Source organism: Melanerpes formicivorus, unplaced genomic scaffold (genome assembly GCF_026170545.1).
Source record: "Melanerpes formicivorus ecotype bairdi unplaced genomic scaffold, bMelFor1.0.p_v2 SCAF_4, whole genome shotgun sequence".
In the NCBI taxonomy this organism is placed as follows: Eukaryota; Metazoa; Chordata; class Aves; order Piciformes; family Picidae; genus Melanerpes; species Melanerpes formicivorus.
In genome coordinates this window covers 27,058,043-27,125,537 of record NW_027142356.1, presented here as the reverse complement: position 1 = coordinate 27,125,537, position 67,495 = coordinate 27,058,043, and the positions used below count along the sequence as shown (strand labels likewise).

The window sequence follows — 67,495 nt, the reverse complement described above, 5'->3', positions numbered from 1 at the left end:
GAGGCCTGGCTCCTCCACGTGTGACCAGCACAACTGTCCGCCTGCTCTGGAGACTCTGCTGTGGGTACCATCAGTGGCAGACATGTCTCTGCAGCTCTGCATCTGCTTTTTACACCTTCTGTGGGAGCCTGTGCAGACTGCCAGGGTGCAGGACTGGGCTGGCCTCAAGGGGTGTGGGAAGCTGGGGCAGTTGTGTGCTGCTGAGCCACGAGGCCTTGGCTGAAGTGGCAGAAACTGCAGATGGTGACTCTGCCACAGGCAGGCCCCTGGGGAAAGCAGGCTGGAAGGAAAAGGCTTTGCCTGAACAGGGGGTTCTTGGTCACGTTTCCCTGCAGAACAGGCATGCCGTCTCCCAGGGGTTTGTCCTGAGCAGCATGGAGGAGCTCAGGCTTCTGCTGCCCCTCCTGGTTCTGTCTGAACACGTTTGGATTTGTTTGTCTGTGTGTCTTTTGCCAGGGTTGTCCTCTCAGCTCTAGACCTGGTGCTGGACAAGTACATGGAGCAGAAATGGATGTGGCTGCGCATGAACTGAGCAGCCTGGGCTGGCCTGGAAAACCCCCTGGCTCCTCCTGAGGGGATGCATCTCCTCTGCTGGTAAGAGCCCCAAGGGACACTTCCAGCCAGCTCCTGTGGGACTGTGCGCAGGGCAATGGCTGCCAGAACCTTTCTGGCTGCCTGGGAGGCCTGGTGAGCTGCAGAAGAGGGTCTGCATCAGCACGGGTGAAGATTGGAGAGCAGGCTTCCTGGGTAACTGTGTCTCCCCTTCTTGTCTCTGCTACGCAGTGTCCTGCTCCAGGCTGGGCTCCTCTCCTGTCTCCTGATGCCAGCCCAAATCAGCCTTGCCAGGGCAGTTGAGAGTCTGGAGGCCAAAAGCAGGCCAAGCAGGCAGGCATGTGCTGCGCAGCTCCCCATGCCAGCCAGCTGCACCCATCACAGAGCCTCTGCATCGTGCAGCTCATCCTGATTGTAACCTGCAGACAGTAAGACATGATCCAAGGTCAGCATCGTGGTAGGAAGAGCCTTGTTACACAGCGTGGGATTCAAAGCCAGGCTTTGACACATCAGCCTCATTGACCTGGGTGCCAAAAGCTCTCGAGAGGCCATTAGCAAAGCTCACCTCCTTCTGCCAGCAAATCCAATGGGCTAGAGAACATCAACGAAACCAGCTTTTTAGAAGACTTCAGTGGTAGACCTTCTGGCTCTATTCCAGCTGAGTATGGAGCTACAGAGCCCAGGCAAGGGCTGAGAAGCCCCACCAGCCAAATCCCTCCAGTGCCTGCACTCAGCAGGACATTCTGTGGTGGAGAGTGTCCCTGTGGCTAGATGGGCTCAGTTCTCCTGGCTGCGCTCCCTCCCAGCTTCCTGTGCTCCTGCACACCAGCAAACTGTGGGCAGCTAAAAAGTCCTGGATTCCTTTCAGCATCTAAACCCATCAGCATCTTCTCAGCACTCATCTCAGCCTGAACCCTAACGGCACCATTCCAGCCCTGTGAGCCACCGAGGGGTCAGGAAAATGAGCTGTGTCCCTGCCCATACCAGGGCAAGGGGCACAAGCAGGTGGAGACAGCATGCTGCTCACAAGGACTTTGTTCTGCAGGGCTGCTCTTTCTCACACTACTGGTAGATTTTGATAGCCCAGTTTAAAGCTGTTCCTTGGATTGGAAAGGGTTTCCTGATCCCTCACCTTGGTCTGTACCACCAGGAGTGCTCCTAGAGCAGCTGGCCCATGCCAGTGAACCTGAGGCAGACAGGAGCTAGGACTGCAGGGGGAACTGGTCTGTCTAAGGCAAGAGAAAGAGAGTGCCCTGGGCAGCAGTGAGAGGGAAGGACCTTTACTGCTCCCCTAGGCTGGAGCCACCGTCACTGAGAGCGGCGTGACGTGGATGGAGCTGCACACGGGCCTGGAATCGCGGGCAGAGAATGAAACCTCTTGCTTGGCAGTGTGAACCTGCTGAGCTCCTGACATGGAGAACAGTGAGAGTGTGGGGGGAAAAATGGTCAGAGGGGCAAAACTGGGAGGGCTTCATCTGGGCTGGAGCTGAGCGAGCGAGGGCTGGCAGGAGGCACCAGAAGGGGTCCTGCAGAAGTGTATGCTCATGCCACAAGGAATTCCTTGGCCTTCCTGGGTCCACTGGTGGCTGGGGAGGGAGCTTCATGATGGACACTATGGACAAAGGTGAAGAACCTGAGGACAGTTTTGCCCTGCTGAGACAGGGAAAAGAATTAGAAGTGGAGTGAATTGTAGTGAAGTTTGTGGTGTGGGGCCTGCCTGGTCCTGCCCAGCCATCCAGCTGTGCCAGCACCCCTGGGCATCTGCCAGCCTGGGTTTTGGGATGCCCCGCCCCGGGAAGGCAGCTATGCAGAGCTGGCACCCAGCGCCCAGATGGGGTGAGGCTTCAGTCTTCTTTTGCCTCAGTCTTCACTGCTAAGCACTCGAGCCACACCCTGCGAGACACAGAGGGCAATGGCTGAGAAACTTGACACTGTCCCACACAACATCCTTGTCTCTAAGCTGGAGAGACATAGACTTGATGGATGGAGCACTTAGTGGATAAGGAACTGGCTAGATGGCTGCAGTCAAAAGAGTTCCCCAGGGATCTGCTCTGGGTCCAGAGGAGGGCTGCAAGCATGATCCACGGAATGGAGAACCTCTACTATGAGCACAGGCTGAGGGAGCAGGGGCTGTTCATCATGGAGAAGAGAAGGCTCTGGGGAGACCTAATAGCTGCCTTTCAGTGCTCCAGGGGATCCTACTGGAAAGCTGGAGATGGGCTTTTCATTGGGGTGTCTAGCAGCAGGACAAGGGGGAATGGTTTGAAGCTGAGGGAGAGCAGGTTTGGACTGGATCTTTATAGACTGGATCTCAGTACGAGGGTGGTGAGGCTCTGGAGCAGGTTGCCCAGAGAGGTTGTGGATGCCTCCACTCTGGAGATGTTCAAGGCCAGGTTGGATGAGGCCCTGAGCAACCTGGTAGAGTTGAGAGGCATCCCTGCCCATGGCAAGGAGGTTGGGGGAGATGACCTTTTGAGGTCCCTTCAAATCTAAGCCATTCTGTGATTCAGACAGGGGTCTCCTCCAGGGCCCCCCCCCATCATGTTCCAGATGACACCATGGGTGGCATGAGTTTGCTTCCTGGGAGTTGCACAGAGCTGCTGTCCTCGGGGGGCTTGAGCACTCCCAGAACACTTGGGTTCTGCAGCCCACCCCATGCCTCAGTTTCCCCTGCAGGGTCACATCTTCATGACCCTCAATGTTTCTGAACTGGGGTGCATGGGGCCCCTCCAATCTCAACCCCACCAGCTGTACTAAGGCTGTTTGTCCCCCAGCCCCTAAATGCTCAGTGGGGTTTTGTGAGAGTCTAATAAGTTTGCCTCTCTCTGTGTGAGTCAACAAAGATAAAGTGATAGCAGAGCCACTGGAAAGAAGGTGGAAAGAATCCTGTCCACCAATCCTGGATGCAAATCAGCTTGTGATTGCATCGTGATAACACAGGACTACAACAATAGGGCCCAAGGACCCAGCCGTCACACCTTTAGGGCAAGATAATCTCCACCTGTTTCCTGAGCCTTGTCTGGATGGAGATGGGGTAGATGGAGATTCCCCCCCTCCAGCCAGGATCTTGCCCAAACACACAGATTTCCTGCCACTGGAATTCCTGAGGGACAATATTTGAATACCTACCTAAGGACTAAAAACTGTGTAAAAGACTGGAGCAACTACAGGTTTGTAGAGAGAAACAGAGGAGAGAAACAGAGGAGAAAAACGGGGAGAAAAACGGAGATGAAGGAAAACACAGGAGACGGGCCAGGCCGCTGAGAAGAGAAAGCCGGGACAGTGCTGCTGCGGAGAAAAGAAGCTGCCCGGAGGACCACAGCTCCAGCCAAATCCTCAGCACCCTTTCTCTACAGACCCAGGCAGCCCAGAGGAGCCTCAGCACCGTTCCTGTATCAACCCAACATCTCCCAAGAGGACCGCAGCTGTTCTCCAGCAAAAGCCTCACCACCGTTTCTCTACAAAACCCAACATCTCCTGCAGCACCTTTCCTCCACAGACTTTAACTGTCTTGGGGGGGATGAGGGGTGTGGTAATATAATTCCTTTCCTCTTCTATCTCTCGTCCCTCTCTCTCTCTCTTTTCTCCCTCTCCCTTCTTATGTCCACTTTATTTATGTAATAAAGAGTCTAGCTGTTGATACTTTGGCCTCGTTTGTGCCTCTAATTTCACAACACGGGAATATTTAAAAGAACTGTGTCTCCGGACCGAGACATCTAATGTCTCCAGAGCTTAACAGGTTTGGAGCTGGATAGCCCACAGGCCCAGCTCACCTCCCAGCTCCTCCCTGGGGGACCAAAGGAGGACCCCAGAACCCTGCCCCCACTCCCTCTCTGGGTCTCTGGCAGCAGGCAGCTGCCACCACCCATCCCTGCTCCTCTGCTGCCCTCCCAGATTTTCCCTCCTGGGGAGAAAAATGTTGCAAGGTGGAAGTCAAATTTCACTCTGCAGAGGAAAATCACTTGCTAGGAGTGTGCAGTGACCTCCAAAGAAGATGATCTCAGCCCCAAAACACAGCTTCCTTTGGGGAGAGAATTCAGCTGCTCTGGGCTGGGCTCTTTCCCTTTTCAGGAAGGTCAGGACTTGCCTTGCAGAGTCCATGTAGCCTGGAAAATGTCCCCGTTCCCAATACCAAAACAGGTGAGGGTGCTCCAGGACAGAAGCACACCAGAGGGAGAGAGGCAGGAATAGATGCAGAAGAAGGTGAAATGGGAGGTGATGAAGCACCAACAAGCTGTTTCATGGCAACAGATGATGAGCTGTAGAGGAAACTCTGGGCACTGCAAGATGGTTGCAGAAATCCTATGCACTGCTACCAGAAGGCCTCCTGGAAAACTTTTCTTCGGGACAGCAATGTGCCCTAGTGGCCAAGAAGGCCAATGGTATCCTGGGGTGTATTAGAAGGGCTGCGGTGAGTAGGTCAAGAGAGGTTCTCCTACCTGTCTCCTGGTGAGGCCACATCTGGAGTATTGTGTCCAGTTCTGGGCTCCTCACTTCAGGGAACCGCTTGAAAGCGTCCAGCCCAGAGCCACAAAGATGCTGAAGGGAGCGGAGCATCTCCCTTCTGAGGAAAGGCTGAGGGAGCTGGGGCTCTTTAGCTTGGAGGAGACCGAGGGGTGACCTCATTCATGTGTGTAAAGATGTGAAGGGCAGTGTCTGTGATACTCAGAAGAAGTTTTGGCTGTTGTTTTGTAAGTGGTGGTTGTAATGCTAGATTTATGTGTTAGATACACTGCCTCCAGGAAAGGGAACTTTTCTGTGTGTTGGATTGTTGGCAAAGCAGAGAGCTACAAAACACGTGGGAAAGTAGGCAGCAGGGACTAAATGAGCAAGCTGCATGTTAGAGCTTTCTCTATAGTGAGCCCTCACTACTCAATCAGTTGGCAAAGACAAGGACACATGAAGTCACGGGGAAAGATTTTGTGTTACAGCATCAGACGGTTTTCACCTAGGCACAGATGAGCGCCCAGTGCCTCTGCATTCCCTTTGTCTTCCGGAAGGCCTCCCAAAGTACAAGCAGCGCTAGTTTACACTGCTTGTGAGAGAAGGTTTGCCAGGGAAGGTGTCAGAGAAACAGCTCCCTCCATTATAACTCTTCAACCTGTTCAAATGTGAGCCTGTGCAAGGACTGTAGTAGTTGCCTGCCTTCAACAGGACATACAATAAAAACTTTTCTGGTATGTGGAGTGGGGAGGCAGTTCTTGGCAAGCAAAGGTCTCTGTTGTTCACCAAGTCGTGAGACTACCTTGATTACCTCGAACCTAATAAAGGACTGAGAGTGGATGCACAACATCAGTAATTAATAAATGCAGTTGGTTAACTCTCACGATTATTTGGATGTGCCTGCCATTTCAGCACAATAAAACATGCATTTGAGAAGAGCCACTGAAAACAGGACTGTAGGAACTTTGCTCTGAAGAGGCACCAGCACACTTCTGTTTAGCAATCTGTGAAGTTTTGTCAGTGTTTGCAGACAATTTGGAGCAAATCCAGGTCTGTGCAATATAATCTGAAAATATCTTTGCTATCAGCAATGATATTTCTGAGGCTGCTTCTGGGATCTTTGGAAGCCCAATATAAGGAAATCTAACCAACCATGGGTATTTAATTTCTTCTTCTTTGTCTAAGTGGAATAATTCAGTTCCTCTTCACAAAACCATTAGCAAGGAATTATTACATCTAAAAGCATGGAAGGTAATTCACTTCAGCTAAGCCAGTCTCCATGTTTACAAATGTTAAACATTTTCCAAGCTTCCTGTCTTTATAAACCAATTAAGCAGAGATAACCAAAGAACACATGGTCCATCCCGGAAGGTGTTTTGGTTACCAAACTGATACCAATAAACCCCAACCCGCTAACCTTTGATGGCCATTACTGCAGTTCAGAACTGCCCTGACATTCATGAATAAATATTGCAGAGAAAATAGTCTCCAAGTAACTAAGTTGTGCTGCAAATTCAGTGTTGAAAGTGTTGACTGTCCTTAAAATTCTATCTAAAGTTTCAAAGACAATGTGCAAGGTGAATGTTTTGTCTTCGGTAACACGTTATGTTTTGAGACGTGTCAGCTGTTAAAACAGACCACTTCCCAGCATTCTTACCACTTCTTACAGTATCACAGTATCACAGTATTGCCAAGGTTGGAAGAGACCTCGAGGATCATCGAGTCCAACCTGTAACCACAGACCTCATGACTAGACCATGGCACCAAGTGCCACGTCCAATCTCCTCTTGAACACCTCCAGGGACGGTGACTCCACCACCTCCCTGGGCAGCACATTCCAATGACGAACGACTCGCTCGGTGAAGAACTTCCTCCTCACCTCCAGCCTAAATTTCCCCTGGCATATCTTCAGACTGTGTCCCCTTGTTCTGGTGCTGGTTGCCTGGGTGAAGAGACCAACCCCTTCCTGGCTTCAACCACCTTTCAGGTAGTTGGAGATGGCAATGAGGCCACCCCTGAGCCTCCTCTTCTCCAGGCTAAACAATCCCAGCTCCCTCAGCCTCCCCTCATAGGGCTTGTGTTCAAGGCCTCTCCCCAGCCTTGTTGCCCTTCTCTGGACATGCTCAAGTGTTTTGATGTCCTTCTTAAACTGAGGGGCCCAGAACTGGACACAGTACTCAAGGTGCGGCCTAACCAATGCAGAGTACAGGGGCACTATGACTTCCCTGCTCCTGCTGGCCACACTATTCCTAATGCAGGCCAGGATGCCATTGGCCCTCTTGGCCACCTGGGCACACTGCTGGCTCATATTCACGCGGTTGTCAATCAGTACCCCCAGGTCCCTCTCTGTTTGGCAGCTCTCCAGCCACTCTGACCCCAGCCTGTAGCTCTGCATGGGATTGCCGTGGCCAAAGTGCAGCACTCGGCACTTGGACTTGTTGAATGCCATCCCATTGGATTCTGCCCACCTGCCCAGTCGGTCGAGGTCCCTCTGCAGAGCCTTTCTACCCTCTAACTGACTAACATCTGCTCCTAACTTTGTGTCATCTGCAACCTTGCAAAGGCCTTGCTGAAGTCCAGGTAGACCACATCCACAGGCCTCCCCACATCCACCAGACGGGTCACCTGATCATAGAAGGAGATCAGGTTGGAGAGGCAGGACCTGACCTTCCTAAATCCATGTTGGCTGGACCTGAGCCCTTGGCCATCCTTCAAGTGCGCAGTTATTGCTGCCAGGATAATCTGCTCCATCACTTTCCCTGGCACTGAGGTCAGGCTGACCGGCCTGGAGTTTCCAGGTTCCTCCATCCGACCCTTCTTGTGGATGGGGACCACGTTGGCCAGTTTCCAGTCACCTGGGACCTCACCAGTGAGCCAGGACTGGAGGAAAATGATGGAGAGTGGCTTGGCCAGCTCATCTGCCAGCTCTCTCAGCACCCTAGGATGGATCCTATCCGGTCCCATGGACTTGCGATTGTCCAAGTGGCTCAGCAGGTCCCAAACTAATTCTTCATGGATTACCGGAGCATTACACTGCTCCCCGACCCCATCGCCCAGCTCAGGAGGCCACTCGTCCTGAACTCCTCCTGCCTTGCTGTTAAACATTGAGGCGAAGAAGGTGTTCAGGACCTCAGCCTTTTCCTCATCTTCAGTCACAGTGTTCCCCTCCAGGTCCAATAAGGAGTGCAGGTTCTTCCTGCCCTTCTTTTAGTGTTAATGTATTTGTAAAAATGCTTTTTATTGTCTTTGACTGTGGTGGCCAGCTTCAGTTCCAGCTGGGCCTTTGACTCCCTGATTTTATTCCTACATAATCTAACACCTTCCTTGAACATACCTCGAGAAGCCTTCCCCTCCTTCCAAAGGTGATACAGCCTCTTTTTTTCCCCTTAAATCCTCCAGGAGCTGCTTGCTCATCCAGGCCGGTCGCCTGCCCCGCCGGCTTGCCTTTCGGCATGTGGGAACTGCCAGTTCCTGTGCCTTCAAGAGCTCCTCTTTGAAGTAGGTCCATCCCTCCTGGACCCCTTGGTTCATGAGGGCTGGTACCCAGGGGACTTGACAAATAAGTTTCTTAAACAGGCTGAAGTTTGCCCTCCGGAAGTCCAGGGTGAAGGTTCTGTTGGTGCTCCTCCCTATCTCCCTGCATAATGAAAACTTCACTATCTCATGGTCACTGCACCCTAGACAGCCTCCCATGATCACATCTCCCACCAGCCCTTCCCTATTGGAGAACAGCAGGTCAAGCAGAGCCTGTCCCCTGGTGGGCTCGCTTAACAGCTGTGCCAGGAAGCAGTCCTCCATTTGCTCCAGGAATCTTCTGGACTGCCTCCTCTCTGCTGAAGTATGTTCCCAGCAGATATCTCGCAGGTTGAAGTCACCAACAAGGACAAGATCTGATGATCTTGAGACAGCCTCCAGTTGTTTGTAGAACAGTTCATCAGCCTCCTCATCCTGGTTGGGTGGTCTGTAACAGATTCCAACCCGGATGTCAGATTTGTTAGGCCGCCCTCTGATTTTGACACACAGGCTCTCAATTCCCTCATCTTCCACCTCAAGTTCTGTGGCAGAGAGTGACTCCCTAATATACACAGCCACCCCTCTTCCTCTTCTCCCTCGCCTGTCTCTCCTAAAGAACCTGTAGCCCTCCAGTGTAGCACTCCAATCGTGTGTGTTGTCCCACCAAGTTTCTGAGATGGTGACTATATCATAGTCGCCCTGATGGATCAGGACCTCCAGCTCCTCTTGCTTATTGCCCAGGCTGCGTGCATTGGTGTACATGCATCACAGCTGGGCTCCGGACTTCTCAACTGACCCTACCTTGTGCCCTACTCTTTCCTCTGCAGAGGGACACCACTACCTCCCTGGGCAGCCCATTCCAATGGCCAATCACTCTTTCAGTGAACAATTTCTTCCTAACATCCAGCCTAAACCTCCCCTGGTGCAGCTTGAGACTGCATCCCCTTCTTCTGGTGCTGGTTGCCTGGGAGAAGAGACCAACCCCCATCCGGCTACAACCTCCCTTCAGGTAGTTGTAGAAGGCAATAAGGTCTCCCCTGAGCCTCATGGTGTTTTTCTGTTGGTTGGTTTGGTTTATTGTTCTTGTGGATGCTTGCTTGTTAGGTTGGTGGTTTTGTCCAAAGGTACAAAGAGTCCGAGAAAAGTTTGCAAGTGTAATCCTTGGTGTACTGCGATGTTCACCTTCCTGGTTCCCTGAAATTGGGATGCTCACCTGTTTTTCACCATTCACATTTCTCTACAGGTACTTCTCAAAGTTCTTCAGTGTCATTGTTCACCTGAACAGACAGATTGCCAAGAACAGTCCTAGAAAGTCCTTGCCTACTTCAGCCACTATCCGGTGCTATTGCTGACTGTCTGGACAACAGGATACAAAGTGCTTCTCTGAAATTCTGCACAATTCCACTAAGAATCATGATCAGTAACATAAGCTACAGACCAATGACCCCCAAGCAGCTAAAAATAAGCCAAAATACAGGACCTATTTATTATAAGTAGATACTGGAAGAAACTTCTTGCCTGAAAAGGTTCTCAAAGACTGGAACAGGCTCCTCAGGGAGGTGGTAGAATCACTGTCAGTGGAGGTGTTGGAAAGAGGCAGAGATGTGGTGCTGAGGGCCGTGGTTTAGCCCCAGACATGGCAGAGTCAGAGAATGATTGGGCAATTCAACAATTCTAAGTAAGGCAAAACCTGCCTGAAGATGTGGAGTCCTCCAGTCTCAACAGCAGCAAGGCCACAGCAGAAGTACTCAGCATGGTTTAGCATGTCAGAAAAGACATGGACAAAGCAGGAGAAGGCCAGAGGGCAACAAAAAAATTAGGTATGAAACAGATAAAAAAAGACTGGGTATAAACTACAAGGGTACTGCTAGGAGGTTGTTAAATGCAGAAAAGGTTGCTGCAAAGGGAGCAATCTGTTCACCACAGGCATGAGAAAGGTCAAGAGACCACTGCATTGCCCTAGAGAAAATACATCTGCAAGTGAATTAAAACTGCTTAACGGACAGACTTTGAACTTGGTGAGTTTTCAAAAGATGGGTTAGGGATACCCAGCGGTGTGGATGACAGAGAGAATACTCAAGGGACTGAAAACCAAAGAGAGAGCATGCATGGAACAGGCTGCATAGATTAAACAAGGAGGTTTTCAGCATATTGTTTAAGTGAATCCTCTCAAAAAAAAAAAAAAATCAGCTAATAAAGACTCAGATGACACACTAAGGCTTGGAGTGAGCTAAGCTGAGTAGTCTCAGGCAGTGTAATGCACAGCAAGTCTGCTCCAGGCTGGAGATCACCCCCTTCTTGCACGTGCACTGGGAAGCGCAGAGATTCAGCCAATGCTGCTGAATTCCTTATCAGCAAGAGGAGGTTGTCCTTCCCCCTTGCTTTTGCCTCCTCACGGCTAAACAGAAGCTTTTGCATTCCCATTGTCTCCTGCTTCTGTCATTCCTTACACTGACACAGCTGCAGCCACAGTCTGAGCTGCTGTGGTGCTGCTGTGGTGGAACATTTAGGTCTCAATAAGCAGCAAGTTTGCTTTACCCTAGGAACACAGCTTGGGCAATGTGCTGCTGTGAGCCCGACCAGAACTGAGTCTGGTCAGCTGTGGGGAGCAGGGGACAAGAAGGGTGTCCCAGTGGACAAGGGAAGGCCAACAGGTGTCATCTGCCTGGACTGCTGTAAAGCCAACAGACCCCCACACCATCCATCTCTCTAAGCTGCAGAGAGATGGGTTTGATGAGTGCCCTGTCCAGCGAGCAAGGAATTGGCTGTGTGATCGCATACAAAGAGGAGCAGCCAACAGCTCCATGTCCAGATGGAGATGGCTGGGGAGTGGTGTCCCTCAAGGGTCTGTACTGGCACCAGTGCGGTTCAAGATCTTCATCAGTGACACAGACAGCTAGACTGAGACACCCTCAGCAAGTTTGCAGGCGATACCAAGCTGAGTGATGTGCTTGCTAAGACTGAAGGATGGCACAGGTGCCATTCAGAGGGACCTGGACAGGCTGCAGAGGTGAGCTGAGGAGAATCCTGTGAGCTTCCATAAGGAAAAAGGGCAAGGTCCTGAACCTAGGTCGGGGCAACCCTCCATATCAACACAGGCTGGGGAATGATGAGATTGAGAGCAGCCCTGCAGATGAGGACTTGAGGGTACTGGAGAACCAGAAGCTGGCCAGGAGCCAACAATGCACACTTGCAGCCCAGAAGGCCAGTGGCATCCTGGGCTGCATCATAAGAAGTGTGGCCAGCAGGTTGAGAGAGGTGATTCTGCCACTCTACTCCACCCTGCTGAGACCAGAATTGAGGAAGGATAGGCATCCGTCCTACTGTGCCAGAGCCTTGCACGTCACTAGCTTCCTGCCCTCAAACAGATGCACAGCCCAGCCCATGGCCTCCAAAGCTGTCCCACAGACCCTTGCAGGTATCTTATCCCCCATGGAAGGCTGACAGACACTCAGAGGCAGTTGATTGCCATGGGAAAAGGCTGTGCCCACTGCCCCTGCCTGTATCCAGGCAAAGTGCAGGTCATAGATGCTGTTGCCATGGTGCTCGTAGTGACCAGTGGGGCTGAGCACAACACTGGGCTCAGACCGTTGGTCAGTGGGACGTGGTGAGGTGAGGAGGGAAAGGGCAGGGGGACAGGGCTGGCATGGGGTTGTCAGGGATGAGTGGGCACAACAGCTTGGGGCAGTGGGCATCCGCTGCAAGCCACCTGTGTTCTGCTTCTCCCTCAGAGTCAGTAGAGAACTTTGTGAGAGAGAATAACTGGAAAAACCTGCAGCACCCATTGGTGGTGTGCAGTGTGGGAGAGATGAGTGGCCCTGAAGCCATGGAGCACGGTGAGAGCAAAGCTTCCCTCCTGAGGCCTGGCAGAGGGGTTATTGGGGTGGTAAGAGGGGGGCTGAGAGTGGTGGTATAGGCAGGTAGCATCTCCCCAGTCACACCAGGCAGGTTCCCTGCTGTCCTCAGCAAGTGGGGACCAGGTGGCACAGTGGGCACCTGCTGGGGCACCCATGCCTGCCATGTCCCCTTCACCTCCCAGGCCCCCAGCCCTGCCCACCACCCAGCCAGGAAAGGACCCAGCAAGCCCTCTGGGGGCAACCCCTCAGGCAGCCTTCCCCCAGCCCCACAGAGGTGCTCATTCCCACTGCCATTTGCCCTCTCCCCTCCAGCATGCCAGCTGTGCCGCCAGCCAAATGCGGACGAGAATATCTGTGGGCATTGGCAGCAGTGCCGAGAAATGTGCATACATGTTTACTGCGTGGTGAGTTCCTCAGGGGCTCCCTCCTGCCCTCCCTCAGGCTGTCCTTGCCAGACTCTCCTTCTCAGCTCCTTCTCTGCCTGTTCTGCAGTATTTTGCCAACGGTGTGACTCCAGTGGCATTCAGAGGGGACATCCCAGGCTTCCGCCTCTCTGCCATCAGACGTGCCATCCAGCTGTCAGCAGAGAAGGTGAGTTCCTGACAAGAGCGGAGAGATTTGTACCAGGAGAGGTTTCCAGGACCATGGCTGACACCTTCACAAAGAAATCCCAGCCCTTCCAACCAGCTCTGGGAGAAAGGTCTTGATCCCAGTGGCTCCACACAGGCTCCCACACAGGAGTCTCCTCTGCCAGGCTGATCTGTGGGGTGTCAGCCAGCACTGGGCACATCCTGCACCCTGCCCGGGGCCGTGGGGCTAGCTGTAGAGGTGCTGAAGCTGCTGCTGATGGAGGCTGCTGTGCTCTTTCCAGCTCTGCTTTGTCTGTGGCGGGAGCGGGGCCTCCATCACCTGCCAGGAGTCGGGCTGTGAACGCAGCTTCCATCTGCCCTGTGCCACCAGGGGCAGATGTGTCACGCAGTACTTTGAGCAGTACAGGTAAGGGCTGGCGATCCTCATGAGGGAAGGCTCCTCTCCTTCAGTCCCCTTCCTGCCAGCCCCAGGCACACCACACACGAAGCCGTTGGGACTGTCCCCACCGGCCAGGCACAGGCAGAGCCAGAGCTGAGCGAGCCCAAGGGCTCCTTCATGCCTCCTCTCCCATCCTCCTGAGCACCAGTGACGGACCCGACCCTTCCCACCGTGCCCATCTCTGTCCTCCTCGCACAGGGCCTTCTGCTCCAGGCACCGCCCACAGCAGGCAGTGCTGAGGGACCCGGAGCCTGACACCGACTGCCTGCTCTGCCTGGAGGATGTGGGGGACAGACAGTCCTTCAAAACCATGGTGTGCCCCGTCTGCCAGCATGCCTGGTTCCACAGGGACTGCATCCAGGTAGCAGCTGTTCCCTCAGCCCAGGGGCACGGCAGGTGCTCAGCAGCACTAGGGCCTCACTCATACTCCTGTTTCTCCTGCAGGGCCATGCTCTCCAGGCTGGCATCTCCGCATTTCGGTGCGTGCTCTGCAGGGACAAAGACCAGTTCCAGCAGGAAATGCTGAGGATGGGGATCCGAATCCCCAGGAGGTTGGTTTCTTTCCTTCCCAACACACAAGACAGGAAGGTGCAAATGCTGTGCCAGGCCAGGGGCTGTCCCTGCAGTCCTGGCCCTCCACTGTCCCATGAGGCTGGACTTGAGCTACCCAGGGGAGTGGGAAAGAGGGCAGGGTGGGAAGGCAGGGACAGCCTGCATCTGCCTCACCCTAGGGCACCTAGGACTCACCAACCTTCCTTTCTCCATCAGGCCACCAGAATGGGAGACTGCCCAGGAATTCGAAGACCTGCTGGAGAGGCACAGCCAGTGTGATGCCCAGCACTGCCTGTGCCCAGGGGGCAGGGGGCAGGCAGAGGAAGAGGGGTGAGTTCCCAAAGCTGTGCCCTGGAGTACTTGAGGGGAGCCCTGTCTGGCCCAGGGCTTGAAGAGCAAGGAGTGAGAAGGAGAGCTCTGCTGGACAGTCGCCTGCTGCCCTCACTCTGTCCTCACAGCCATGAACCCCTTTGCTTCCCCAGGCCCTGGCAGCTGCTGCTGTGCAGCTCCTGTGCTGCTGAGGGCACCCACCGGCGCTGCTCCCAGCTGGAGGACAGCACGGCCCTGTGGGAGTGCCATGGATGTGCTGGCCCCAGCAACGGTAAGAGGCAAAGGGTGCCCCAGGTGCCAGGCAAGGCCTGGCAGTGAGTGCCCAGGCTGGGCTCCTGAAAGGCCCCCTGCTCAGGAGGGCTGGGGCCCTGCTCTGGACTTTGGGGCTGCAGGCACTGAGCTTGTGCCCTTGACCTTCCTGCTTGCCCTTGCAGCCTCCAGTGCCACCTTGCAGGAGGCTGGTCCCAGCACCCCCAGGCAGCCCACTCAGGCATCCTCCCGTGCCTCTGAGGCTGCTGAGGGCTGCTCCAGCCCTTCTGGGCCCATGCGGCTGCGGGATCGCAGCCGCTTGCAGCGCCGTGCCCAGAATCCCTACAGCCGCCCAGGCAGACGCTGTGAGTAGCACCAAGTGTGCCAGCGCCCAGCGCTGGGAGCAGCACCTCCAGACAGGCAGCGCTGGGCATGGCCCACAGCTCACTGCTGCCTTCCCCTTCCTGCTTCCCCCGACAGCCTCCGCTGCCAGCTCGGAGCTCGCTGCTCCCAGCACAGCCAGCGAGCTGCCCTCGGAGCCTTCCTCCCCCGCCCCAAGCCTGGAGAGCAGCAGCCGCCAAAGCCGCCCTGGGCCCCAGCGGCTGCGGGAAAGGTCCTGCCCGCGCCGCGGGGCACAAGCACCTTACAGGCGGCCCAGCCACCGCCGCAGGAGGAGGTGACATCGCCAGCAGAGTGCTGGAGACCTGTGGCACCAGAGCACAGGTAAGTGGCCCCTGCATATCCCCCTGCTCCCCGCCAGAGTGAGTGCCCCCCACGGCTGCCCAGCTCCCACTCCCGGAGCACTTCCTCTCCTCACCCAACTGCTGCACAGAGCTGTGACACTCCCCTGGCCCTGCCCTCTCTTCGCTCCGCTTGCAAGTGCGTCCCTCCAGCACAGGCTGCAGACTTCCCGAGGGCCATCCTGGGCAGCTCGCTGCATGGCAGAGCCCCCGAAGCAAGGCCCCGTGGCACTGGGTGTTCATCTTGAGCTGGCACTCTGCAGAGGGCTGCTAAATCCCCTTTCTCCTTTCCTTTTCACTCTCTGCAGCCAGGGGAGGCCACCTCTGGGCAGGAAGAGCACAGGCTGCTGGCAGGGTGCTGCCGGAACCTGTCGCCCTCTCCTTCCATGGAGCAGGTGACAAGGGGCAGGAAGAGAGCCACGGCAGCCAAGAACGTGCAGGTAGGCAGCGGCCAGTGCCTGCCCAGCCCTGGCTCAGGGTGCCAGCTGAGGCTGTCCTGGCAGCCCCCAGCATGCAGACCCTCCGCTCTCCTTCCCTGCTTTTAGCTCCTGCATGGGAGGTTGTGGAGGATCAGGGCCATCTCCCTGAGAGCCTGCTGGAGGCAGAGGCCAGTCCTGCCGGCGTGGACACCGTGGTCAGCCACAGGGCAAGAGGGCGACTGCGCTGGGGGCAGAGAGTCATGGCCTCAGCGGTGACAGGAGGTAGGGACAAGGCACAGTGGGGCTTGGGCTCCTGGCTCTCAGACTGTGCAGTGGGCCGGGGCCAGGGGCTGAGCTGTGCCTCGGCAGCACCCGGCCATGGCAGTCTCAGCACAGTCAGAGAGCAGAGGGTCCTGCCTGAGGGAAAGCACAGAGCCAGGCCTGAGCTGGGTGAGAGCAGCCTGGGGAAGGTCAGGGTGGGGAAGCTGCCCCCACTCCAGCTCAGGGGCAGGTGAGAGGGGGAGGAGGGGGAGGCTTGCAGTGCCAGTGCTGGGCGGGGCTAGGGGCTGCAGCGCGCTGGCTCTGGAGGAGGAGGCAGAGGGATGTCGGGGAGAGAAAGATGCCAGTAGTGAGAGAGATGCCCCTGCCCCAGGTGCTGAAGGGCTGCCTCACCTCAGCCAAGTCCTGGGAGCGGGAGAGAGCCCTGCGGCTTTGCGTCCGTGTGCTGGGCACTTGCAAGGGGCGGTGAGAGCTCATGGTGAGTAGGGAGCCCTTGCACACCCTGATGCACCCATCATGGAGCAGAAGGAGCCCTGCCCAGCTGGGTACTACATTCTGGGGCTTCTGAGATGATGGAGCAGCCCTCTCCTGCCCCCTCTGAACGGTCACTGCTCAGAGAGCAGGATGGGGGGCAGAGGTCAGTGGGTGCTGGGGCTGCCTGCCACCTTTTCTTGCTGCTCTTCCCCGCAGAGAGGAGGTCCTCGTCCAGCAGCTGGGCTCCCTGGTGGGATGGCTGGGGGCTCGGTCCAGGGACTGCCTGGCCACTTCCTAGCAGACAGTGTGGCTCTGCCTTGGCTCCTTTCACCAAAGGCAAGGTGAGGAGAACAGGTGCTTCCTGTGTTTTTCAGCCTGATCCTCCTTCCCTTCAGGCCTGGCACCAGCAGGGTCCCAGACAGCCAGGCTCTGTCCCCATCCCTGGAGGTTTTATCAAGGGGCTGACCAGATACAGCTCTGGGCAGCCTGATGTAGTGTGAGGTGTCCCTGCCCATGGCAGAGGCATTGGAACTGTTAACCCTCTGCCTCTCCTGTGATCTTGGGAGGAGTTCTTGTGAGAGGGGAGCTGCATCTCCAGGAGGTTGGTTTCTTTCCTTCCCAACACACAAGACAGGAAGGTGCAAATGCTGTGCCAGGCCAGGGGCTGTCCCTGCAGTCCTGGCCCTCCACTGTCCCATGAGCTGGACTTCAGCTACCCAGGGGAGGGGGAAAGAGGGCAGGGGGGAAGGCAGGGACAGCCTGCATCTGCCTCACCCTAGGGCACCTAGGACTCACCAACCTTCCTTTCTCCATCAGGCCACCAGAATGGGAGACGGCCCAGGAATTCGAAGACCTGCTGGAGAGGCACAGCCAGTGCGATGCCCAGCACTGCCTGTGCCCAGGGGGTAGGGGGCAGGCAGAGGAAGAGGGGTGAGTTCCCAAAGCTGTCCCCTGGGGCACTTGAGGGGAGCCCTGTCTGGCCCAGGGCTTGAAGAGCAAGGAGTGAGAAGGAGAGCTCTGCTGGACAGTCGCCTGCTGCCCTCACTCTGTCCTCACAGCCATGAACCCCTTTGCTTCCCCAGGCCCTGGCAGCTGCTGCTGTGCAGCTCCTGTGCTGCTGAGGGCACCCACCGGTGCTGCTCCCAGCTGGAGGACAGCACGGCCCTGTGGGAGTGCCATGGATGTGCTGGCCCCAGCAACGGTAAGAGGCAAAGGGTGCCCCAGGTGCCAGGCAAGGCCTGGCAGTGAGTGCCCAGGCTGGGCTCCTGAAAGGCCCCCTGCTCAGGAGGGCTGGGGCCCTGCTCTGGACTTTGGGGCTGCAGGCACTGAGCTTGTGCCCTTGACCTTCCTGCTTGCCCTTGCAGCCTCCAGTGCCACCTTGCAGGAGGCTGGTCCCAGCACCCCCAGGCAGCCCACTCAGGCATCCTCCCGTGCCTCTGAGGCTGCTGAGGGCTGCTCCAGCCCTTCTGGGCCCATGCGGCTGCGGGATCGCAGCCGCTTGCAGCGCCGTGCCCAGAATCCCTACAGCCGCCCAGGCAGACGCTGTGAGTAGCACCAAGTGTGCCAGCGCCCAGCGCTGGGAGCAGCACCTCCAGACAGGCAGCGCTGGGCATGGCCCACAGCTCACTGCTGCCTTCCCCTTCCTGCTTCCCCCGACAGCCTCCGCTGCCAGCTCGGAGCTCGCTGCTCCCAGCACAGCCAGCGAGCTGCCCTCGGAGCCTTCCTCCCCCGCCCCAAGCCTGGAGAGCAGCAGCCGCCAAAGCCGCCCTGGGCCCCAGCGGCTGCGGGAAAGGTCCTGCCCGCGCCGCGGGGCACAAGCACCTTACAGGCGGCCCAGCCACCGCCGCAGGAGGAGGTGACATCGCCAGCAGAGTGCTGGAGACCTGTGGCACCAGAGCACAGGTAAGTGGCCCCTGCATATCCCCCTGCTCCCCGCCAGAGTGAGTGCCCCCCACGGCTGCCCAGCTCCCACTCCCGGAGCACTTCCTCTCCTCACCCAACTGCTGCACAGAGCTGTGACACTCCCCTGGCCCTGCCCTCTCTTCGCTCCGCTTGCAAGTGCGTCCCTCCAGCACAGGCTGCAGACTTCCCGAGGGCCATCCTGGGCAGCTCGCTGCATGGCAGAGCCCCCGAAGCAAGGCCCCGTGGCACTGGGTGTTCATCTTGAGCTGGCACTCTGCAGAGGGCTGCTAAATCCCCTTTCTCCTTTCCTTTTCACTCTCTGCAGCCAGGGGAGGCCACCTCTGGGCAGGAAGAGCACAGGCTGCTGGCAGGGTGCTGCCGGAACCTGTCGCCCTCTCCTTCCATGGAGCAGGTGACAAGGGGCAGGAAGAGAGCCACGGCAGCCAAGAACGTGCAGGTAGGCAGCGGCCAGTGCCTGCCCAGCCCTGGCTCAGGGTGCCAGCTGAGGCTGTCCTGGCAGCCCCCAGCATGCAGACCCTCCGCTCTCCTTCCCTGCTTTTAGCTCCTGCATGGGAGGTTGTGGAGGATCAGGGCCATCTCCCTGAGAGCCTGCTGGAGGCAGAGGCCAGTCCTGCCGGCGTGGACACCGTGGTCAGCCACAGGGCAAGAGGGCGACTGCGCTGGGGGCAGAGAGTCATGGCCTCAGCGGTGACAGGAGGTAGGGACAAGGCACAGTGGGGCTTGGGCTCCTGGCTCTCAGACTGTGCAGTGGGCCGGGGCCAGGGGCTGAGCTGTGCCTCGGCAGCACCCGGCCATGGCAGTCTCAGCACAGTCAGAGAGCAGAGGGTCCTGCCTGAGGGAAAGCACAGAGCCAGGCCTGAGCTGGGTGAGAGCAGCCTGGGGAAGGTCAGGGTGGGGAAGCTGCCCCCACTCCAGCTCAGGGGCAGGTGAGAGGGGGAGGAGGGGGAGGCTTGCAGTGCCAGTGCTGGGCGGGGCTAGGGGCTGCAGCGCGCTGGCTCTGGAGGAGGAGGCAGAGGGATGTCGGGGAGAGAAAGATGCCAGTAGTGAGAGAGATGCCCCTGCCCCAGGTGCTGAAGGGCTGCCTCACCTCAGCCAAGTCCTGGGAGCGGGAGAGAGCCCTGCGGCTTTGCGTCCGTGTGCTGGGCACTTGCAAGGGGCGGTGAGAGCTCATGGTGAGTAGGGAGCCCTTGCACACCCTGATGCACCCATCATGGAGCAGAAGGAGCCCTGCCCAGCTGGGTACTACATTCTGGGGCTTCTGAGATGATGGAGCAGCCCTCTCCTGCCCCCTCTGAACGGTCACTGCTCAGAGAGCAGGATGGGGGGCAGAGGTCAGTGGGTGCTGGGGCTGCCTGCCACCTTTTCTTGCTGCTCTTCCCCGCAGAGAGGAGGTCCTCGTCCAGCAGCTGGGCTCCCTGGTGGGATGGCTGGGGGCTCGGTCCAGGGACTGCCTGGCCACTTCCTAGCAGACAGTGTGGCTCTGCCTTGGCTCCTTTCACCAAAGGCAAGGTGAGGAGAACAGGTGCTTCCTGTGTTTTTCAGCCTGATCCTCCTTCCCTTCAGGCCTGGCACCAGCAGGGTCCCAGACAGCCAGGCTCTGTCCCCATCCCTGGAGGTTTTATCAAGGGGCTGACCAGATACAGCTCTGGGCAGCCTGATGTAGTGTGAGGTGTCCCTGCCCATGGCAGAGGCATTGGAACTGTTAACCCTCTGCCTCTCCTGTGATCTTGGGAGGAGTTCTTGTGAGAGGGGAGCTGCATCTCCAGGAGGTTGGTTTCTTTCCTTCCCAACACACAAGACAGGAAGGTGCAAATGCTGTGCCAGGCCAGGGGCTGTCCCTGCAGTCCTGGCCCTCCACTGTCCCATGAGCTGGACTTCAGCTACCCAGGGGAGGGGGAAAGAGGGCAGGGGGGAAGGCAGGGACAGCCTGCATCTGCCTCACCCTAGGGCACCTAGGACTCACCAACCTTCCTTTCTCCATCAGGCCACCAGAATGGGAGACGGCCCAGGAATTCGAAGACCTGCTGGAGAGGCACAGCCAGTGCGATGCCCAGCACTGCCTGTGCCCAGGGGGCAGGGGGCAGGCAGAGGAAGAGGGGTGAGTTCCCAAGGCTGTGCCCTGGAGTGCTTGAGGGGAGCCCTGTCTGGCCCAGGGCTTGAAGAGCAAGGAGTGAGAAGGAGAGCTCTGCTGGACAGTCGCCTGCTGCCCTCACTCTGTCCTCACAGCCATGAACCCCTTTGCTTCCCCAGGCCCTGGCAGCTGCTGCTGTGCAGCTCCTGTGCTGCTGAGGGCACCCACCGGTGCTGCTCCCAGCTGGAGGACAGCACGGCCCTGTGGGAGTGCCATGGATGTGCTGGCCCCAGCAACGGTAAGAGGCAAAGGGTGCCCCAGGTGCCAGGCAAGGCCTGGCAGTGAGTGCCCAGGCTGGGCTCCTGAAAGGCCCCCTGCTCAGGAGGGCTGGGGCCCTGCTCTGGACTTTGGGGCTGCAGGCACTGAGCTTGTGCCCTTGACCTTCCTGCTTGCCCTTGCAGCCTCCAGTGCCACCTTGCAGGAGGCTGGTCCCAGCACCCCCAGGCAGCCCACTCAGGCATCCTCCCGTGCCTCTGAGGCTGCTGAGGGCTGCTCCAGCCCTTCTGGGCCCATGCGGCTGCGGGATCGCAGCCGCTTGCAGCGCCGTGCCCAGAATCCCTACAGCCGCCCAGGCAGACGCTGTGAGTAGCACCAAGTGTGCCAGCGCCCAGCGCTGGGAGCAGCACCTCCAGACAGGCAGCGCTGGGCATGGCCCACAGCTCACTGCTGCCTTCCCCTTCCTGCTTCCCCCGACAGCCTCCGCTGCCAGCTCGGAGCTCGCTGCTCCCAGCACAGCCAGCGAGCTGCCCTCGGAGCCTTCCTCCCCCGCCCCAAGCCTGGAGAGCAGCAGCCGCCAAAGCCGCCCTGGGCCCCAGCGGCTGCGGGAAAGGTCCTGCCCGCGCCGCGGGGCACAAGCACCTTACAGGCGGCCCAGCCACCGCCGCAGGAGGAGGTGACATCGCCAGCAGAGTGCTGGAGACCTGTGGCACCAGAGCACAGGTAAGTGGCCCCTGCATATCCCCCTGCTCCCCGCCAGAGTGAGTGCCCCCCACGGCTGCCCAGCTCCCACTCCCGGAGCACTTCCTCTCCTCACCCAACTGCTGCACAGAGCTGTGACACTCTCCTGGCCCTGCCCTCTCTTCGCTCCGCTTGCAAGTGCGTCCCTCCAGCACAGGCTGCAGACTTCCCGAGGGCCATCCTGGGCAGCTCGCTGCATGGCAGAGCCCCCGAAGCAAGGCCCCGTGGCACTGGGTGTTCATCTTGAGCTGGCACTCTGCAGAGGGCTGCTAAATCCCCTTTCTCCTTTCCTTTTCACTCTCTGCAGCCAGGGGAGGCCACCTCTGGGCAGGAAGAGCACAGGCTGCTGGCAGGGTGCTGCCGGAACCTGTCGCCCTCTCCTTCCATGGAGCAGGTGACAAGGGGCAGGAAGAGAGCCACGGCAGCCAAGAACGTGCAGGTAGGCAGCGGCCAGTGCCTGCCCAGCCCTGGCTCAGGGTGCCAGCTGAGGCTGTCCTGGCAGCCCCCAGCATGCAGACCCTCCGCTCTCCTTCCCTGCTTTTAGCTCCTGCATGGGAGGTTGTGGAGGATCAGGGCCATCTCCCTGAGAGCCTGCTGGAGGCAGAGGCCAGTCCTGCCGGCGTGGACACCGTGGTCAGCCACAGGGCAAGAGGGCGACTGCGCTGGGGGCAGAGAGTCATGGCCTCAGCGGTGACAGGAGGTAGGGACAAGGCACAGTGGGGCTTGGGCTCCTGGCTCTCAGACTGTGCAGTGGGCCGGGGCCAGGGGCTGAGCTGTGCCTCGGCAGCACCCGGCCATGGCAGTCTCAGCACAGTCAGAGAGCAGAGGGTCCTGCCTGAGGGAAAGCACAGAGCCAGGCCTGAGCTGGGTGAGAGCAGCCTGGGGAAGGTCAGGGTGGGGAAGCTGCCCCCACTCCAGCTCAGGGGCAGGTGAGAGGGGGAGGAGGGGGAGGCTTGCAGTGCCAGTGCTGGGTGGGGCTAGGGGCTGCAGCGCGCTGGCTCTGGAGGAGGAGGCAGAGGGATGTCGGGGAGAGAAAGATGCCAGTAGTGAGAGAGATGCCCCTGCCCCAGGTGCTGAAGGGCTGCCTCACCTCAGCCAAGTCCTGGGAGCGGGAGAGAGCCCTGCGGCTTTGCGTCCGTGTGCTGGGCACTTGCAAGGGGCGGTGAGAGCTCATGGTGAGTAGGGAGCCCTTGCACACCCTGATGCACCCATCATGGAGCAGAAGGAGCCCTGCCCAGCTGGGTACTACATTCTGGGGCTTCTGAGATGATGGAGCAGCCCTCTCCTGCCCCCTCTGAACGGTCACTGCTCAGAGAGCAGGATGGGGGGCAGAGGTCAGTGGGTGCTGGGGCTGCCTGCCACCTTTTCTTGCTGCTCTTCCCCGCAGAGAGGAGGTCCTCGTCCAGCAGCTGGGCTCCCTGGTGGGATGGCTGGGGGCTCGGTCCAGGGACTGCCTGGCCACTTCCTAGCAGACAGTGTGGCTCTGCCTTGGCTCCTTTCACCAAAGGCAAGGTGAGGAGAACAGGTGCTTCCTGTGTTTTTCAGCCTGATCCTCCTTCCCTTCAGGCCTGGCACCAGCAGGGTCCCAGACAGCCAGGCTCTGTCCCCATCCCTGGAGGTTTTATCAAGGGGCTGACCAGATACAGCTCTGGGCAGCCTGATGTAGTGTGAGGTGTCCCTGCCCATGGCAGAGGCATTGGAACTGTTAACCCTCTGCCTCTCCTGTGATCTTGGGAGGAGTTCTTGTGAGAGGGGAGCTGCATCTCCAGGAGGTTGGTTTCTTTCCTTCCCAACACACAAGACAGGAAGGTGCAAATGCTGTGCCAGGCCAGGGGCTGTCCCTGCAGTCCTGGCCCTCCACTGTCCCATGAGCTGGACTTCAGCTACCCAGGGGAGGGGGAAAGAGGGCAGGGGGGAAGGCAGGGACAGCCTGCATCTGCCTCACCCTAGGGCACCTAGGACTCACCAACCTTCCTTTCTCCATCAGGCCACCAGAATGGGAGACGGCCCAGGAATTCGAAGACCTGCTGGAGAGGCACAGCCAGTGCGATGCCCAGCACTGCCTGTGCCCAGGGGGTAGGGGGCAGGCAGAGGAAGAGGGGTGAGTTCCCAAAGCTGTCCCCTGGGGCACTTGAGGGGAGCCCTGTCTGGCCCAGGGCTTGAAGAGCAAGGAGTGAGAAGGAGAGCTCTGCTGGACAGTCGCCTGCTGCCCTCACTCTGTCCTCACAGCCATGAACCCCTTTGCTTCCCCAGGCCCTGGCAGCTGCTGCTGTGCAGCTCCTGTGCTGCTGAGGGCACCCACCGGTGCTGCTCCCAGCTGGAGGACAGCACGGCCCTGTGGGAGTGCCATGGATGTGCTGGCCCCAGCAACGGTAAGAGGCAAAGGGTGCCCCAGGTGCCAGGCAAGGCCTGGCAGTGAGTGCCCAGGCTGGGCTCCTGAAAGGCCCCCTGCTCAGGAGGGCTGGGGCCCTGCTCTGGACTTTGGGGCTGCAGGCACTGAGCTTGTGCCCTTGACCTTCCTGCTTGCCCTTGCAGCCTCCAGTGCCACCTTGCAGGAGGCTGGTCCCAGCACCCCCAGGCAGCCCACTCAGGCATCCTCCCGTGCCTCTGAGGCTGCTGAGGGCTGCTCCAGCCCTTCTGGGCCCATGCGGCTGCGGGATCGACATGGTGAGGAGAGGCCAAGGGAGGGGGGCATGGTGACATGGGTCTGTCAGCAATGAGTGGCCATCACAGTTTGTGGCACTGGGCATCTGCTACAGGCCCACCTGTGTTCTGCTTCTCCCTCAGAGGCAGTGGAGAAGTTTGTTAGAGAGAACACCCAGCACAACCTGCAGCACCCATTGGTGGTGTGCAGCGTGGGAGAGACGAGCGATCCTGAAGCCATGGAGCAGGGTGAGAGCAAAAGTTCCCTCCTGAGGCCTGGCAGAGGGGTTGTTGAGGTGGTAAGATTGAGGCTGAGAGTGGTGGTAGGGGCAGGTAGCATCTCCCCAGTCACAGCAGGCAGGTTCCCTCCTGTCCTCAGGAACTGGGGCCCAGGTGGCACCGTGTGTTCCTGCTGGAGCACTCGTATCTGCATGCCCCCTTCTCCTCCCAGGCCCCCAGCCCTGCCCACCACCCAGCCAGGAAAGGACCCAGCAAGCCCTCTGGGGGCAACTCCTCAGGCAGCCTTCCCCCAGCCCCACAGAGGTGCTCATTCCCACTGCCATTTGCCCTCTCCCCTCCAGCATGCTGGCTGTGTTGCCAGGCAAATGCGGACGAGAACATCTGTGGGATTTGGAAGCAGCACCAAGATGTCTGCTTCCATGCTTGCTGTGTGGTGAGTTCCTCAGGGGCTTCTTCCTGCTCTCCCTTAGTCTGTCTCTGCCACATTCTCCTCATCAGTTCTTTCTCTACCTCCTCTGCAGTACTTTGCCAACAGTGTGACTCCAGTGGCATTCAGTGGAGACATCCCAGCCTTTCACCTCTCTGCCATCAGACGTGCCATCCAGCTGTCAGCAGAGCAGGTGAGTTCCTGACAAGAGCAGAGAGACTTGTGGCAGGAGAGGTTTCCAGGACCTTAGCTGACACCTTCACAAAGAAATCCCAGCCCTTCCAACCAGCTCTGGGAGAAAGGTCTTGATCCCAGTGGCTCCACACAGGCTCCCACACAGGAGTCTCCTCTGCCAGGCTGATCTGTGGGGTGTCAGCCAGCACTGGGCACATCCTGCACCCTGCCCGGGGCCGTGGGGCTAGCTGTGGAGGTGCTGAAGCTGCTGCTGATGGAGGCTGCTGTGCTCTTTCCAGCTCTGCTTTGTCTGTGGCGGGAGCGGGGCCTCCATCACCTGCCAGGAGTCGGGCTGTGAACGCAGCTTCCATCTGCCCTGTGCCACCAGGGGCAGATGTGTCACGCAGTACTTTGAGCAGTACAGGTAAGGGCTGGCAACCCTCATGGGGGAAGGCTCCTCTCCTTCAGTCCCCTTCCTGCCAGCCCCAGGCAGGCCAGAAACAAAGGCACAGGTAGAGCCAGAGCTGAGGAAGTCTATGGCCTCCTTCATGCCTCCTCTCCCATCCTCCTGAGCACCAGTGACAGACCCGACCCTTCCCACCGTGCCCATCTCTGCCTTCCTCACACAGGGCCTTCTGTTCCAGCCACCGCCCACAGCAGGCAGTACAGAGGGACCCTGACCCTGATATCAACTGCCTGCTCTGCCTGGAGGACGTTGGGGACAGACATCCTACAGAAACCTGGTGTGCCCCTTGTACCAGCATGCCTGGTTCCATAGGGACTACATCCAGGTAGCAGCTGTTCCCTCAGCCCAGGGGCACGGCAGCTACTCAACAGCACTAGGGCCTCACTGTTCCTCCTGCTGCTTCTCCTGCAGGGCCATGCTCTCCAGACTGGCACCTCTGAATTTCGGTGCTGGCTCTGCAGGGACAAAGACCAGTTCCAGCAGGAAATGCTGAGGATGGGGATCCGAATCCCCAGGAGGTTGGTTTCTTTCCTTCCCAGCACACAAGACAGGCAGGTGCAAAGGCTGTGCCAGGCCAGGGGCTGTCCCTGCAGTCCTGGCCTTCCACTGTCCCATGAAACTGGACTTCAGCTATACAGGGGAGTGGGAAAGAGCAAACAGCTGTGTCTGGACATGAGGCAGGCTCAGGCAGGCTGGAAGGGGTGAGGTTTGCAGCTGGATCTGGCCTTGGAGCCAAGGCAGCAGTTACTGCTGCTGCTCTGAGCGCCACTGCCTGGGCCCTGACGGAGGAGGGGGCAAGGGTGCACCAAGTGTTTCTTTCCCCTCTTCTTCCCTTCAGCTACCACACATCATGAGCCCCTGCACTGCAGGAATACAAGGTACTGGAAGGGGGATAGTGGGTGGAAGAAGAAGATCTTTAAGGTCCCCTTGAAGCCAAAGCACCTTCTGGTTCTACGCTATGGGCTGAGGGTGTCCATCTCTTTCATTGCAGTGCCGGTGAAGCTGTGGTAGAGCCTGGGAAGAAGCATCCTTGGTGTTCCCATCCTGAGGTGTTTGGCAGAGAAACTCAGCTGAGCGGGAAACGGCCGCCTGAGGCCTGGCTCCTCCACGTGTGACCAGCACAACTGTCCGCCTGCTCTGGAGACTCTGCTGTGGGTACCATCAGTGGCAGACATGTCTCTGCAGCTCTGCATCTGCTTTTTACACCTTCTGTGGGAGCCTGTGCAGACTGCCAGGGTGCAGGACTGGGCTGGCCTCAAGGGGTGTGGGAAGCTGGGGCAGTTGTGTGCTGCTGAGCCACGAGGCCTTGGCTGAAGTGGCAGAAACTGCAGATGGTGACTCTGCCACAGGCAGGCCCCTGGGGAAAGCAGGCTGGAAGGAAAAGGCTTTGCCTGAACAGGGGGTTCTTGGTCACGTTTCCCTGCAGAACAGGCATGCCGTCTCCCAGGGGTTTGTCCTGAGCAGCATGGAGGAGCTCAGGCTTCTGCTGCCCCTCCTCCTTGCCAGCCTCCTGAAGTGGCTCTGTGAAATGCTGGGCACGGAGAGGGTGCTTCCCCTGCGAGCAGCTGCAGACAACTGTTCCTTGAAGGCCAGCTCCTTGAGGAGAAGCCATGCAGGCAAGTTCCATGAAGCTGATCAGGGGCTGGAGCCACCTCTCCTAGGAGAAGCACTCTCTTGAGCTGGGGGTGTTCATCCTGGAGAAGGCTCCTAGGAGACCTTAAAGCAGCTCTTCAATAATGAAATTGGGCTTACAAGGCAGGAGAGGGCAAGACAGGACAAGCACTGATGGTTATCAACTAAGGGAGGGAGATTTTGAGGAGAGGTGACAGAGAAATGCTTCCCTGTGAGAGTGCTGAGCCACTGGACCAGGTGGCCCAGAGAAGCGGGAAGTGTTTGAGGCCAGGTTGGACAGGGCTTGGAGGCATCAGTTCAGGGGTGTTTAGCTCTGCTAAAGAGAAGCATTTCTTGGCTGGTTCTGTCTGAACACGTTTGGATTTGTTTGTCTGTGTGTCTTTTGCCAGGGTTGTCCTCTCAGCTCTAGACCTGGTGCTGGACAAGTGCATGGAGCAGAAATGGATGTGGCTGCGCATGAACTGAGCAGCCTGGGCTGGCCTGGAAAACCCCCTGGCTCCTCCTGAGGGGATGCATCTCCTCTGCTGGTAAGAGCCCCAAGGGACACTTCCAGCCAGCTCCTGTGGGACTGTGCGCAGGGCAATGGCTGCCAGAACCTTTCTGGCTGCCTGGGAGGCCTGGTGAGCTGCAGAAGAGGGTCTGCATCAGCACGGGTGAAGATTGGAGAGCAGGCTTCCTGGGTAACTGTGTCTCCCCTTCTTGTCTCTGCTACGCAGTGTCCTGCTCCAGGCTGGGCTCCTCTCCTGTCTCCTGATGCCAGCCCAAATCAGCCTTGCCAGGGCAGTTGAGAGTCTGGAGGCCAAAAGCAGGCCAAGCAGGCAGGCATGTGCTGCGCAGCTCCCCATGCCAGCCAGCTGCACCCATCACAGAGCCTCTGCATCGTGCAGCTCATCCTGATTGTAACCTGCAGACAGTAAGACATGATCCAAGGTCAGCATCGTGGTAGGAAGAGCCTTGTTACACAGCGTGGGATTCAAAGCCAGGCTTTGACACATCAGCCTCATTGACCTGGGTGCCAAAAGCTCTCGAGAGGCCATTAGCAAAGCTCACCTCCTTCTGCCAGCAAATCCAATGGGCTAGAGAACATCAACCAAACCAGCTTTTTAGAAGACTTCAGTGGTAGACCTTCTGGCTCTATTCCAGCTGAGTATGGAGCTACAGAGCCCAGGCAAGGGCTGAGAAGCCCCACCAGCCAATTCCCTCCAGTGCCTGCACTCAGCAGGACATTCTGTGGTGGAGAGTGTCCCTGTGGCTAGATGGGCTCAGTTCTCCTGGCTGCGCTCCCTCCCAGCTTCCTGTGCTCCTGCACACCAGCAAACTGTGGGCAGCTAAAAAGTCCTGGATTCCTTTCAGCATCTAAACCCATCAGCATCTTCTCAGCACTCATCTCAGCCTGAACCCTAACGGCACCATTCCAGCCCTGTGAGCCACCGAGGGGTCAGGAAAATGAGCTGTGTCCCTGCCCATACCAGGGCAAGGGGCACAAGCAGGTGGAGACAGCATGCTGCTCACAAGGACTTTGTTCTGCAGGGCTGCTCTTTCTCACACTACTGGTAGATTTTGATAGCCCAGTTTAAAGCTGTTCCTTGGATTGGAAAGGGTTTCCTGATCCCTCACCTTGGTCTGTACCACCAGGAGCGCTCCTAGAGCAGCTGGCCCATGCCAGTGAACCTGAGGCAGACAGGAGCTAGGACTGCAGGGGGAACTGGTCTGTCTAAGGCAAGAGAAAGAGAGTGCCCTGGGCAGCAGTGAGAGGGAAGGACCTTTACTGCTCCCCTAGGCTGGAGCCACCGTCACTGAGAGCGGCGTGACGTGGATGGAGCTGCACACGGGCCTGGAATCGCGGGCAGAGAATGAAACCTCTTGCTTGGCAGTGTGAACCTGCTGAGCTCCTGACATGGAGAACAGTGAGAGTGTGGGGGGAAAAATGGTCAGAGGGGCAAAACTGGGAGGGCTTCAGCTGGGCTGGAGCTGAGCGAGCGAGGGCTGGCAGGAGGCACCAGGAGGGGTCCTGCAGAAGTGTATGCTCATGCCACAAGGAATTCCTTGGCCTTCCTGGGTCCACTGGTGGCTGGGGAGGGAGCTTCATGATGGACACTATGGACAAAGGTGAAGAACCTGAGGACAGTTTTGCCCTGCTGAGACAGGGAAAAGAATTAGAAGTGGAGTGAATTGTAGTGAAGTTTGTGGTGTGGGGCCTGCCTGGTCCTGCCCAGCCATCCAGCTGTGCCAGCACCCCTGGGCATCTGCCAGCCTGGGTTTTGGGATGCCCCGCCCCGGGAAGGCAGCTATGCAGAGCTGGCACCCAGCGCCCAGATGGGGTGAGGCTTCAGTCTTCTTTTGCCTCAGTCTTCACTGCTAAGCACTCGAGCCACACCCTGCGAGACACAGAGGGCAATGGCTGAGAAACCTGACACTGTCCCACACAACATCCTTGTCTCTAAGCTGGAGAGACATAGACTTGATGGATGGAGCACTTAGTGGATAAGGAACTGGCTAGATGGCTGCAGTCAAAAGAGTTCCCCAGGGATCTGCTCTGGGTCCAGAGGAGGGCTGCAAGCATGATCCACGGAATGGAGAACCTCTACTATGAGCACAGGCTGAGGGAGCAGGGGCTGTTCATCATGGAGAAGAGAAGGCTCTGGGGAGACCTAATAGCTGCCTTTCAGTGCTCCAGGGGATCCTACTGGAAAGCTGGAGATGGGCTTTTCATTGGGGTGTCTAGCAGCAGGACAAGGGGGAATGGTTTGAAGCTGAGGGAGAGCAGGTTTGGACTGGATCTTTATAGACTGGATCTCAGTACGAGGGTGGTGAGGCTCTGGAGCAGGTTGCCCAGAGAGGTTGTGGATGCCTCCACTCTGGAGATGTTCAAGGCCAGGTTGGATGAGGCCCTGAGCAACCTGGTAGAGTTGAGAGGCATCCCTGCCCATGGCAAGGAGGTTGGGGGAGATGACCTTTTGAGGTCCCTTCAAATCTAAGCCATTCTGTGATTCAGACAGGGGTCTCCTCCAGGGCCCCCCCCCATCATGTTCCAGATGACACCATGGGTGGCATGAGTTTGCTTCCTGGGAGTTGCACAGAGCTGCTGTCCTCGGGGGGCTTGAGCACTCCCAGAACACTTGGGTTCTGCAGCCCACCCCATGCCTCAGTTTCCCCTGCAGGGCCACATCTTCATGACCCTCAATGTTTCTGAACTGGGGTGCATGAGGCCCCTCCAATCTCAACCCCACCAGCTGTACTAAGGCTGTTTGTCCCCCAGACCCTAAATGCTCAGTGGGGTTTTGTGAGAGTCTAATAAGTTTGCCTCTCTCTGTGTGAGTCAACAAAGATAAAGTGATAGCAGAGCCACTGGAAAGAAGGTGGAAAGAATCCTGTCCACCAATCCTGGATGCAAATCAGCTTGTGATTGCATCGTGATAACACAGGACTACAACAATAGGGCCCAAGGACCCAGCCGTCACACCTTTAGGGCAAGATAATCTCCACCTGTTTCCTGAGCCTTGTCTGGATGGAGATGGGGTAGATGGAGATTCCCCCCCTCCAGCCAGGATCTTGCCCAAACACACAGATTTCCTGCCACTGGAATTCCTGAGGGACAATATTTGAATACCTACCTAAGGACTAAAAACTGTGTAAAAGACTGGAGCAACTACAGGTTTGTAGAGAGAAACGGAGGAGAGAAACAGAGGAGAAAAACGGGGAGAAAAACGGAGATGAAGGAAAACACAGGAGACGGGCCAGGCCGCTGAGAAGAGAAAGCCGGGACAGTGCTGCTGCGGAGAAAAGAAGCTGCCCGGAGGACCACAGCTCCAGCCAAATCCTCAGCACCCTTTCTCTACAGACCCAGGCAGCCCAGAGGAGCCTCAGCACCGTTCCTGTATCAACCCAACATCTCCCAAGAGGACCGCAGCTGTTCTCCAGCAAAAGCCTCACCACCGTTTCTCTACAAAACCCAACATCTCCTGCAGCACCTTTCCTCCACAGACTTTAACTGTCTTGGGGGGGATGAGGGGTGTGTTAATATAATTCCTTTCCTCTTCTATCTCTCGTCCCTCTCTCTCTCTCTTTTCTCCCTCTCCCTTCTTATGTCCACTTTATTTATGTAATAAAGAGTCTAGCTGTTGATACTTTGGCCTCGTTTGTGCCTCTAATTTCACAACACGGGAATATTTAAAAGAACTGTGTCTCCGGACCGAGACATCTAATGTCTCCAGAGCTTAACAGGTTTGGAGCTGGATAGCCCACAGGCCCAGCTCACCTCCCAGCTCCTCCCTGGGGGACCAAAGGAGGACCCCAGAACCCTGCCCCCACTCCCTCTCTGGGTCTCTGGCAGCAGGCAGCTGCCACCACCCATCCCTGCTCCTCTGCTGCCCTCCCAGATTTTCCCTCCTGGGGAGAAAAATGTTGCAAGGTGGAAGTCAAATTTCACTCTGCAGAGGAAAATCACTTGCTAGGAGTGTGCAGTGACCTCCAAAGAAGATGATCTCAGCCCCAAAACACAGCTTCCTTTCGGGAGTGAATTCAGCTGCTCTGGGTTGGGCTCTTTCCCTTTTCAGGAAGGTCAGGACTTGCCTTGCAGAGTCCATGTAGCCTGGAAAATGTCCCCGTTCCCAATACCAAAACAGGTGAGAGTGCTCCAGGACAGAAGCACACCAGAGGGAGAGAGGCAGGAATAGATGCAGAAGAAGGTGAAATGGGAGGTGATGAAGCACCAACAAGCTGTTTCATGGCAACAGATGATGAGCTGTAGAGGAAACTCTGGGCACTGCAAGATGGTTGCAGAAGGCCAATGGTATCCTGGGGTGTATTAGAAGGGCTGTGGTGAGTAGGTCAAGAGAGGTTCTCCTACCTGTCTCCTGGTGTGGCCACATCTGGAGTATTGTGTCCAGTTCTGGGCTCCTCACTTCAGGGAACTGCTTGAAAGCGTCCAGCCCAGAGCCACAAAGATGCTGAAGGGAGCGGAGCATCTCCCTTCTGAGGAAAGGCTGAGGGAGCTGGGGCTCTTTAGCTTGGAGGAGACCGAGGGGTGACCTCATTCATGTGTGTAAAGATGTGAAGGGCAGTGTCTGTGATACTCAGAAGAAGTTTTGGCTGTTGTTTTGTAAGTGGTGGTGGTAATGCTAGATTTATGTGTTAGATACACTGCCTCCAGGAAAGGGAACTTTTCTGTGTGTTGGATTGTTGGCAAAGCAGAGAGCTACAAAACACGTGGGAAAGTAGGCAGCAGGGACTAAATGAGCAAGCTGCATGTTAGAGCTTTCTCTTTCTCTGTAGTGAGCCCTCACTACTCAATCAGTTGGCAAAGACAAGGACACATGAAGTCACGGGGAAAGATTCTGTGTTACAGCATCAGACTGTTTTCACCTAGGCACAGATGAGCGCCCAGTGCCTCTGCATTCCCTTTGTCTTCCGGAAGGCCTCCCAAGGTACAAGCAGCGCTAGTTTACACTGCTTGTGAGAGAAGGTTTGCCAGGGAAGGTGTCAGAGAAACAGCTCCCTCCATTATAACTCTTCAACCTGTTCAAATGTGAGCCTGTGCAAGGACTGTAGTAGTTGCCTGCCTTCAACAGGACATACAATAAAAGCTTTTCTGGTATGTGGAGTGGGGAGGCAGTTCTTGGCGAGCAAAGGTCTCTGTTGTTCACCAAGTCGTGAGACTACCTTGATTACCTCGAACCTAATAAAGGACTGAGAGTGGATGCACAACATCAGTAATTAATAAATGCAGTTGGTTAACTCTCACGATTATTTGGATGTGCCTGCCATTTCAGCACAATAAAACATGCATTTGAGAAGAGCCACTGAAAACAGGACTGTAGGAACTTTGCTCTGAAGAGGCACCAGCACACTTCTGTTTAGCAATCTGTGAAGTTTTGTCAGTGTTTGCAGACAATTTGGAGCAAATCCAGGTCTGTGCAATATAATCTGAAAATATCTTTGCTATCAGCAATGATATTTCTGAGGCTGCTTCTGGGATCTTTGGAAGCCCAGTATAAGGAAATCTAACCAACCATGGGTATTTAATTTCTTCTTCTTTGTCTAAGTGGAATAATTCAGTTCCTCTTCACAAAACCATTAGCAAGGAATTATTACATCTAAAAGCATGGAAGGTAATTCACTTCAGCTAAGCCAGTCTCCATGTTTACAAATGTTAAACATTTTCCAAGCTTCCTGTCTTTATAAACCAATTAAGCAGAGATAACCAAAGAACACATGGTCCATCCCGGAAGGTGTTTTGGTTACCAAACTGATACCAATAAACCCCAACCCGCTAACCTTTGATGGCCATTACTGCAGTTCAGAACTGCCCTGACATTCATGAATAAATATTGCAGAGAAAATAGTCTCCAAGTAACTAAGTTGTGCTGCAAATTCAGTGTTGAAAGTGTTGACTGTCCTTAAAATTCTATCTAAAGTTTCAAAGACAATGTGCAAGGTGAATGTTTTGTCTTCGGTAACACGTTATGTTTTGAGACGTGTCAGCTGTTAAAACAGACCACTTCCCAGCATTCTTACCACTTCTTACAGTATCACAGTATCACAGTATTGCCAAGGTTGGAAGAGACCTCGAGGATCATCGAGTCCAACCTGTAACCACAGACCCCATGACTAGACCATGGCACCAAGTGCCACGTCCAATCTCCTCTTGAACACCTCCAGGGACGGTGACTCCACCACCTCCCTGGGCAGCACATTCCAATGACGAACGACTCGCTCGGTGAAGAACTTCCTCCTCACCTCCAGCCTAAATTTCCCCTGGCATATCTTCAGACTGTGTCCCCTTGTTCTGGTGCTGGTTGCCTGGGAGAAGAGACCAACCCCTTCCTGGCTACAACCACCTTTCAGGTAGTTGTAGAGGGCAATGAGGTCTCCCCTGAGCCTCCTCTTCTCCAGGCTAAACAATCCCAGCTCCCTCAGCCTCCCCTCATAGGGCTTGTGTTCAAGGCCTCTCACCAGCCTTGTTGCCCTTCTCTGGACATGCTCAAGTGTTTTGATGTCCTTCTTAAACTGAGGGGCCCAGAACTGGACACAGTACTCAAGGTGCGGCCTAACCAATGCAGAGTACAGGGGCACTATGACTTCCCTGCTCCGGCTGGCCACACTATTCCTAATGCAGGCCAGGATGCCATTGGCCCTCCTGGCCACCTGGGCACACTGCTGGCTCATATTCAGGTGGCTGTCGATCAGCACCCCCAGGTCCCTCTCTGTTTGGCAGCTCTCCAGCCACTCTGACCCCAGCCTGTAATTCTGCATGGGATTGCCGTGGCCAAAGTGCAGCACTCGGCACTTGGACTTGTTGAATGCCATCCCATTGGACTCTGCCCACCTGCCCAGTCGGTCGAGGTCCCTCTGCAGAGCCTTTCTACCCTCTAACTGACTAACATCTGCTCCTAACTTTGTGTCATCTGCAACCTTGCTGATGACTGACTCGACCCCTTCATCCAGATCATCAACGAATATGTTGAAGAGGACAGGGCCCAGCACTGATCCCTGAGGGATGCCACTGGTGACTGGCCTCCAGCTGGATGTGGCACCATTCGCCATCACTCTCTGGGCTCGACCCTCCAGCCAGTTCCTAACCCAGCACAGACTGTTGCAGTCCAAGCCACAAGCTGACAGCTTAGACAGCAGTTTGCAGTGGGGGACGGTGTCAAAGGCCTTGCTGAAGTCCAGGTAGGCCACATCCACAGGCCTCCCCACATCCACCAGGCGGGTCACCTGATCATAGAAGGAGATCAGGTTGGAGAGGCAGGACCTGACCTTCCTAAATCCATGTTGGCTGGACCTGAGCCCTTGGCCATCCTTCAGGTGCGCAGTTATTGCTGCCAGGATAATCTGCTCCATCACTTTCCCTGGCACTGAGGTCAGGCTGACCGGCCTGGAGTTTCCAGGTTCCTCCATCCGACCCTTCTTGTGGATGGGGACCACGTTGGCCAGTTTCCAGTCACCTGGGACCTCACCAGTGAGCCAGGACTGGAGGAAAATGATGGAGAGTGGCTTGGCCAGCTCATCTGCCAGCTCTCTCAGCACCCTAGGATGGATCCTATCCGGTCCCATGGACTTGCGATTGTCCAAGTGGCTCAGCAGGTCCCAAACTAATTCTTCATGGATTACCGGAGCATTACACTGCTCCCCGACCCCATCGCCCAGCTCAGGAGGCCACTCGTCCTGAACTCCTCCTGCCTTGCTGTTAAACATTGAGGCGAAGAAGGTGTTCAGGACCTCAGCCTTTTCCTCATCTTCAGTCACAGTGTTCCCCTCCAGGTCCAATAAGGAGTGCAGGTTCTTCCTGCCCTTCTTTTAGTGTTAATGTATTTGTAAAAATGCTTTTTATTGTCTTTGACTGTGGTGGCCAGCTTCAGTTCCAGCTGGGCCTTTGACTCCCTGATTTTATTCCTACATAATCTAACACCTTCCTTGAACATACCTCGAGAAGCCTTCCCCTCCTTCCAAAGGTGATACAGCCTCTTTTTTTCCCCTTAAATCCTCCAGGAGCTGCTTGCTCATCCAGGCCGGTCGCCTGCCCCGCCGGCTTGCCTTTCGGCATGTGGGAACTGCCAGTTCCTGTGCCTTCAAGAGCTCCTCTTTGAAGTAGGTCCATCCCTCCTGGACCCCTTGGTTCATGAGGGCTGGTACCCAGGGGACTTGACAAATAAGTTTCTTAAACAGGCTGAAGTTTGCCCTCCGGAAGTCCAGGGTGAAGGTTCTGTTGGTGCTCCTCCCTATCTCCCTGCATAATGAAAACTTCACTATCTCATGGTCACTGCACCCTAGACAGCCTCCCATGATCACATCTCCCACCAGCCCTTCCCTATTGGAGAACAGCAGGTCAAGCAGAGCCTGTCCCCTGGTGGGCTCGCTTAACAGCTGTGCCAGGAAGCAGTCCTCCATTTGCTCCAGGAATCTTCTGGACTGCCTCCTCTCTGCTGAAGTATGTTCCCAGCAGATATCTCGCAGGTTGAAGTCACCAACAAGGACAAGATCTGATGATCTTGAGACAGCCTCCAGTTGTTTGTAGAACAGTTCATCAGCCTCCTCATCCTGGTTGGGTGGTCTGTAACAGATTCCAACCCGGATGTCAGATTTGTTAGGCCGCCCTCTGATTTTGACACACAGGCTCTCAATTCCCTCATCTTCCACCTCAAGTTCTGTGGCAGAGAGTGACTCCCTAATATACACAGCCACCCCTCTTCCTCTTCTCCCTCGCCTGTCTCTCCTAAAGAACCTGTAGCCCTCCAGTGTAGCACTCCAATCGTGTGTGTTGTCCCACCAAGTTTCTGAGATGGTGACTATATCATAGTCGCCCTGATGGATCAGGACCTCCAGCTCCTCTTGCTTATTGCCCAGGCTGCGTGCATTGGTGTACATGCATCACAGCTGGGCTCCGGACTTCTCAACTGACCCTACCTTGTGCCCTACTCTTTCCTCTGCAGAGGGACACCACTACCTCCCTGGGCAGCCCATTCCAATGGCCAATCACTCTTTCAGTGAACAATTTCTTCCTAACATCCAGCCTAAACCTCCCCTGGTGCAGCTTGAGACTGCATCCCCTTCTTCTGGTGCTGGTTGCCTGGGAGAAGAGACCAACCCCCATCCGGCTACAACCTCCCTTCAGGTAGTTGTAGAAGGCAATAAGGTCTCCCCTGAGCCTCATGGTGTTTTTCTGTTGGTTGGTTTGGTTTATTGTTCTTGTGGATGCTTGCTTGTTAGGTTGGTGGTTTTGTCCAAAGGTACAAAGAGTCCGAGAAAAGTTTGCAAGTGTAATCCTTGGTGTACTGCGATGTTCACCTTCCTGGTTCCCTGAAATTGGGATGCTCACCTGTTTTTCACCATTCACATTTCTCTACAGGTACTTCTCAAAGTTCTTCAGTGTCATTGTTCACCTGAACAGACAGATTGCCAAGAACAGTCCTAGAAAGTCCTTGCCTACTTCAGCCACTATCCGGTGCTATTGCTGACTGTCTGGACAACAGGATACAAAGTGCTTCTCTGAAATTCTGCACAATTCCACTAAGAATCATGATCAGTAACATAAGCTACAGACCAATGACCCCCAAGCAGCTAAAAATAAGCCAAAATACAGGACCTATTTATTATAAGTAGATACTGGAAGAAACTTCTTGCCTGAAAAGGTTCTCAAAGACTGGAACAGGCTCCTCAGGGAGGTGGTAGAATCACTGTCAGTGGAGGTGTTGGAAAGAGGCAGAGATGTGGTGCTGAGGGCCGTGGTTTAGCCCCAGACATGGCAGAGTCAGAGAATGATTGGGCAATTCAACAATTCTAAGTAAGGCAAAACCTGCCTGAAGATGTGGAGTCCTCCAGTCTCAACAGCAGCAAGGCCACAGCAGAAGTACTCAGCATGGTTTAGCATGTCAGAAAAGACATGGACAAAGCAGGAGAAGGCCAGAGGGCAACAAAAAAATTAGGTATGAAACAGATAAAAAAAGACTGGGTATAAACTACAAGGGTACTGCTAGGAGGTTGTTAAATGCAGAAAAGGTTGCTGCAAAGGGAGCAATCTGTTCACCACAGGCATGAGAAAGGTCAAGAGACCACTGCATTGCCCTAGAGAAAATACATCTGCAAGTGAATTAAAACTGCTTAACGGACAGACTTTGAACTTGGTGAGTTTTCAAAAGATGGGTTAGGGATACCCAGCGGTGTGGATGACAGAGAGAATACTCAAGGGACTGAAAACCAAAGAGAGAGCATGCATGGAACAGGCTGCATAGATTAAACAAGGAGGTTTTCAGCATATTGTTTAAGTGAATCCTCTCAAAAAAAAAAAAAATCAGCTAATAAAGACTCAGATGACACACTAAGGCTTGGAGTGAGCTAAGCTGAGTAGTCTCAGGCAGTGTAATGCACAGCAAGTCTGCTCCAGGCTGGAGATCACCCCCTTCTTGCACGTGCACTGGGAAGCGCAGAGATTCAGCCAATGCTGCTGAATTCCTTATCAGCAAGAGGAGGTTGTCCTTCCCCCTTGCTTTTGCCTCCTCACGGCTAAACAGAAGCTTTTGCATTCCCATTGTCTCCTGCTTCTGTCATTCCTTACACTGACACAGCTGCAGCCACAGTCTGAGCTGCTGTGGTGCTGCTGTGGTGGAACATTTAGGTCTCAATAAGCAGCAAGTTTGCTTTACCCTAGGAACACAGCTTGGGCAATGTGCTGCTGTGAGCCCGACCAGAACTGAGTCTGGTCAGCTGTGGGGAGCAGGGGACAAGAAGGGTGTCCCAGTGGACAAGGGAAGGCCAACAGGTGTCATCTGCCTGGACTGCTGTATAGCCAACAGACCCCCACACCATCCTTCTCTCTAAGCTGCAGAGAGATGGGTTTGATGAGTGCCCTGTCCAGCGAGCAAGGAATTGGCTGTGTGATCGCATACAAAGAGGAGCAGCCAACAGCTCCATGTCCAGATGGCGATGGCTGGGGAGTGGTGTCCCTCAAGGGTCTGTACTGGCACCAGTGCGGATCAAGATCTTCATCAGTGACACAGACAGCTAGACTGAGACACCCTCAGCAAGTTTGCAGGCGATACCAAGCTGAGTGATGTGCTTGCTAAGACTGAAGGATGGCACAGGTGCCATTCAGAGGGACCTGGACAGGCTGCAGAGGTGAGCTGAGGAGAATCCTGTGAGCTTCCATAAGGAAAAAGGGCAAGGTCCTGCACCTAGGTCGGGGCAACCCTCCATATCAACACAGGCTGGGGAATGATGAGACTGAGAGCAGCCCTGCAGATGAGGACTTGAGGGTACTGGAGAACCAGAAGCTGGCCAGGAGCCAACAATGCACACTTGCAGCCCAGAAGGCCAGTGGCATCCTGGGCTGCATCATAAGAAGTGTGGCCAGCAGGTTGAGAGAGGTGATTCTGCCACTCTACTCCACCCTGCTGAGACCAGAATTGAGGAAGGATAGGCATCCGTCCTACTGTGCCAGAGCCTTGCACGTCACTAGCTTCCTGCCCTCAAACAGATGCACAGCCCAGCCCATGGCCTCCAAAGCTGTCCCACAGACCCTTGCAGGTATCTTATCCCCCATGGAAGGCTGACAGACACTCAGAGGCAGTTGATTGCCATGGGAAAAGGCTGTGCCCACTGCCCCTGCCTGTATCCAGGCAAAGTGCAGGTCATAGATGCTGTTGCCATGGTGCTCGTAGTGACCAGTGGGGCTGAGCACAACACTGGGCTCAGACCGTTGGTCAGTGGGACGTGGTGAGGTGAGGAGGGAAAGGGCAGGGGGACAGAGCTGGCATGGGGTTGTCAGGGATGAGTGGGCACAACAGCTTGGGGCAGTGGGCATCCGCTGCAAGCCACCTGTGTTCTGCTTCTCCCTCAGAGTCAGTAGAGAACTTTGTGAGAGAGAATAACGGGCAAAACCTGCAGCACCCATTGGTGGTGCGCAGTGTGGGAGAGATGAGTGGTCCTGAAGCCATGGAGCACGGTGAGAGCAAAGCTTCCCTCCTGAGGCCTGGCAGAGGGGTTGTTGAGGTGGTAAGAGGGGGGCTGAGAGTGGTGGTATGGGCAGGTAGCATCTCCCCAGTCACACCAGGCAGGTTCCCTGCTGTCCTCAGCAAGTGGGGACCAGGTGGCACAGTGGGCACCTGCTGGGGCACCCATGCCTGCCATGTCTCCTTCACCTCCCAGGCCCCCAGCCCTGCCCACCACCCAGCCAGGAAAGGACCCAGCAAGCCCTCTGGGGGCAACCCCTCAGGCAGCCTTCCCCCAGCCCCACAGGGGTGCTCATTCCCACTGCCATTTGCCCTCTCCCCTCCAGCATGCCAGCTGTGCCGCCAGCCAAATGCGGACGAGAATATCTGTGGGCATTGGCAGCAGTGCCGAGAAATGTGCATACATGTTTACTGCGTGGTGAGTTCCTCAGGGGCTCCCTCCTGCCCTCCCTCAGGCTGTCCTTGCCAGACTCTCCTTCTCAGCTCCTTCTCTGCCTGTTCTGCAGTATTTTGCCAACGGTGTGACTCCAGTGGCATTCAGAGGGGACATCCCAGGCTTCCGCCTCTCTGCCATCAGACGTGCCATCCAGCTGTCAGCAGAGAAGGTGAGTTCCTGACAAGAGCGGAGAGATTTGTACCAGGAGAGGTTTCCAGGACCATGGCTGACACCTTCACAAAGAAATCCCAGCCCTTCCAACCAGCTCTGGGAGAAAGGTCTTGATCCCAGTGGCTCCACACAGGCTCCCACACAGGAGTCTCCTCTGCCAGGCTGATCTGTGGGGTGTCAGCCAGCACTGGGCACATCCTGCACCCTGCCCGGGGCCGTGGGGCTAGCTGTAGAGGTGCTGAAGCTGCTGCTGATGGAGGCTGCTGTGCTCTTTCCAGCTCTGCTTTGTCTGTGGCGGGAGCGGGGCCTCCATCACCTGCCAGGAGTCGGGCTGTGAACGCAGCTTCCATCTGCCCTGTGCCACCAGGGGCAGATGTGTCACGCAGTACTTTGAGCAGTACAGGTAAGGGCTGGCGATCCTCATGAGGGAAGGCTCCTCTCCTTCAGTCCCCTTCCTGCCAGCCCCAGGCACACCACACACGAAGCCGTTGGGACTGTCCCCACCGGCCAGGCACAGGCAGAGCCAGAGCTGAGCGAGCCCAAGGGCTCCTTCATGCCTCCTCTCCCATCCTCCTGAGCACCAGTGACGGACCCGACCCTTCCCACCGTGCCCATCTCTGTCCTCCTCGCACAGGGCCTTCTGCTCCAGGCACCGCCCACAGCAGGCAGTGCTGAGGGACCCGGAGCCTGACACCGACTGCCTGCTCTGCCTGGAGGATGTGGGGGACAGACAGTCCTTCAAAACCATGGTGTGCCCCGTCTGCCAGCATGCCTGGTTCCACAGGGACTGCATCCAGGTAGCAGCTGTTCCCTCAGCCCAGGGGCACGGCAGGTGCTCAGCAGCACTAGGGCCTCAGTCATACTCCTCCTGTTTCTCCTGCAGGGCCATGCTCTCCAGGCTGGCATCTCCGCATTTCGGTGCGTGCTCTGCAGGGACAAAGACGAGTTCCAGCAGGAAATGCTGAGGATGGGGATCCGAATCCCCAGGAGGTTGGTTTCTTTCCTTCCCAACACACAAGACAGGAAGGTGCAAATGCTGTGCCAGGCCAGGGGCTGTCCCTGCAGTCCTGGCCCTCCACTGTCCCATGAGGCTGGACTTGAGCTACCCAGGGGAGTGGGAAAGAGGGCAGGGTGGGAAGGCAGGGACAGCCTGCATCTGCCTCACCCTAGGGCACCTAGGACTCACCAACCTTCCTTTCTCCATCAGGCCACCAGAATGGGAGACTGCCCAGGAATTCGAAGACCTGCTGGAGAGGCACAGCCAGTGTGATGCCCAGCACTGCCTGTGCCCAGGGGGCAGGGGGCAGGCAGAGGAAGAGGGGTGAGTTCCCAAGGCTGTGCCCTGGAGTGCTTGAGGGGAGCCCTGTCTGGCCCAGGGCTTGAAGAGCAAGGAGTGAGAAGGAGAGCTCTGCTGGACAGTCGCCTGCTGCCCTCACTCTGTCCTCACAGCCATGAACCCCTTTGCTTCCCCAGGCCCTGGCAGCTGCTGCTGTGCAGCTCCTGTGCTGCTGAGGGCACCCACCGGCGCTGCTCCCAGCTGGAGGACAGCACGGCCCAGTGGGAGTGCCATGGATGTGCTGGCCCCAGCAACGGTAAGAGGCAAAGGGTGCCCCAGGTGCCAGGCAAGGCCTGGCAGTGAGTGCCCAGGCTGGGCTCCTGAAAGGCCCCCTGCTCAGGAGGGCTGGGGCCCTGCTCTGGACTTTGGGGCTGCAGGCACTGAGCTTGTGCCCTTGACCTTCCTGCTTGCCCTTGCAGCCTCCAGTGCCACCTTGCAGGAGGCTGGTCCCAGCACCCCCAGGCAGCCCACTCAGGCATCCTCCCGTGCCTCTGAGGCTGCTGAGGGCTGCTCCAGCCCTTCTGGGCCCATGCGGCTGCGGGATCGCAGCCGCTTGCAGCGCCGTGCCCAGAATCCCTACAGCCGCCCAGGCAGACGCTGTGAGTAGCACCAAGTGTGCCAGCGCCCAGCGCTGGGAGCAGCACCTCCAGACAGGCAGCGCTGGGCATGGCCCACAGCTCACTGCTGCCTTCCCCTTCCTGCTTCCCCCGACAGCCTCCGCTGCCAGCTCGGAGCTCGCTGCTCCCAGCACAGCCAGCGAGCTGCCCTCGGAGCCTTCCTCCCCCGCCCCAAGCCTGGAGAGCAGCAGCCGCCAAAGCCGCCCTGGGCCCCAGCGGCTGCGGGAAAGGTCCTGCCCGCGCCGCGGGGCACAAGCACCTTACAGGCGGCCCAGCCACCGCCGCAGGAGGAGGTGACATCGCCAGCAGAGTGCTGGAGACCTGTGGCACCAGAGCACAGGTAAGTGGCCCCTGCATATCCCCCTGCTCCCCGCCAGAGTGAGTGCCCCCCACGGCTGCCCAGCTCCCACTCCCGGAGCACTTCCTCTCCTCACCCAACTGCTGCACAGAGCTGTGACACTCTCCTGGCCCTGCCCTCTCTTCGCTCCGCTTGCAAGTGCGTCCCTCCAGCACAGGCTGCAGACTTCCCGAGGGCCATCCTGGGCAGCTCGCTGCATGGCAGAGCCCCCGAAGCAAGGCCCCGTGGCACTGGGTGTTCATCTTGAGCTGGCACTCTGCAGAGGGCTGCTAAATCCCCTTTCTCCTTTCCTTTTCACTCTCTGCAGCCAGGGGAGGCCACCTCTGGGCAGGAAGAGCACAGGCTGCTGGCAGGGTGCTGCCGGAACCTGTCGCCCTCTCCTTCCATGGAGCAGGTGACAAGGGGCAGGAAGAGAGCCACGGCAGCCAAGAACGTGCAGGTAGGCAGCGGCCAGTGCCTGCCCAGCCCTGGCTCAGGGTGCCAGCTGAGGCTGTCCTGGCAGCCCCCAGCATGCAGACCCTCCGCTCTCCTTCCCTGCTTTTAGCTCCTGCATGGGAGGTTGTGGAGGATCAGGGCCATCTCCCTGACAGCCTGCTGGAGGCAGAGGCCAGTCCTGCCGGCGCGGACACCGTGGTCAGCCACAGGGCAAGAGGGCGACTGCGCTGGGGGCAGAGAGTCATGGCCTCAGCGGTGACAGGAGGTAGGGACAAGGCACAGTGGGGCTTGGGCTCCTGGCTCTCAGACTGTGCAGTGGGCCGGGGCCAGGGGCTGAGCTGTGCCTCGGCAGCACCCGGCCATGGCAGTCTCAGCACAGTCAGAGAGCAGCGGGTCCTGCCTGAGGGAAAGCACAGAGCCAGGCCTGAGCTGGGTGAGAGCAGCCTGGGGAAGGTCAGGGTGGGGAAGCTGCCCCCACTCCAGCTCAGGGGCAGGTGAGAGGGGGAGGAGGGGGAGGCTTGCAGTGCCAGTGCTGGGTGGGGCTAGGGGCTGCAGCGCGCTGGCTCTGGAGGAGGAGGCAGAGGGATGTCGGGGAGAGAAAGATGCCAGTAGTGAGAGAGATGCCCCTGCCCCAGGTGCTGAAGGGCTGCCTCACCTCAGCCAAGTCCTGGGAGCGGGAGAGAGCCCTGCGGCTTTGCGTCCGTGTGCTGGGCACTTGCAAGGGGCGGTGAGAGCTCATGGTGAGTAGGGAGCCCTTGCACACCCTGATGCACCCTTCATGGAGCAGAAGGAGCCCTGCCCAGCTGGGTACTACGTTCTGGGGCTTCTGAGATGATGGAGCAGCCCTCTCCTGCCCCCTCTGAACGGTCACTGCTCAGAGAGCAGGATGGGGGGCAGAGGCCAGTGGGTGCTGGGGCTGCCTGCCACCTTTTCTTGCTGCTCTTCCCCGCAGAGAGGAGGTCCTCGTCCAGCAGCTGGGCTCCCTGATGGGATGGCTGGGGGCTCGGTCCAGGGACTGCCTGGCCACTTCCTAGCAGACAGTGTGGCTCTGCCTTGGCTCCTTTCACCAAAGGCAAGGTGAGGAGAACAGGTGCTTCCTGTGTTTTTCAGCCTGATCCTCCTTCCCTTCAGGCCTGGCACCAGCAGGGTCCCAGACAGCCAGGCTCTGTCCCCATCCCTGGAGGTTTTATCAAGGGGCTGACCAGATACAGCTCTGGGCAGCCTGATGTAGTGTGAGGTGTCCCTGCCCATGGCAGAGGCATTGGAACTGTTAACCCTCTGCCTCTCCTGTGATCTTGGGAGGAGTTCTTGTGAGAGGGGAGCTGCATCTCCAGGAGGTTGGTTTCTTTCCTTCCCAACACACAAGACAGGAAGGTGCAAATGCTGTGCCAGGCCAGGGGCTGTCCCTGCAGTCCTGGCCCTCCACTGTCCCATGAGCTGGACTTGAGCTACCCAGGGGAGGGGGAAAGAGGGCAGGGGGGAAGGCAGGGACAGCCTGCATCTGCCTCACCCTAGGGCACCTAGGACTCACCAACCTTCCTTTCTCCATCAGGCCACCAGAATGGGAGAGGGCCCAGGAATGTGCAGCCCTGCTGGAGAGGCACAGCCAGTGCGATGCCCAGCACTGCCTGTGCCCAGGGGGCAGGGGGCAGGCAGAGGAAGAGGGGTGAGTTCCCAAAGCTGTCCCCTGGGGCACTTGAGGGGAGCCCTGTCTGGCCCAGGGCTTGAAGAGCAAGGAGTGAGAAGGAGAGCTCTGCTGGACAGTCGCCTGCTGCCCTCACTCTGTCCTCACAGCCATGAACCCCTTTGCTTCCCCAGGCCCTGGCAGCTGCTGCTGTGCAGCTCCTGTGCTGCTGAGGGCACCCACCGGTGCTGCTCCCAGCTGGAGGACAGCACGGCCCTGTGGGAGTGCCATGGATGTGCTGGCCCCAGCAACGGTAAGAGGCAAAGGGTGCCCCAGGTGCCAGGCAAGGCCTGGCAGTGAGTGCCCAGGCTGGGCTCCTGAAAGGCCCCCTGCTCAGGAGGGCTGGGGCCCTGCTCTGGACTTTGGGGCTGCAGGCACTGAGCTTGTGCCCTTGACCTTCCTGCTTGCCCTTGCAGCCTCCAGTGCCACCTTGCAGGAGGCTGGTCCCAGCACCCCCAGGCAGCCCACTCAGGCATCCTCCCGTGCCTCTGAGGCTGCTGAGGGCTGCTCCAGCCCTTCTGGGCCCATGCGGCTGCAGGATCGACATGGTGAGGAGAGGCCAAGGGAGGGGGGCATGGTGACATGGGTCTGTCAGCAATGAGTGGCCATCACAGTTTGTGGCACTGGGCATCTGCTACAGGCCCACCTGTGTTCTGCTTCTCCCTCAGAGGCAGTGGAGAAGTTTGTTAGAGAGAACACCCAGCACAACCTGCAGCACCCATTGGTGGTGTGCAGCGTGGGAGAGACGAGCGATCCTGAAGCCATGGAGCAGGGTGAGAGCAAAAGTTCCCTCCTGAGGCCTGGCAGAGGGGTTGTTGAGGTGGTAAGATTGAGGCTGAGAGTGGTGGTAGGGGCAGGTAGCATCTCCCCAGTCACAGCAGGCAGGTTCCCTCCTGTCCTCAGGAACTGGGGCCGAGGTGGCACAGTGTGTTCCTGCTGGAGCACTCGTATCTGCATGCCCCCTTCTCCTCCCAGGCCCCCAGCCCTGCCCACCACCCAGCCAGGAAAGGACCCAGCAAGCCCTCTGGGGGCAACTCCTCAGGCAGCCTTCCCCCAGCCCCACAGAGGTGCTCATTCCCACTGCCATTTGCCCTCTCCCCTCCAGCATGCTGGCTGTGTTGCCAGGCAAATGCGGACGAGAACATCTGTGGGATTTGGAAGCAGCACCAAGATGTCTGCTTCCATGCTTGCTGTGTGGTGAGTTCCTCAGGGGCTTCTTCCTGCTCTCCCTTAGTCTGTCTCTGCCACATTCTCCTCATCAGTTCTTTCTCTACCTCCTCTGCAGTACTTTGCCAACAGTGTGACTCCAGTGGCATTCAGTGGAGACATCCCAGCCTTTCACCTCTCTGCCATCAGACGTGCCATCCAGCTGTCAGCAGAGCAGGTGAGTTCCTGACAAGAGCAGAGAGACTTGTGGCAGGAGAGGTTTCCAGGACCTTAGCTGACACCTTCACAAAGAAATCCCAGCCCTTCCAACCAGCTCTGGGAGAAAGGTCTTGATCCCAGTGGCTCCACACAGGCTCCCACACAGGAGTCTCTTCTGCCAGGCTGATCTGTGGGGTGTCAGCCAGCACTGGGCACATCCTGCACCCTGCCCGGGGCCGTGGGGCTAGCTGTGGAGGTGCTGAAGCTGCTGCTGATGGAGGCTGCTGTGCTCTTTCCAGCTCTGCTTTGTCTGTGGCGGGAGCAGGGCCTCCATCACCTGCCAGGAGTCGGGCTGTGAACGCAGCTTCCATCTGCCCTGTGCCACCAGGGGCAGATGTGTCACGCAGTACTTTGAGCAGTACAGGTAAGGGCTGGCGATCCTCATGGGGGAAGGCTCCTCTCCTTCAGTCCCCTTCCTGCCAGCCCCAGGCAGGCCAGAAACAAAGGCACAGGTAGAGCCAGAGCTGAGGAAGTCTATGGCCTCCTTCATGCCTCCTCTCCCATCCTCCTGAGCACCAGTGACAGACCCGACCCTTCCCACCGTGCCCATCTCTGCCTTCCTCACACAGGGCCTTCTATTCCAGCCACCGCCCACAGCAGGCAGTACAGAGGGACCCTGACCCTGATATCGACTGCCTGCTCTGCCTGGAGGACGCTGGGGACAGACATCCTACAGAAACCTGGTGTGCCCCGTGTACCAGCATGCCTGGTTCCATAGGGACTACATCCAGGTAGCAGCTGTTCCCTCAGCCCAGGGGCACGGCAGCTACTCAACAGCACTAGGGCCTCACTGTTCCTCCTGCTGCTTCTCCTGCAGGGCCATGCTCTCCAGACTGGCACCTCTGAATTTCGGTGCTGGCTCTGCAGGGACAAAGACCAGTTCCAGCAGGAAATGCTGAGGATGGGGATCCAAATCCCCAGGAGGTTGGTTTCTTTCCTTCCCAGCACACAAGACAGGAAGGTGCAAAGGCTGGGCCAGGCCAGGGGCTGTCCCTGCAGTCCTGGCCTTCCACTGTCCCATGAAACTGGACTTCAGCTATACAGGGGAGTGGGAAAGAGCAAACAGCTATGTCTGGACATGAGGCAGGCTCAGGCAGGCTGGAAGGGGTGAGGTTTGCAGCTGGATCTGGCCTTGGAGCCAAGGCAGCAGTTACTGCTGCTGCTCTGAGCGCCACTGCCTGGGCCCTGACGGAGGAGGGGGCAAGGGTGCACCAAGCGTTTCTTTCCCCTCTTCTTCCCTTCAGCTACCACACATCATGAGCCCCCTTCAGAACTGCTTGCAGCAGAGCACTCCAGGCCCTCCCTGCCCCGTGCTGTGTTTCTCCTCGCCCTGTTTCAAGGGGAGCCCTGCTCAGCAGTTTCCTCCAGAAAGGGCTGCCCGTGGACAGCTCCAGGCACTGTCTGCTTCCCCCCGGAGTCAGCGAGAGAGTCTGCAGCTTGCTTGCCCTGGAGAAGCAGAGCTTTTCTTCCTGCCTGAAGGCTCCTGAGTGTGGCCAGATTGCCTGCTTGTGCCTGTGCCCTGAGCGGGCTGTTGAAAGTCCCTCTGCGGATGAGAAGGTCTGAGGGCACTGCAGGAATACAAGGTACTGGAAGGGGGATAGTGGGTGGAAGAAGATGATCTTTAAGGTCCCCTTGAAGCCAAAGCACCTTCTGGTTCTATGCTATGGGCTGAGGGTGTCCATCTCTTTCATTGCAGTGCCGGTGAAGCTGTGGTAGAGCCTGGGAAGAAGCATCCTTGGTGTTCCCATCCTGAGGTGTTTGGCAGAGAAACTCAGCTGAGCGGGAAACGGCCGCCTGAGGCCTGGCTCCTCCACGTGTGACCAGCACAACTGTCAGCCTGCTCTGGAGACTCTGCTGTGGGTACCATCAGTGGCAGACATGTCTCTGCAGCTCTGCATCTGCTTTTTACACCTTCTGTGGGAGCCTGTGCAGACTGCCAGGGTGCAGGACTGGGCTGGCCTCAAGGGGTGTGGGAAGCTGGGGCAGTTGTGTGCTGCTGAGCCACGAGGCCTTGGCTGAAGTGGCAGAAACTGCAGATGGTGACTCTGCCGCAGGCAGGCCCCTGGGGAAAGCAGGCTGGAAGGAAAAGGCTTTGCCTGAACAGGGGGTTCTTGGTCACGTTTCCCTGCAGAACAGGCATGCCGTCTCCCAGGGGTTTGTCCTGAGCAGCATGGAGGAGCTCAGGCTTCTGCTGCCCCTCCTCCTTGCCAGCCTCCTGAAGTGGCTCTGTGAAATGCTGGGCACGGAGAGGGTGCTTCCCCTGCGAGCAGCTGCAGACAACTGTTCCTTGAAGGCCAGCTCCTTGAGGAGAAGCCATGCAGGCAAGTTCCATGAAGCTGATCAGGGGCTGGAGCCACCTCTCCTAGGAGAAGCACTCTCTTGAGCTGGGGGTGTTCATCCTGGAGAAGGCTCCTAGGAGACCTTAAAGCAGCTCTTCAATAATGAAATTGGGCTTACAAGGCAGGAGAGGGCAAGACAGGACAAGCACTGATGGTTATCAACTAAGGGAGGGAGATTTTGAGGAGAGGTGACAGAGAAATGCTTCCCTGTGAGAGTGCTGAGCCACTGGACCAGGTGGCCCAGAGAAGCGGGAAGTGTTTGAGGCCAGGTTGGACAGGGCTTGGAGGCATCAGTTCAGGGGTGTTTAGCTCTGCTAAAGAGAAGCATTTCTTGGCTGGTTCTGTCTGAACACGTTTGGATTTGTTTGTCTGTGTGTCTTTTGCCAGGGTTGTCCTCTCAGCTCTAGACCTGGTGCTGGACAAGTGCATGGAGCAGAAATGGATGTGGCTGCGCATGAACTGAGCAGCCTGGGCTGGCCTGGAAAACCCCCTGGCTCCTCCTGAGGGGATGCATCTCCTCTGCTGGTAAGAGCCCCAAGGGACACTTCCAGCCAGCTCCTGTGGGACTGTGCGCAGGGCAATGGCTGCCAGAACCTTTCTGGCTGCCTGGGAGGCCTGGTGAGCTGCAGAAGAGGGTCTGCATCAGCACGGGTGAAGATTGGAGAGCAGGCTTCCTGGGTAACTGTGTCTCCCCTTCTTGTCTCTGCTACGCAGTGTCCTGCTCCAGGCTGGGCTCCTCTCCTGTCTCCTGATGCCAGCCCAAATCAGCCTTGCCAGGGCAGTTGAGAGTCTGGAGGCCAAAAGCAGGCCAAGCAGGCAGGCATGTGCTGCGCAGCTCCCCATGCCAGCCAGCTGCACCCATCACAGAGCCTCTGCATCGTGCAGCTCATCCTGATTGTAACCTGCAGACAGTAAGACATGATCCAAGGTCAGCATCGTGGTAGGAAGAGCCTTGTTACACAGCGTGGGATTCAAAACCAGGCTTTGACACATCAGCCTCATTGACCTGGGTGCCAAAAGCTCTCGAGAGGCCATTAGCAAAGCTCACCTCCTTCTGCCAGCAAATCCAATGGGCTAGAGAACATCAACCAAACCAGCTTTTTAGAAGACTTCAGTGGTAGACCTTCTGGCTCTATTCCAGCTGAGTATGGAGCTACAGAGCCCAGGCAAGGGCTGAGAAGCCCCACCAGCCAAATCCCTCCAGTGCCTGCACTCAGCAGGACATTCTGTGGTGGAGAGTGTCCCTGTGGCTAGATGGGCTCAGTTCTCCTGGCTGCGCTCCCTCCCAGCTTCCTGTGCTCCTGCACACCAGCAAACTGTGGGCAGCTAAAAAGTCCTGGATTCCTTTCAGCATCTAAACCCATCAGCATCTTCTCAGCACTCATCTCAGCCTGAACCCTAACGGCACCATTCCAGCCCTGTGAGCCACCGAGGGGTCAGGAAAATGAGCTGTGTCCCTGCCCATACCAGGGCAAGGGGCACAAGCAGGTGGAGACAGCATGCTGCTCACAAGGACTTTGTTCTGCAGGGCTGCTCTTTCTCACACTACTGGTAGATTTTGATAGCCCAGTTTAAAGCTGTTCCTTGGATTGGAAAGGGTTTCCTGATCCCTCACCTTGGTCTGTACCACCAGGAGCGCTCCTAGAGCAGCTGGCCCATGCCAGTGAACCTGAGGCAGACAGGAGCTAGGACTGCAGGGGGAACTGGTCTGTCTAAGGCAAGAGAAAGAGAGTGCCCTGGGCAGCAGTGAGAGGGAAGGACCTTTACTGCTCCCCTAGGCTGGAGCCACCGTCACTGAGAGCGGCGTGACGTGGATGGAGCTGCACACGGGCCTGGAATCGTGGGCAGAGAATGAAACCTCTTGCTTGGCAGTGTGAACCTGCTGAGCTCCTGACATGGAGAACAGTGAGAGTGTGGGGGGAAAAATGGTCAGAGGGGCAAAACTGGGAGGGCTTCAGCTGGGCTGGAGCTGAGCGAACGAGGGCTGGCAGGAGGCACCAGGAGGGGTCCTGCAGAAGTGTATGCTCATGCCACAAGGAATTCCTTGGCCTTCCTGGGTCCACTGGTGGCTGGGGAGGGAGCTTCATGATGGACACTATGGACAAAGGTGAAGAACCTGAGGACAGTTTTGCCCTGCTGAGACAGGGAAAAGAATTAGAAGTGGAGTGAATTGTAGTGAAGTTTGTGGTGTGGGGCCTGCCTGGTCCTGCCCAGCCATCCAGCTGTGCCAGCACCCCTGGGCATCTGCCAGCCTGGGTTTTGGGATGCCCTGCCCCGGGAAGGCAGCTATGCAGAGCTGGCACCCAGCGCCCAGATGGGGTGAGGCTTCAGTCTTCTTTTGCCTCAGTCTTCACTGCTAAGCACTCGAGCCACACCCTGCGAGACACAGAGGGCAATGGCTGGGTCTGGGAGAGTGAAGAACCACCCGCAGTAAGATCTGCTCAGGACTGGGAAGACCGAGAGAATCTGAAGGTGCACAGGTCCATGGAACCTAATGAGATACAGGTCCATGTGTCCTGAAGGAACTGGGGGCTGTGGCTGCTAGACAATTGTTGTGGTGGGAAGCATCGAGCAGACAATCAATATGATTGGTAATCAGGCTTCAACTTTATTGTTCAAAAACACAGCTTATATAGTATATTCAGCAACTAAATATGCACAAGTGTCATTATTCTGTTAGCTATGAGTCCAGGGTTACATCGTATTATCCATCCTACTTGCGGTTAGGCCTACGTGCAACTCCACAACCTCCTTTCTCAGTAGGTCTTTGTTCCACATATATACCTGTTTCACATACTACTATCTTATAAGTAGCTATTTCACATGGTGCTATCTTCTAAAGGTTACAAGCACAGTCACAGGGCTGTGGTGACCTTGCTACATCAGCATACCAGCTAAGCTGTGAGCAGTAAACAGCAAGATGGAGTCTGGCCTATACACTCTGATTAAACAGCTGTTCCATAGAACCATGTCCCTGCAATTCAAGCCATTTCTCAACAGACAATCATACTGGAGAAGCCCTGTCAGTCTGGAGAATTTCCCACAGATTGGGAAAGGAGAAACATGATCTGGCACCACCCATCCCTGCTCCTCTGCTGCCCTCCCAGATTTTCCCTCCTGGGGAGAAAAATGTTGCAAGATGGAAGTCAAATTTCACTCTGCAGAGGAAAATCGCTTGCTAGGAGTGTGCAGTGACCTCCAAAGAAGATGATCTAAGCCCCAAAACAGAGCTTCCTTTGGGGAAGCTCTGGGCTGGGCTCTTTCCCTTTTCAGGAAGGTCAGGACTTGCCTTGCAGAGTCCATGTAGCCTGGAAAATGTCCCCGTTCCCAATACCAAAACAGGTGAGAGTGCTCCAGGACAGAAGCACACCAGAGGGAGAGAGGCAGGAATAGATGCAGAAGAAGGTGAAATGGGAGGTGATGAAGCACCAACAAGCTGTTTCATGGCAACAGATGATGAGCTGTAGAGGAAACTCTGGGCACTGCAAGATGGTTGCAGAAATCCTATGCACTGCTACCAGAAGGCCTCCTGGAAAAGTTTTCTTAGGGACAGCAATGTGCCCTAGTGGCCAAGAAGGCCAATGGTATCCTGGGGTGTATTAGAAGGGCTGTGGTGAGTAGGTCAAGAGAGGTTCTTCTACCTGTCTACTCTGCCCTGGTGAGGCCACATCTGGAGTATTGTGTCTCTGCTCCAGTTTTTTGCTGGAGACCCTCAAGATTGTCTCCACATGCTCAGCACTGGTGAGGCCACACCTTGAGTCCTGGGTTCAGTTTTGGGGCCTTCACTACAAGAAAGTTGTTCAGATGATGGAGTGGGTCCAAAGAAGGGCAACAAAGCTAATAAAGTGTCTGGAGAATAGGTCTGTTGTGGAGCAGCTGAGGGAACTGGAGTTGTTTAGTGTGGAGATGGAGGCTGAGAGGAGGCCTTCTGGCTTTCAAAAACTCCCTGAAAGAAGCTTGGGGAAAGGTGGTTATTGGTCTTTTCTCCCTAGTAGTAAGTGATAGGAGGAGAGCAAATAGCTTCAGGTTGCAACAGGGGAAGTTTAAGGTGGAGATTAGAATAAACTTCTTGACTAAAAGAGTTCTCAAAGACTGGAACAGGGTGGTGGTTGAATTCCCATCCCTGGAGGTGTATAAAAGAGGCAAAGATGTGTTGCTGAGGGGCATGGTTTATCACCAGACTTGGTAGAGTTAAAGAATGGTTGGGTCGGATCTTAAAGGTCTTTTCCCGCCAAAACAATTCTATGAGTCTATATGATCCTCAAACTGGTTCCACAACCAACAAAGAAACCCCAGGCCAATGTAGTAAACACTGATGGTTCAATGTCCTGTGGAATATGCATCAAATAACACATCTTTGCTAGCTTTGCTATACCCAGGCAGCCTGGCAATGCCAGAAATACTTATTTTCACCTTGTACCTCTGTTAATTGTGGTTGCAGAATCTTCAATAACGTTTTTCATCTTCATCTTTTTTATCTTGTTTCAACTTCATCATTGCTTTCATCCTCAATGCTAAGCTGCCTAAGTGTAATGTTTTCATTTGCTGGTTTACTACCTCTTTGGCATTCTGTCTCTTCACATGGGAAAGATACTGTGAAATAATGAGCAGAAACAAAAGACAGAGACCGTTCCATGTGGATAAGACAGAATTATTTCCTGTTAGCTGAAGCTGCACAAGTTCAGCCCCTAAAGCCATCCTTGATATGAAGAGAAGGCAAAAGTTTCTTTGCACAATGAATTAGCTTCAGCAAATGGGGCCAAGTGATACTGAAAGCAGAGAAAGCAGCACTGACCCAATACCTTCCTCTTTTCTAGCCTAAAGGATTTAATACAGGGTTCCTATCACTCCCTGGAGAGACTAATAAACCTCATTGTTAGGAAATCTTACTTGACATTTTCTTTAATTCTCTTTTAGCTGATTTCTCTGAGTTCCTTTGCCTCAACACAGCCCAGAAAGCAATTCTTGGCCTTTCCTCCACATTAAGCTCTTGAATTTCATTTTAGAAACACTTTTATTTTTTTCCAAGATTAAAGCTGACTTCTGGCAAACAAACACACATACAAAATCAAACCCAAACGCCAAATCATTTGGGGTGAAAGTATAATGTGTGCCTGACTATAGCTTTGGATCCCTAAGACTCCATCTTCACCAACAACTCCTTGAGATACCACAAGCCTTCCTCACCCAAGCTGCTGGCAGCATATTGGAGTGTGTCACTGCACTGGGGGAGGCAGGGGGGTGGGGGCAGGGAAGGAGGTTTTGCAGAAGAAAATAAGAGTAAGCCACCTGCACAGCAGCATCCATGGCAACAGCTGTATGAATAACCTGGTCAGGACTGCAAGAAAATATACACACAAATCCTTTGAAAACAAAATAGAATCAGAGAATCGCAGACTTGTGTCAGTTGGAAAAACCTTCTAAATCCAATCATCAGCCTAAGACCACCGTGGCCATTAAACCATGTCCCAAAGTGCTATGGCCACATGTTTCTTGAACATCTCCAGGGACAGCAACTCCACCACCTCCTTATGAGGCCTGTTTCAATGCCTGACCATTCTTGCAGGAAAGAATTTTTTCCTAATATCCAACCCAAAACTCTTGTGACACAATTTCAGGCCATTTCCTCTTGTTATATTACCTGATACGAGGGAAAATAAACCTATTTCCACCTCACTCCAACCTCCTTTCAGGGAGTTGTAGAGAGCAATGAGATCTCCCCTCAGCTTCCTCTTCTCCAGACTAAACACTCCCAGTTCCCTCAGCTGCTTGTCACCAGACCTGTTCTCTAGACTCTTCACCAGCTGTGTTGCCCTTCTCTAGACATGCTCCAGCAACTCAATGTCTTTCTTGGGCCAGGGATGCAAAACCAATGGAAACATTCAAAAGAGGTAGAGTTAATATAACATCTTGTGGCTGAGAATTGCACATCTATGTCACTTAGCACAAAGGTAGGTGTTTGAGTAGCGGTTGCCATCCCAACTAGCATGGGGACAACTAGCATCTACACAAAAAAAGAGAGAGTTTCCATTTAAGAAATGTCAGGTCCATAATATAGAGGTTTCTGGACAAAAAAATCAATATAGAAATATCAAAGTTTCATCACCTTTTTTTTTCCCCCTCTACAAGGAGGGCAATAGCTGTTAAGATGCCTTCATTTGTGGGTTCCTTTTACTCAAGTCTTTTGTCCTTTCTTGGCAAAAGACAATTTGTCAGGTTTGTTTCATGCCACATAGAGTATTATAAGCTGTATCAGGAGACAGCAAGCACAGCTCACCCTACTTCTGAGCATGATCTTTCTGATACAGATACAATTTATGATGCATACACAGTTTACAAAGCTTTCTGGAACTCATGCTTCATGCTAAGATGGAATAAAATAGAATAAACCGGGTTGGAAGAGGCCTTCAAGATCATTGTGTCCAACCTATCAACCAATCCAACCCACCTAAACAACTAACCCATGGCACCAAGCACACCATGAAGTCTCCTCCTGAACACCTCCAATGATGGTGACTCCACCACCTCCCCAGGCAGCCCATTCCAATGGGCAATCACTCTCTCTGTATAGAACTTCTTCCTAACAGCCAACCTAAACCTCCCCTGGTGCAGCCTGAGACTGTGTCCTCTTGTTCTGGTACTGGCTGCCTGGAAGAAGAGACCAACATCCACCTGTCTACAACTTCCCTTCAGGTAGTTGTAGAGAGCAATAAGGTCACCCCTGAGTCTCCTCCAGGATAAGCAACCCCAGCTCCCTCAGCCTCTCCTCATAGTGCTTGTATTCCAAACCCCTCACCAACTTTGTTGCCCTTCTCTGGACATGCTCCAGCAAGTCAACATCCTTCTTAAACTGAGGGGCCCAGTACTGGACACAGTACTCGAGATGTGGCCTAACCAGTCCAGTGTGCAGGGGCTCCCTGCTCCTTCTGGCCACGCTGTTCCTGATGCAGGCCAGGACGCCATTGGCCCTCTTGGCTGCCTGGGCACACTGCAGGCTCATGTTCAGCCTACCGTTGACCAGTACCCCCAGGTCCCTCTCTACCTGGCCGTTCTCCAGCCACTCTGACCCCAGCCTGTAGCTCTGCATGGGGTTGTTGTGGCCAATGTGCAGAACCCGGCACTTGGATGTGTTAAATCTCATGACATATTTTGATGATAGATGTGTTCTACCTTAACTGAACCCTGCACAAGATCCATTTTGACCAAGAAGCCCATGTGTTCACTTCAAGAAAAAGTTCTTCCAAAAACTACCCTTTCCCTGGTGTTCTCCCCTTGAACCATCAACATTTTAGGATGGATGGAAATTTCTATTTAGATTGGCTACTAGAAGAAACACCTTGACTGAAAGGGTTTCCAAAGACTGGAACAGGCTCCTCAGGCAGGTGGTTAAATCCCCATCCCTGGAGGTGTTTCAAAGAGGTGCAGAGGTGGCACTGAGAGACATGGTTTAGCACCGGACTAGGTGGAGTTAGATAATGGCTGGACTTAATGATATTAAAGGCCTTTTCCAACCTAAGATCTTATTATTGCATTTAATATTTAATCTTTTTCCCTTCCATGGGATGGGTATACACAGGCAGGAAGCACAACTAGCAGACTCGCTACAAGGTGATGCAGAGGCTGTGTTTGTCATGCTCACACACACATCAAGCCAGTCCTTGCACAGCTCACACTGGCATCAAACACCCTGCTGCCTGCATCCTAATTCCCAGATCATGAACCCGCCTTCTTCCAACAGATTAGGTACAAGTCCCTGGGAGTGTCTTTCAAACAAGTGTTCTTGTTTCTCTAATGTGAGTCATCATATCACAATGGATGGAGATTATATTTAGAATGTATTTATTATTAATTAAAAATATATTATCTAAATCAATATTTATTTCTATAATCTTTAATAATACATTTGTGTGCTATTTATATATTTGTGTAGTATTTAAGAATATAAATAAGTGTTTATTTGTATTTCTTCTACCAGAAGGAACACCCTGACTGAAAGTGTTCTCCCTGACTTCACAGAATCACAGAACATTGGGGGTTGAAAGTGTCCTCAAAAGATCATCCAGTCCCAACTCCTGTGCCGGAGCAGATCACCTAGAGTAGGTCACACAGGAACACATCCATGAGGGTTTTGAACGTCTCCAGAGAAGGAGACTCCACAACCTCTCTGGGCAGCCTGTTCCAGTTTTGTCACACTCACAGTGAAAAAGATTTTCCTTATGTTTACATGGAAATGCCTCTGCTCCAGCTTGCACCTATTGCCCCTTATCATTGGACATCACTGAGCAGAGCCTGGTTCCATCCTCCTAACACTCACCCTTCACATCTTTATAGACATGAATGAAGTCAATCTAAAGAGACCCAATGCACTCAGCCTTTCCTCAGAAGGGAACTTACAAGGGACTTATGTAAATCACCTCTATGAAGACAGCTGGTGACACACAATTCCCTGGATGGACCAAATCCATAACTATTGCTTTACAAAGCAGCTTAACTATGTAGGTGGAAGAAACATGTTTAGATGACTTTAGATGTCTTTGGTCCTGTTACTCCTCTACATGCCATCAGCCCTGTTGCCACCTCCTTGGATTTTGTTCCTTCAAGGGTTCTGCCCTTCCTAAAACCATCATATTGAAGGGATGCCACATGGCCTTGAGAACAGAAATGGAATTAACATTTCTGAGCTACATGCATTTGTGGTCTCCATAGTAACAGAGTAAGTAAATCTTTGCCCCCGGCTGTATTTCTAAAGGCCATAAATATTGCTGGAGCAACATGAGGCGGGAGAAGCAACCACTACACATCCATTTAGTTTGAAACAGACCCTTAACCTTCTTCCTTCAAAATAATTAGTCTTACCAATAGTGATACTAAAAACTAAACCTCTTTCCGCTTTGCCTCTTTCATTTAACAACTGTTCTATTCACACTTTCAAGCATGAATGCAGTTCTTCTGTAAAGCATTACATGTCCACAGAATACAAGCCCTTATTAAAGCTGTCAGGGCTCTCCAAAGAGGAAAAAGCTTCTGAAGTTTGGCCCACCTCTGCTAGTATTTTCAGTTGTGCAAATACAGTAAGATGGAAAATGAAATTAGGAATCACATAATGGATGGTCTCCTGGGATGCAGGTCAATGGTGGTTCTTCTGCCCTGGAAAGGCCACATCTGGAGTATTGTGTCCATTTCCAGGCTCCCCAGTTCAAGAGGGACAGGGATATACTGGAGAGAGTCCAAGAGAAGCTACAGGGATGATAAAGGGTCTGGAACATCTGTCTAATGAGGAAAGGCTGAGAGACCAGGGCTGTTAAACCTGGAGAAGGCTGAAGCTGGGTGTCAGGAAGGGGACAGGCTCTTTTCATTGGTGTCCTGTCACAGAATGAGGGGCAATGGTTACAAACTTGAGCACAGAAAGTTCCACTTCAACATGAGGAAAAACTTATGGCCTATGAGGGTGATGGAGCTCTAGAGCAGGCTGCCCAGATAGGTTGTAGAGTCTCCTTCTCTGGGGAATTTCAAGGCCCATTTGAATGTGCTCCTGTGTGATCTGCTCTAGGTAATCCTTCATTGGTAGGGTGATTGGAGTTGATGATCTCTGGAGTTCCCTTCCAAGCCCCTTAGTTCTTTGAATCAGTGATTCTATGAATCCACCGAGGTGTTAGATGAGAATTTGACTTACTCTTCTTAAGTGATAAAAGAGTAGAATTAACTATTTTGCAGTAAGACTTAGCATAAGAAAACCCCCAAAATTATACACTATTGTGAAAGTGAGATACAAGCTAAAGTGGTGGATGGAAGCAAGAGAAAACAGGACCTAAAAAAAAGGAACTATTTTGGCCATATTTGAATAGCCTTCATATAGGTAGGTGCAGTTGTTTTAATTTTCCTAAGGGGGGCACTCTGTTTTCAGACATTTAGGATAATTGTCCCAAATTGTCCCAAAATGATTCTTGGTCTCTCAGGTTGGCCATTCAAAAAACAATCCAAAGGGACCCAAAAATCAATAATCTCTCTAGAAATGCAGATTTTCAACACCAAAGGCATGTCAATAGTAGGAGAGTAGGTGCAGTGTGTAAGTAAGCTGATTTGAAAGTTAATAGACACAAAACAGTCTTTGCATGCAAGGAGGAACACTTCTAAATTTACCCCTTTCAGACATCAATAGCACTAATGCAAGGCCTTGCTAATCTCTTCTTCCCAAAGTCACAGTCACCTACTTTAGATGGCTGAAATTAACATCAGCACCAGATGTTCATTTACACCTTCAGACATCTGGGTGTGTAAACTGAACACTTCTGAGCTATGCTAATATGATTTTAACACCTTCCACAGGCTTCCGGCTTCCTTCTCCTCCCTATCTTGGAATCCACTGCTGGAACAGATGCACAGCCAGAGCTCTAGAAAAAAACTTTGATTGTAGTGTCTTTGGTTGGGTGATCCAGGATCTATAAGGTGGGCATTTGGAAGCAGAAGGAGCCAAGAGTGGAGAAGGAGCCCAGCCCAGCCCCGGGTAGAGAATTAACTCAGGATGAGGTGGATAATGAGCCCTGTCCAGCTCCAGCCAGGCACAGAGAAACAACAGAAAGGGACAAGCCCTGGCCAACTCAAGGTGGAGAAAGAGCCATGGTAAGGTCAGAGAATACCCAACCCAGCCTCAGCCCAGGGTGAGAAGGAGCCCCAGCCCTATTCCCAGCTCCAGCACTGCCCAAGGTGATGTAGGATCCCAAGTACAGAAGGAGTCTGGTCTAGCTTCACCTGAAGGTGAAGGAGCTCAGAGTAAAGTGGAGATGGAACCCAGATCAGTTTCTGTCCAGCTCAAACCTTTTCTTAGCCCCTACCTCACATGAAGGAGACCCAGGTAGGATGTGTGGATGTGTAGAAGGAGCCCATTCCATTCCAATCCAGCCCCATTGCCAGCATAGAGGAGAAATTCAGGTTAGGGCTGAGGAGAAACTCAGGATAGAGTGCAGAAGGAGTTCAGGCTAGCCCAGGGTGGTGAAAGAGCCCAGCCCTATCCAATCCCAGCCCCAGAATAGGGAGGAAAGGTAGCCTATTGAAGCTTCAGCCCAGCCTTGACCAGAATAGATAAAAAGCCCAGGCTAGTATGAGGGAGCCCAGCGCAGCTCAGCCCAGCCCAATTCATCCATGGTACCAGCCCCAAGTCAGGGAGGGGCTGGAGAAGACTATCTCAGTCTAACCTAGATGTAGTCCAGCCCAGGTGGAGAAGAAACCCATGGTAGGATGGAAAAGAAGCCCAGTCCAGTCTTATATCAGCTCAGATCCATCTTCCTGGGGAGCATATTCCAATGTTTATATAACCCTTTTGGTGAAGAAGTTTCTTCTCATATCCAACCTGAACCTACCCTGGTGCAACATGAGGTCATTTCCTCCAGTCCTATCGCTTGTTACTAAGGAGAAGAAATCAACACCCACCTCACTACAACCTTCTTTTGAGTAGAGAGCCAGAAGGTCTCCCTCAGCCTCTGTTTCTCCAGATTAAACAACCCCAGTTCTCTCATCTGCTCCTCACCAGACCTGTTCTCCAGACCCTTCAACAGATTTATTGCCCTTCTCTGGACCTGCCTCCAGCACCTCAACATCTTTATTGTAGTGAGAGGCCCAAAACTGACCTCAGGACTCAAGGTGTGACCTCAGCCCAGGCAGACAATCACTTCCTTGGTCCTGTGGGTCACACTACTGCCAATCCAGACCAGGATGCTGGTGGCCTTCTTGGTCACTTGGGCGCATGCTGGCTCATCTTCAGTCATGTATCAAACAGAACCCCCAGGTTTTTCTCTGTTGGACTGCTTGCACTTGCCCAGGTTTGGAGGGTTCATGGGGTTGTTGTGACACAAGTGCAGGACTCAGCACTGGGCCTTATTGAATCTCGTACAACTGACCTTGGCTCATCAATCCAGCCTGTCCGAGTCCCTCTGTAGAGCTACCGTCCACTTGGCGTCATCTATTCATTAGTTGTACATGGGCTAATAAAAACAGAAAAAAGAGAGAAAAGGTAGGAAGGTCAGGCACTCATCAGCTAAAGACTTGGCCATTTCAAATAACAAACCAGAGAAATAATTAAATGGCCTTGGCAGTAAAAGCTTAACAGCTGATGCACCAACAAACCACTGCGATTACAAAATGTATTTGCAGCTACTACAGTGAGCATAATGCACTCTGTGAGCATTAATGTATTAGCAAGGTGGCTGTGAATCACTTTATCAATTATTGAAGCACAGTAAAATATTTATAAATGGGCCTTTAATATCAAAGGCAGCTGTGATACTTTGAAACCATGGCAAATGGAAGGGAATGTGCTTATCTTTTCATTAAGAGGAACTTGTGGAGCGTTCATAAATGGCTTTGCCTTAACTCATGCTTTGCATCTTCAGTAGTTTTGGCTTAGTGGAATAATAAAATTATTATTTTATTATATAAATAAATGCAATCATCTGTGCAGCAAAACAACCCATTTAGGAGAGCACTTGGATATTGCTGTGAATTAGAGTCATCACGGGTAAAGAGTCTGCTTAGTTTAAGATGTTCCTTCCACAACGACTTCTGGGATGAAACAGATGAGGTTAAACTGCCCTATGGACTCTTTTTGGTCTTGTTATGGCAAGTACTGCATTTTCCATTTAATATTGGGGTAGTCAGCAGAACACATACAAACACCTTCAGCTAAATGTGTGTGTCCAGAAATAGTCAGTTTCAGGTAAATCAGAAGATTCCATTAAAAAAACCAAAAAGAAGTTTGGTAAATAGCACCTTGCAAAGCTTGAGGAGATCCGAGGTCATTGTCTCTGCCCACCCGATCAAACAACAACAACAACAATGACAACAAAACCCCAAACCAGCAAACAAACAAAAAAAAAGCCCCAAGCAAAGAATAAAATCACAAACTCAAACCAAGAATAGAAAATTCAGACAGGAACACATCCTGATGGGTCTTGAAAGTCTCCAGAGAAGGAGAAGCCACAACCTCTTTGGGCATCCTGCTCCAGTGCTCCATCACCCTCACAGGACAGAAGTTTTTCCTCATGTTGAGATAGAACTTCCTGTCTTCCAGTTTGTATCCATTGCCTTTCATCCTCTCATGCAACACCACTGAAAAGAGTCTGGCCCTTTCTTCTTGACACCTGCTCCTATGGCATTTGTAAATGTCGATCAGATCTCCTCTCAGTCTTCTCTGAGCTGAACACGCCCAGATGTCTCAGCGTTTCCTCAACAGACAGATGATCCAGTCCCCTCAGCATCCTTGTAACCTCTGTGGGACACTCTGTAGTATATTTGGACATTCATTCCACAAAGGGAAATTTGGCCAGAGGTCTGTTTCCCAAAATACCTTTAAAAAGATTCTGCTTAAATCCCAGTGAAAAGGGAAATCGTTGCTGACTTCCCAGCAGTCAGCACATCTGCCCAGCTACTGTTCAAAACGATTATCAAGTCAAAATGACAACAGCCACAGTTAATCATGTATCTCCTGGGTCCCCAAATGGAAATCACAAAACCATTGAATCAGAGAATTGTTTCATCTGGAAGATACCTCCAGGATCATAGAGTCCAACTGTCAACCTAAGACCACTATGGCCACTAAACCATGTCCCGAAGTGTCTTGTCCATGCATTCCTTATGGATTTGCAGTGATGGTGACTCCACCACCTCCTTGGGCAGCTTGTTCCAATGTCTGACCACTCTTTCCATAAATAATTTTTTGCTAATATCCATGTGGTGGGTTTGGAAGGATAAGGCTGAGAAGCCTCCTCCCTTCCCCCTTGTAAAGTAAAAGGGAAAAAAAAATTGAAGGGAAAAGAAAAAAAAACTCGCAAGCTGAATTAGCAAAGCAGTGGAGCTATATTTACAAAGCGATGTAGGGTTTGCAGGGAGATATTTACAAATTTACAATATCTACAATATATACAAAGATATACAACAGAGTAACACAGAAATGAGAGTGAACCCCTCTCGGCAGAGAGGTCCCCCACCTCCGCTCTCCCCTCTCTTCCCCCCCTTTCCCCAGATCAGGTTAGAAGAGAGAGAAAGCGAAAGAAAGAAGTTAAAAGCAGTTTTGTGTTAATTGGAAAAGAGTTAATATACAGGCCTGGTATCTTGTTTTCAAGGCCGGGGCCTTGGCAGAAAGCCCAGCACAGAGTTAGCTGCAGAGCCGCTGCACCATGCAAAGGCGGAAGCAAGACTGACTGAGAAGTGCTGGAAATGTCCAGTATAGTCCCAGCTCAGAAGTGCTTCCTCCCACTCGTCCAATGAAATTAGTTTAGACTATTCCTTCCGTTTACCATCTTCCGTCCACCATGTTCCCTTTCTTAAGGGGGCAACGTCAACCGGCCACAATCCACCCCTTCTAAACAATTTCATTGGCTGTTCACACTGTCCATCCAATCCAAAACGATATTTACAGTTCGTGAGTAAAGTTCATAGTCCATTCCGGCTATGCTCAGATGTAAATGATTCAAAAGTCCAAGAAAATCAGAAAATGAGAAAAATGGAAAACAGTTCATTTCTTCACCGATGAAGCGAAGAAAAGGGAAACATGGATTCTCAGGGTCTCTTAGTTGACTCAGGGCTCTCAGGGATCTCAGGGTTCGTGCACCGTAGATTCCTCGTTGATTCTTCCTTTGGACGCGATGTAGCTGTACAACAGTTTGAAATTAACCTCTTTCAGCTAAAGTTAAATTTCTTTGTGGAATACACTGAATTTCACCATTCTCTTGCATTACCCAATAAGTGTGACCCGGACCTTCAGCTGAAACCACCCCTCGGACAGGTTTAGCCTCTCCTGAGGGTGAAAATACCCAAACAGTTTTACCTAACAGATTCTTTTCTCTAACAACAGGAACTCTATCACCTTCTACTTTCCGTAGCAAATCTGAATGTGCAGGTCCAGCTCGGTTCACTGAACCTCTACTATTTACCAGCCAGGTTGCTTGTGCTAAATGTTTTTCCCAGTTTTTCAAAGATCCACCCCCCATGGCTTTGAGAGTGGTCTTCAACAAACCGTTGTAGCGTTCAATCTTCCCTGAAGCTGGTGCATAGTAGGGAATGTGGAATATCCACTCAATACCGTGCTCTTTTGCCCAGTTCTTTACAAGGTTGTTCTTGAAATGAGTTCCGTTGTCTGACTCAATCCTCTCTGGAGTTCCGTGTCTCCACAGGATTTGTCTCTCCAGACCAAGAATGGTGTTGCGTGCAGTTGCATGTGGAACTGGATAAGTTTCCAACCACCCAGTGTTTGCCTCTACCATAGTAAGCACGTATTGCTTACCAGAACGAGAACGTGGTAGAGTGATGTAGTCAATCTGCCAAGCTTCACCATACTTGTACTTGGACCATCTGTCACCATACCACAAGGGCTTAAGTCGTTTTGCCTGCTTAATAGCAGCACAAATGTCACAGTCATGGATGACTTGTGTGATAGCATCCATGGAAATGTCTATGGATCTGTCACGAGCCCATTGGTATGTTGCATCTCTGCCTTGATGTCCTGACGAATCATGAGCCCACCGAGCTAAGAATATCTCACCTCGGTGTTTCCAGTCGAGATCAAGATTAGAGTCCATGTCTACTTGAGAAACTCTTGCAGCTAGATCTGCCTGATGGTTGTGTTGCTGTTCCTCAGTAGCTTTGCTCTTAGGAATGTGAGCATCGATGTGTCTCACTTTCACTGGAATTCTCTCGATTCGATCAGCAATGTCCTGCCACAGGTTGGCTGCCCAAATGGGTTTTCCTTTTCTCTGCCAACCACTCTTCTTCCAGTTCTTTAGCCAACCCCATAGAGCATTGGCTACCATCCATGAGTCGGTGTAGAGATAAAGCTTTGGCCATCTCTCACGTTCAGCTACGTCGAGAGCTAGCTGGACAGCTTTTACCTCTGCGAACTGACTGGATTCTCCTTCTCCATCTTTCGCTTCTGCAACTCGGCGTGTTGGACTCCACACTGCAGACTTCCACCTTCGCTTGTTCCCAACAAGACGACAGGAACCGTCTGTGAACAAAGCATATTTCTTTTCATCATCAGATAGGTCATTGTAAGGAGGAGCTTCCTCAGCACGAGTTACTTTCTCCTCTGGAGGTTTGGCACAGTTGATACCTTCAGGCCAACTTGAGATCACCTCCACTAGACCAGGTCTTTCAAGATTTCCCATTCGAGCTCTCTGTGTTATCAGAGCCATCCACTTAGACCATGTTGAGTCTGTGGCATGATGTGGTGTGGATCCTTTGCCTTTGAACATCCAATTCAAAACTGGTAATCTGGGAGCTAAAAGAAGTTGTGATTCAGTTCCAATCACTTCAGAAGATGCTTTTACTCCTTCATAGGCAGCTAAGATTTCTTTCTCTGTTGGAGTATAGTTAGCCTCTGAACCTCTGTAACCTCGACTCCAGAAACCAAGAGGTCGTCCACGTGTCTCACCTGGAGCTTTTTGCCACAAGCACCAGGTTGGACCATTGTCACTTGCAGCCGTGTACAAAATGTTCTTAATGTCTGGACCATCTCGGACAGGTCCCAGACCCATTGCTTGAACTACCTCTTGCTTTATCTGGTCAAAGGCTGCTTGTTGTTCAGGTCCCCAGTGGAAATGGTTTCTCTTTCGAGTCACATCATACAGAGGTTTCACAATCTGACTGTATCCAGGAATGTGCAGTCTCCAAAATCCCACTATCCCCAAGAAACATAGGGTCTCTTGCTTGTTTGTGGGACTTGCCATGGTAGAGACTCTATTTACCACATCTACTGGAATGTGTCGGCGTCCATCTTGCCACCGCACTCCCAGAAACTGAATCTCTGTGGTAGGTCCTTTCACCTTGTCTCGTTTGATGGCAAAACCTGCATTCAGAAGAATGTCAATGATTTTGTTACCTTTCTCGAAGACTTCCTCAGCAGTTTTACCCCAGACGATGATATCATCGATGAACTGGATGTGTTCTGGAGCACCTCCTCTCTCCAGAGCATCGTGGATCACTGCATGACAGATGCTTGAGCTGTGGATCCAGCCCATTGGCAGCCTGTTGAAAGTGTACTGGATTCCTCTCCAGGTGAAAGCAAACTGAGGCCTGCATTCCTCTGCTATGGGAATAGAGAAAAATGCATTAGCAATGTCTATGGTAGCATACCATTTGGCCTCTTTGGATTCCAGCTCATACTGTAGCTCCATCATGTCTGGTACTGCTGCACTCATAGGTGGTGTCACTTCATTCAGGGCTCGGTAGTCAACCGTCAGACGCCAGTCTCCATTCTGCTTCCGCACAGGCCACACTGGACTGTTGAAAGGTGAATGAGTTTTGCTGATGACTTTCTGACTCTCCAACTGACGAATCAGATTCTGAATGGGCAACAAAGAGTCACGGTTGGTTCTGTATTGTCTGTGATGCACAGTCTGAGAAGCAACCGGCAATTTAATGTCCTGTATCTTATGTTGTCCCACAACTGCAGATTCATCAGAAAGTTCAGGTCTGGCAGACAGCTTCAACTTTTGTCCATCAATTTCTATAGAAGCTACTCCAAAAGCCCATTTGTAACCTCTAGGGTCTTTGAAACGCCCTTCTCTCAGAAAATCAATTCCCAAAATACAAGGTGCGTCAGGTCCGGTCACAACTGTATGCTTCCTCCATTGTTTACCAGTTAAACTTATATTAACCTCTACCTTACTTAACTCTTGAGATCCACCAGTGACTCCCAGAATAGTTATAGACTCTGATCCCTGATAATTTGATGGTATTATGGTGCACTGAGCTCCTGTGTCAACCAAGGCCCTGTACTTCCGAAATTGTGAAGTGCCAGGCCACTGGATGTACACATCCCAATAGATTCTATTATCTCTGTTATCCCTCTCCTCCCCCTGGCGGGAGGCAGGGCACCCCTAGTTATGGGGAACATGCGCACATGTGCATTGCACATATTGTGCAGGGTTGTAACTTTGCATGTTATAACTGGAGCCACTGTTGGAGCCATAAGAGTCGTTCTGGGGAACTGTGGAAGTAACAGCTACCCTTCTGGTATTGCTACCTCGGGTTCTGCCACTTTGCAATTCCCTCAGTCTCCTGAAAAGATTAGAAGTTGGTTGGCCATCCCAGCGGTTCATGTTCTCACCAAACTGATCACGCAGAGTTATCCAAATAGTTCTACGTGATTGCCTTGGTGGTCTATTTTGGAATGACCTGTTTTGGAATGTCCTGTTTTGGAATGACCTCCTTGGAGGACGTGTATTCCTCACAGATGAGACTTGTACCCACCTGGAGGAAGAATTGAAATTATCCCTTTGTGCCAATTGGGATATGGAATTTCTAAATTCATCTTTTAACTCTCTTATGCAATTCTCAATTTTTCCAGACATAGTTTTAATGGCTGAAACCAAAGAACCACGTGTCATGCTATCCTCCAATTGTCTCATTTGATCACTGAATTGGCCAACCGTGGGAGAAGCTCCACCATAACTTCTTGACACAATTCTGCTTGCCAGAATGTTTGCATAATTAGAAGGAGCAAGCTTGATGATCTTTTTAGCAAGACCAATACCCACAGGAACGTCATCAGGATTCAGAGTTTCATGTTCACCATAGAGTAGCTCTCTAACAGCAAATTCTCTCAAGCGCTTAATTCCCTCATCTATGGTAGTCCAGGGTTTAGGATTCCAGGGAAGATCATCTCGGGAAGGGTATCTCAGGGCAACTGCTATTAAAAGGCGTATCCACAGATTAACCTTACCGAGAGCTTCGCCTAGATGCCTATCTATTCCATTATCCCTTGAGAGAGTTCCTAACTGAGCTGCTGACTTGTCTCCAACTGTTAGAGCTGAAGCACCTGTATCATAACACCTACTAAGCCAAGCTAGAACTGGCTCCTTATCTGCCCTGGTGAAATCTTTACGGACATTTCGCAATTCCTCCCGTGGTGACGAACAGTCTGTAATATCATCTTCATCTTCATCTCCCTGAATTCTTTGCCCGTAAAATCCTGCTGTCATTCTCCTAAGGATCTCTTTAAGCTGAGAACCACCTTTGCCAGCTGCTTTCCTAACTTCATCTCTATCCTGCTTTGATCTGACTAGGTTAGCTAGATCTTTAAAACAAACCTTCTCTTCCTCCTGAGCAGGATCTTTTAGAGTAGAGGGCCCCTCACCAGGATCAGTCTCCTCCTCTTCTTCTCCATCTTTGCCCTTTCCAGCTCTAGTCTTTAAAGGAGCCACCTTAACTGGAGCTGTGTTTGAA

General features: G+C 54.1%; 4 protein-coding genes and 2 long non-coding RNA genes across 8 annotated transcripts; all 6 read left to right on the top strand.

The window, feature by feature from the left end:
- Window positions 1-16,650: 16,650 nt before the first annotated feature.
- LOC137440801 (uncharacterized) lies at window positions 16,651-21,812 on the top strand. The gene is made up of 13 exons (XM_068137419.1): window positions 16,651-16,778; window positions 17,254-17,367; window positions 17,520-17,638; window positions 17,802-17,981; window positions 18,097-18,339; window positions 18,665-18,796; window positions 18,874-19,057; window positions 19,428-19,532; window positions 19,745-19,869; window positions 20,345-20,729; window positions 20,893-21,072; window positions 21,188-21,430; window positions 21,756-21,812. Exons 2-12 carry the CDS (start codon window positions 17,316-17,318, stop codon window positions 21,385-21,387), a joined length of 1,905 nt encoding a protein of 634 aa, XP_067993520.1. The 5' UTR covers window positions 16,651-16,778; window positions 17,254-17,315; the 3' UTR covers window positions 21,388-21,430; window positions 21,756-21,812.
- A 1,020-nt stretch (window positions 21,813-22,832) lies between these two features.
- On the top strand, window positions 22,833-25,360 carry LOC137440544 (uncharacterized). Its single transcript, XM_068136760.1, has 8 exons — window positions 22,833-22,960; window positions 23,436-23,549; window positions 23,702-23,820; window positions 23,984-24,115; window positions 24,236-24,340; window positions 24,673-24,764; window positions 24,853-24,951; window positions 25,232-25,360. Exons 1-8 carry the CDS (start codon window positions 22,875-22,877, stop codon window positions 25,358-25,360), a joined length of 876 nt encoding a protein of 291 aa, XP_067992861.1. The 5' UTR covers window positions 22,833-22,874.
- Window positions 25,358-31,145, top strand: LOC137440803 (uncharacterized). Of its 2 annotated transcripts, XR_010987243.1 has the most exons (6): window positions 25,358-25,723; window positions 25,810-25,916; window positions 26,390-26,549; window positions 26,825-27,014; window positions 27,420-27,557; window positions 27,747-31,145. It is a non-coding gene; the product is annotated as an uncharacterized lncRNA (long non-coding RNA). The 2 variants fall into 2 exon arrangements; XR_010987244.1 differs by lacking the exon at window positions 26,825-27,014 and having other exon boundaries at window positions 25,361-25,723.
- Window positions 31,146-38,360: 7,215 nt separating this feature from the next.
- LOC137440543 (PHD finger protein 7-like) lies at window positions 38,361-42,898 on the top strand. Its single transcript, XM_068136759.1, is given in 13 exon segments — window positions 38,361-38,481; window positions 39,368-39,472; window positions 39,806-39,897; window positions 39,986-40,084; window positions 40,365-40,489; window positions 40,721-40,891; window positions 40,893-40,931; window positions 40,933-41,076; window positions 41,294-41,407; window positions 41,560-41,678; window positions 41,842-42,021; window positions 42,137-42,379; window positions 42,705-42,898. Coding segments are annotated over 12 exon segments (1,509 nt in total). The 3' UTR covers window positions 42,337-42,379; window positions 42,705-42,898.
- Window positions 42,899-43,452: 554 nt separating this feature from the next.
- On the top strand, window positions 43,453-46,561 carry LOC137440542 (uncharacterized). Its single transcript, XM_068136757.1, has 7 exons — window positions 43,453-43,559; window positions 44,471-44,769; window positions 44,933-45,064; window positions 45,185-45,289; window positions 45,622-45,713; window positions 45,802-45,900; window positions 46,511-46,561. The coding sequence occupies exons 1-7, from the start codon at window positions 43,453-43,455 to the stop codon at window positions 46,559-46,561; spliced, it is 885 nt and encodes a 294-aa protein (XP_067992858.1).
- Window positions 46,562-46,690: 129 nt separating this feature from the next.
- On the top strand, window positions 46,691-51,115 carry LOC137440802 (uncharacterized). Of its 2 annotated transcripts, XR_010987241.1 has the most exons (6): window positions 46,691-46,865; window positions 47,186-47,524; window positions 47,638-47,797; window positions 48,073-48,262; window positions 48,668-48,805; window positions 48,995-51,115. It is a non-coding gene; the product is annotated as an uncharacterized lncRNA (long non-coding RNA). The 2 variants fall into 2 exon arrangements; XR_010987242.1 differs by lacking the exon at window positions 48,073-48,262 and having other exon boundaries at window positions 46,694-46,865; window positions 48,995-51,114.
- The last annotated feature ends 16,380 nt before the right edge of the window (window positions 51,116-67,495 follow it).

Coding starts and splice junctions, on each gene's coding strand:
- LOC137440801 (XM_068137419.1), top strand. CDS start 17,316: ATGCCCAGCACTGCCTGTGCCCAGGGGGTAGGGGGCAGGCAGAGGAAG. Junction 19,058..19,427: donor GGCCTCAGCGGTGACAGGAG/GTAGGGACAAGG, acceptor CCCCTGCCCCAG/GTGCTGAAGGGCTGCCTCAC. Junction 19,870..20,344: donor CTCCTTTCACCAAAGGCAAG/GTGAGGAGAACA, acceptor TTTCTCCATCAG/GCCACCAGAATGGGAGACGG.
- LOC137440542 (XM_068136757.1), top strand. CDS start 43,453: ATGCCCCTGCCCCAGGTGCTGAAGGGCTGCCTCACCTCAGCCAAGTCC. Junction 45,065..45,184: donor GCGGCTGCAGGATCGACATG/GTGAGGAGAGGC, acceptor CTTCTCCCTCAG/AGGCAGTGGAGAAGTTTGTT. Junction 45,714..45,801: donor GCTTCCATGCTTGCTGTGTG/GTGAGTTCCTCA, acceptor CCTCCTCTGCAG/TACTTTGCCAACAGTGTGAC.
- LOC137440544 (XM_068136760.1), top strand. CDS start 22,875: ATGGCTGGGGGCTCGGTCCAGGGACTGCCTGGCCACTTCCTAGCAGAC. Junction 22,961..23,435: donor CTCCTTTCACCAAAGGCAAG/GTGAGGAGAACA, acceptor TTTCTCCATCAG/GCCACCAGAATGGGAGACGG. Junction 24,952..25,231: donor TCCAGCTGTCAGCAGAGCAG/GTGAGTTCCTGA, acceptor TGCTCTTTCCAG/CTCTGCTTTGTCTGTGGCGG.